The sequence below is a fragment of the Suncus etruscus genome, chromosome 11 (assembly GCF_024139225.1).
Source record: "Suncus etruscus isolate mSunEtr1 chromosome 11, mSunEtr1.pri.cur, whole genome shotgun sequence".
Lineage (NCBI taxonomy): Eukaryota > Metazoa > Chordata > Mammalia > Eulipotyphla > Soricidae > Suncus > Suncus etruscus.
In genome coordinates this window covers 98,769,710-98,841,798 of record NC_064858.1, presented here as the reverse complement: position 1 = coordinate 98,841,798, position 72,089 = coordinate 98,769,710, and the positions used below count along the sequence as shown (strand labels likewise).

Sequence of the window (72,089 nt, the reverse complement as noted above, 5' to 3'; positions counted from 1 at the left end):
GTTTCAGATCACCCAGAGAAATGAGGCAAAGATAATTCATCAGTTTCTTCTTCTTTGGATTTCAGTAGGGGAGATCATACTATTGAAAGCAATGAAGAGAATTTACATTTTGAGTTAAGGAAATGTCTTTCTTACCATTTCTTTCCCCTCCTGGTTAGAATTATAACGTCTGACTAGAACACTACATTTCTTATAAAAGGAACACCACTTATCAAGTGACTCCTATTTTTACTTATTTAAAAAATGATTTATGTAGGTCTTTTATTTCTTTCTGATGAGTACTTGCAAAGTTATAACTTTTCCTATTAATACTGCTTTAGATTTGTCCCACAAGTTATGATAATTTGTACCTTCATTCTCATGTGCTTCCAGAAATCTTTTGAGTTCCTCCTTAATTTTATATCTGACCCACTGGGTGGTCAGTAGTGAGCTGTTTAATTTCCCTGGCATAATTTTTTTCTCTGTTTGTTTGTATTTCACTTCTATTATATATTTTTTTTATTTAAACACATTGATTACATACATGATTGTGTTTGGGTTTCAGTCATGTAAAGAACACCACCCATCACCAGTGCAACATTCCCATCACCAATGTCCCAAATCTCCCTCCTCCCCACCCAACCCCTGCCTGTACTCTAGACAGGCTTTCTATTTCCCTCGTACATTCTCTTTATTAGGATAGTTCAAAACGTAGTTATTTCTCTAACTAAACTCATCCCTGTTTGTGGTGAGCTTCATGAGGTGAGATGTAACTTCCAGACCTTCTCTCTTTTGTGCCTGAAAATTATTATTGCAAGAATGTCTTTCATTTTTCTTAAAACCCATAGATGAGTGAGACCATTCTGCATTTTTCTCTCTCTGACTTATTTCACTCAGCATAATAGATTCCATGTACATCCATGTATAGGAAAATTTCATGACTTCATCTCTCCTGACAGCTGCATAATATTCCATTGTATATATGGACCACAGTTTCTTTAGCCATTCATCTGTTGAAGGGCATCTTGGTTGTTTCTAGAGTCTTGCTATGGTAGTGTTGCAATGAATATAGGTGTAAAGAAGGGATTTTTGTATTGTATTTTTGTGTTCCAAGGGTATATTCCTAGGAGTGGTGTAGCTGGATCATATGGGAGCTCGATTTCCAGTTTTTGGAGAAAAATATGGAACACTTCACGAATTTGCGTGTCATCCTTGTGCAGGGATATGCTAATCTTCTCTGTATCATTCCAATTTTAGTATATGTGCTGCCAAAGCGAGCACCTACTTTTACTTTTAGAAAGACAATGTCCCCTCACCCACCCCTCCACTGGAGTCAACTTCTATCCATTAATGTTCCCACCTTCCTCCCCCACACCCTCATTTCTGTGCTAAAGCTCTTCATTTCACTCCAGGAGCAGTTTTCTCCAAGTCAACAGTGTGTGTGTGTGTGTGTGTGTGTGTACATGCGCGCGCGCGCATGTGTGCGAGTAGGCTGGACTCCTCATTGTGTTTGGTTCCTTGTCTAAGTCCTGCTCATCAACACAAGAAGACACAGAAGACAGGCAGGATGTGCAAACCATGTAAGTGGGGTCTGGGAACACACCTGAACTATGTTAGAGTGGGTGGATTCAGGGCTATCCGTCTAGGCACAAGGCAGCCTCCCACCCCGAGTCTAGGACATGCTCAGTGTTGTGGTGTGGCCTGTTGGTTCTTGTTCCCAGGTGAGGCTCAGCAAGTCTTCAGAGCAGCCAGTTCCAATTCTGCCACCACAAACGCAGATCCATCATGCCTCTGACTCTATGTAATTGCTGGGCAAGGGCGACAGACAGAGGAGGAGGTAGGGAGGACAGACCAGGAGGACAAGGTGGGGTGGAGATCTAAAAAAGTGGAGTGGGTACAAACAGGCAAGGCCTGGTGGTAGGGAGTGGGTGAGTTAAGGCAACCAGGGGGCCTCCGGCATCTGAACTCCTGGGGGGGGGACCCGCGTGTCATTGGCAGGTGAGGAACCATTCTTTGGAATATAGGGATCCAATATGGCGGTATCAATCCTTATGTGGATGCGTAATATCATCAGTGACCTCGGGGCTGCAGTTTATGTGCCTCTGCTGAGGTTTTCAAGAAAAAGAACCATTGTCTGTGCAAATGAAACATGTTTTGAACACAATTTGTGATATTCTACGGACACTGCGGGACCTAACTCTTGCAAAGCATCGTTTAAGTCCTCTTAGCTCTTGAATTTTCTAATCATGTTATTTCTATAATATCTGGGAGGTGGTTGTCTGAGTGTGCTACTTTATGTCTACCTAGTTGTCCTGTAGAAATGAGAAAACTGGAGCTGAGGGACATTCCTGGACACAGGGTAGAGCTGGACTCTCCAATTTGCCCTGCAGTGACAGAGCATAATGGCAACAAACCCTGCTCCGAGTTACTGCCCAACCGAATACACATGCTTATTTGGGCCCACATTCAACTCAGGGCTTACTCCTGACTATACACTCCTAGCAGTGCTCAAGGGACTATTTGTTGTGCTGGGTCTCGAACCCAGGCTGACTGTGTTCAAGGCAAGTGCCTTTACCTACTGTACTCTGAGGCTTCTAGATTTTGTTTAAAAAACAAAAACAAAAACAAAAAAACTCCAAGAGCCTATTATTGGCTATGTTGACTCTGGTTTAATTTTAATTTTCACATTTATTTCATAATTGACTTCCCTCTGTTTAAACTCATTTACATTTTTGCTTTTGAGTCATCCCAAGTGGTGCTCAGCTTGGAGCAGAGGTAAAAGCAAGTACAGTTAAGTGTTAAGTGTTAAATTCTGTCCTTTCCCTCCATTTCTTTTGTTTGTTTTTGTTTTGGGGTCACAACCAGCGATACTAAGGAATTACTCCTGGCTCTGTATTCAGAAATCATGCCTGATGGTGCTTGGGTAACCATATGTGATGCCAGAGCTGACCGCATTCACAATAAATGTTCTTCCCACTGTACCATAGCTTGGTTCCTCCAGTCCATGTTCAAAACTTGCATCTCTGGATAAGAGAAAACAGCGATTGTCCTGCATGTAGTTCACCTAGATTCAATTTCTGGAATCCTTTTAGTCCTTACTTACCTCACCAAGCCTCTCCCACCAGGAGGGCTGAGCAGAGACCCAGGAGTAGGCCTTGAGCACTGCTTTGTGGCCCCCGAACTAAAAACAAAACTCACATTATTTTGGATTTTTTTTTTTGGGCAGGGGCTACATGCCCATAGTGCTCAGACCTTACTCTTGGCTGTGTTCAGAGAACTCTCCTGGCTGTGCTCAAGAGATTATGTGTAATGTGGCAAGGCAAGTGCCTTAACCTCTATGCTTTCTTTCTGGTCCTGTTAAGATAGTTTAATGAGCTAGAAATTTAGTTTAGGGGAGAAAAATTTTCTCTGTCAAGTGCCATATCACTAATACAATTGGCTCTATGAGCTAGTTTTGGTTGTTGTAAGAGAACCAAGCAATTCTAGAACTCATGATTGAGCATAATTATGTTCCTTATAATAAAATGTTAGGGGGGGGTCGCGAAGAGATAGCATGGAGGTAGGGTGTTTGCCTTGCATGCAAAAAGACAGTAGTTCAAATCCAAGCATCCCATATGGTCCCCTGAGCCTGCCAGGAATGATTCAGAGTGTAGAGCCAGGAATAACAGAGTGCTGCCGAGTGTGACCCAAAAACAAACAAACAAACAAAAGTTAGGAGGTGGCTGATTTAACCTATGGACCGCATTTTGCTGAGCCCTAGATTATTATAACATTTGATTTCTTTTTTTTTTTTTTTTTTGGGTTTTTGGGCCACACCCGGTAACGCTCAGGGGTTACTCCTGGCTATGTGCTCAGAAGTTGCTCCTGGCATGGGGGACCATATGGGACACCGGGGGATCGAACCGCGGTCCGTCCAAGGCTAGCGCAGGCAAGGCAGGCACCTTACCTTCAGCGCCACCGCCCGGCCCCAACATTTGATTTCTTTAGGGTAGTTTTCATGATCTGTTATTTCTTTTGGCTTATCCTCATATCTTGCTTTCTGGTAAATAAGATTATTTTTGAGCTCAGAACTACCTTTATAAGAATGGCAGATAGTTGAAGCCTCTATTTTTATTTTTATTTTATTTTTTGGGCCACACCCAGCAATGCTCAGGGGGTTACTCTTGGCTCTGTTCTCTGGGTCAGGGGACCATATGGGATGCTAGGGAATTTAACCCGCTGGATCAGCGTGTGCAAGGCAAACGCCCTACCACTGTGCTACCACTCTGATCCCTTGATATTAATTTTCCTCCAGGAAATTTACCTTTATTCCTTCCAGATAAACTGTCATTTTCAGTACTTTTAATCCAAACAGGGACTCAAGTATTTTCATTCTGAGTGTTTTGGGACCCCCCAAATGAAAACTTGAGGTGTATACTTTCCCTGGCAGATTTCATCTGATACTGATTCTGTTCAGTCTTCTGCATGCAAAAACATGCTTAGCTAAGTTTCTAAATTTCTTGGTCTGTTTCACAACAGGCACAGCCTAGTGGTCTCAAATGTCAGCCTCTAGGTTCCTCTAGATGTGGCCCTGCAAGTACTCCTGAATCATTTGCAGATGCTCACGATGGCTGTGTCGTATCTCCAGCTTCTCATGGTTGTCAGGGAGGCAAGCGACCTGATCATATTCTGCCACTGCTGGAAACAGTTCCTTGTACTAAAACATTCTGGATCAAGATTTCATGATATATGGGGCTGGAGAAATAGCATGGAGATGAGGCATTTGCTTTTCATGCAGAAGGACAGTGGTTCGAATTCCGGCGTCCCATATCCCCAAGCCTGCCAGGAGCGATTTCTGAGTGTGGAGCCAAGAGTAACCCGAACACCACTGGATGTGACCCAAAAACAAAAACAAACAAAAAAAAAGTATGATTTCTGAGGCTTAAGAGATTAAGAGATAATGCAGGGAGTAAAGTATTTGCCTTGCATGTGCCCCATTCTGGCACCCGAGGAACATTTGCAGGAGTGATTCTCAAGCATTGCCACGTGTAACCCAAACACCTCTCTACCATCTCCCTACAACAGGAAAGTACATTTCTGAGCATATTTTTCCAATCTACTTATCCACAGAATAGCCTAGGACAGCCCATTTGGGAAATCATCAAACTGATTAAAAATACACTTTCTGGGCCCGGAGAGAAAGCACAGCGGCGTTTGCCATGCAAACAGCCTATCCAGGACCAAAGGTGGTTGGTTCGAATCCCGGTGTTCCATATGGTCCCCCATGCCTGCCAGGAGCTATTTCTGAGCAGACAGCCAGGAGTAACCTCTGAGCATTGCCGGGTGTGGCCCAAAAACAAAAACAAAACAAAACAAAACAAAACAAAAAAAACACACACACTTTCTTCAAGGAAAAATTATAATCTCTCCACTAATTTTGAAGTAAAGATTTTTTGTTTGTTTACTCCTAGAACGGCAACCTGTATCCACAGGGCGAATCAGTTACTCCTGGAAGGAGGACAAGAGAGATTGCTCAAAGGGCTGACTGCATGGCCTCCCAAGCACTGCTGATTGTGACCCCAACCAAAACAAAAGAATAAACAGGGCACATTGGTCATTAAAGCCTTTCAACTACGAACATATTCACTGCACTCCAATAGCTTTCTTAAGTGTAGCCAGCTACCTAGTAGCAACTGTTCTCGGCATCATACAAGGGCCTATTGGAGAACCAGAAGACTGGTTCTTTGATCTCCCTCTCAGGCTATTTTTTCAGGAAGCAGATTTCAATGAAGGTTGTCCTTGCAAGATTTGAGAGCTAGTAGCCGAAACTGGTTTAACGCAAATTTTCTTTTTGAAAATAGTTCTTGAAAAAGTTCACCTCTCGAAGACAAAAAAAAAAAAAAAAAAAAAAAAGGTTTAGCCTGATACCAGATTGAATCTAGGAGGAATAAATCTCAGAGCTATCTGCCCAATGAGAGGAAAGTTGTTCAGTACACAAAGTAGGTAACCTGGATTTCATGGTGGTCCAGAGCAAAGTCTATTCTAACTTAACTCTAGTCTTTCCATCATTTCTCAATTGTTACCTCCAAGTCTGTATCACTGTAACATCGCTTGACATCAGGAATCTCACTTTCTTTTCTTTTGGGGGGATTACACCCAGTAACACTCAGGAGTTACTCCTGGCTCTGTGCTCAGAAATTGCTCCTGACAGGCTCAGGGGACCATGTGGAATGTAGGGTATCGAACCTGGTCTGTCTCAGGTTGGCCACGTACAAGGCAAATGCCCTCCCGCTGTGCTATCGTTCTGGGCCTATCATTTTCATCTTTTTTTTTTTCAGTTGATCTCACCTATAATTGACTCATAAAACTTCAAACTTGTCAAATTCAGTGAGAAACTATCACCTTGGAATTTTACAGACATACTCCTGGCTCTATACTCAGGGATCACTCATGAAGGGCCTACAGGATCATATGGGGTGCCAGAGATTGAACCAGTGTTAGCTAAATGCAAGACAAGCACCTTGCCTGCTGTACTATCTCCTCTTGGAATTTTTAAATGGATTTGTATAAATAATTGGACCTAAGGGACTGGAGCGATAGTACAGTGGTAAGGCATTTGCCTTGCATGTGACCAACGTGGGATGGACCCAGGTTTGACCCCGGCATCCCATATGGTCCCCTGAGCCTGCCAAGAGCAATTTCTGATTACAGAGCTGGGAGTAACCCGAACATCACTGGATGTGGCCCAATATGTGGATATCATATGCCAACTTTTTTAATTTTCATAATTATATCAATAAATTCTAGTGTGCAAAACTTTCTCCAAAGAATTTGTACATCTTTTTATTAAATATTTGCTATATTATACTTGGTTCCTATGTTGATTATATGCTCAGAACTTGTTTAGCAGGGCCGGAGTGACAGCAAGTGGTAGTGTGTTTGCTGTAACACGCTACCAACCCAGGATGGACCCGATTCGATCTCCACATCCCATATGATTCCCTGAGACCACCAGGAGCGATTTCTGAGTGCAGAGTCAGGAATAACCACTGAGCTCCACCAGCTGTGACACAAAATCCAAAAAAAAAAAAAAAAAGAACTTGTTTAGATTTTAAGTCTAACTTATCTTTAGTCTTCATAATGTCTCATATCTGATGTCATTTTGAGTATTCACTGAGTAAAATGTTTTACTGTGGCCTTTATCTCCTTCCTTAATTCCTGAGCAGACACTCAAATACTAATAAAGATTTCACTAGAATACAGTTAGGTTGGGTCCAGACTGTTGGTGCACCCAACTAGGACGAACCATGATTTGATCCTTCAGTGTCCCATATGATCCCCCAAGCCAGAAGCGATTTCTGAGCACATAGCCAGGAGTAACTCCTGAGCGTCACTGGATGTGGCTCAAAACGCAAAAAAGAATAGTTTCTACAGTTTAATAATAAAATAAAGGGGCCGGAGAGAGAGCATGGAAGTAAGGCATTTACCTTACGTGCAGAAGGACGGTGGTTCAAATCACGGCATCCCATATGGTCCCCCGAGCCTGCCAGGGGCAATTTCTGAGTGTAGAGCCAGGAGTAGCCCCTGAGCGCTGCCGGGTGTGACCCAAAAAACAAAAAATAAAAATAAAATACACTCAGAGACTGGCGAAATAGCACAATGGGTAGGTTATTTGCCTTGGACACAGCCAACATGGGTTTGATCCCCAACATCACATATTGTCGTCCAAGCCTGCCACAGGAATTCTTGAGGCAGAGCCAAAAGTACTCGAGGGCCAATGAGTATGACCCAAACCCCACCCTCAAAAGACCAATAAAACTCAGCAGTATTTTTCAACTAAGTATAATTAAGCCCACTGTAACACATACAGCGAGGACTCTCTTCAAAGTAGACATAATAATGGATAAAATAGGGGCTGGAGAGATAGCATGGGAGGTAAGGCATTTACCTTTCATGCAGAAGGTCATCGGTTCGAATCCCGGCGTCCCATATGGTCCCCCGTGCATGCCAGGAGCAATTTCTGAGCGCGGAGCCAGGAAAAACCCCTGAGCACTGCCGGGTGTGACCCAAAAAAAAATAATGGATAAAATAATATAATAATGGACAATAATGCAGTCAGGAAGATTTCAGCATCTGCTTCCATGAGATTCAATAGGAGAGTCACTATCATTACAAGTTTCTAGTTTGTACAGCTGCCTCAAAGGGGACTCTGGATTATAAAAGAATTGTATCCTCCTTTTCTTGTTGGTATTCTTGCATTTACTGGTTGCACAAACCCGGGCCTGAAATGCACACTGAACAGTTTCCATAAGCATGACTTAATCTTATTCTTTTTAGAGGAGGGCTGGAAGTTCCAGCTCACTACACGAAGCTTACCACAAAGAGTTAGAGAAATAACTACACTGAGAACTATCATAATAATGTAATGTGAATGAATGAGAGAAGTGGAAAGCCTGTCTACAGTACAGGTGGGGGTGTGGTGGGGAGGAGGGAGATTTGGGACATTGGTGATGGGATGTTGCACTGGTGAAGGAGAGTGGTTTTGGTTTTTTTTTTTTTTGTTTTGGTTTGGTTTTTGAGTCACACCTGGCAGCACTCATGGGTTACTCCTGGCTCCATGCTCAGAAATCAGTCCTGGCAGGCTCAGGGGACCATATGGGATGCCGGGATTTGAACCAATGACCTTCTGCATAAAAGGCAAACGCCCCACTTCCATGCTATCTCTCCGGCCCTGAGAGTGTTCTTTATTACATGACTGAAACCCAACCACAATCATGTTTGTAATCAAGGTGTTTAAGTAAAGATATTAATTTTAAAAAAGGGGGAAAAAAAACAAGACAACATAATTCAACTTCTAGAAACATTTATAATCCAGGGATATTGGGAATGTGATACTATTTTCCCACCCTGATTATATTCATTTTTTATGTTCTTGCCAACCAGACATTAACTTCAATAGTTTTTAAATAAATGACGAATCTGACTTAAAAAAATAAATCTTTTACAGAAGTTACCACTAGATGGCAGTATGTACATATTTAAAATTATATTTAAATCCCTTTAAACTCGGAGTACTTACCATATAGCATTTTCCACTTACAAAATTGAAAATAAAAGCCTCTTCATTTTGAAAAAATGAATATATGCATTTTCACATAGGAAGTTAAAAAAAAGTCAATCGAGCGAAACACTCAAATTTTCACACTCACTACATGCATCACTCTGGGTGGCTTTTTTGAGGTCACACCCCATTTAGCTCAAGATTTACATCTGATGGGGCTCAGGAGACTAATGGGGTGCCAGGGATGGAACCAGGTCAGCCATGTGCAAGGCACACACCCTACCCACTGTACTCTTTCCAAATGGTTTTTGTTTTTTATAAAGTAAAGCTATGCAGGGGCCAGAGCAGTGGCACATGTGTAAGGCAAGGTCTGCCTTGCCCGCGCTAGCCTAGGACAAACTGCGGTTCGATCCCCTGGCGTCCCATATGGTTCCCCCAAGCCAGGATAGCCAGGAGTAACCCCTGAGCTTCACCGGATATGCCCCCCTCCAAAAGCTATGCACTCAGATTCATTTTTGTCTTTTTCACTGCAGCATCTCCTTTATTTAGTGAAAAACCTAATAACCTAAACACCCAATGACAAAAATAATTAAAGTCATGGTAAAATTTTAATTTTTAATTAAAAGTTTTAATTATCTGGTGAAAAGCAGTTTGGGGTTTGTTTTTGGTTTGACCTTGGAGTGCAGGCAATTCAACCAGTTGGTAGAATGCAAAGCAGACCCCTCAAACTGTACTTCTGAAAGTTTTATCCTTGGATATTCTTTCGTGACCCAAACTGGCCAGTCTTTTTATTCCTGTACTGTACTATAGCTTGGCATTACAGGTTTCAGTTAGGGAATGAGCCGCCTCCACTTTTCTATTTTTCAATACAATTTTGACTATTTGGGGTTTTTATGATTCCACACAAACTTTATAAATGACCTTGAAGAATTGTCTTAATTTGGACAGAGATCAGATTGAATCTTATAGTTTAGGTAGGATGATCACATTTGACAAATGATTCTTATAATCTATGAGCATGGAAACATTTTTCCATTTCCTTCAATCTTCAATTTAAGTGTTTTGAAGTTTTTATAGTACAGGTCTCTAACCACCATGTATATGGTCAACTAATTTTTTTCTTTTTGGGGGGAGGGTACACCCAGTGATGCTCAGAGCTTACTCCTGGCTCTGTGCTCAGAAATCGCTCCTAGCTTTGGGGAAACATGAGAGACGCTGGGGATTGAACCTAGGTTCATCCTGGGTCAGCCGCATGCAAGACAAATGCCCTATCACTGTGCTATTGTTCTGGCCCCTGGTCAGCTAATTTTTGACAGAGGCTGAGAACATAAAATGGAATTAACAGGCTCAATAAGAGTATTGGGACAACTGGATAACCACCTGTAAGAAATTATGGACCCATCTCACACCGTACACAAAATTCAACTCAAAATGTAGCAAAGACCTTTTTTTTTTTTTATCAGATCCACATCTAGAGCACAGTGAGGAATACAGGCAGAAAGCTTCAAAACCTAGACCAAAGGAGCCTTAAACCATACAATGCCAATGGCAACGGCTCAGAATTAAAATGAAAAAGAAACTAAAGTTTGTGTCTGTCAAAAGAAACATGGTCTAAAACTAAAGATAGCTGAGTGGGAGAAAATATTTGTATGTAACACTTCAGATAAAGGATTGATATCCAGAATATAGAGTACTCAGAAAGATGGGCTCCCCCAAAAAATCCAAAAATGGAGGAAATAGTAATTAAAAGGCACATGGAAAAATGCTCATCAACATTTGTCATTATGGAAACCTAAATCAAGATGAGATATCGGGGCCGGAGAGACAGCACAGCGGCAAGGCATTTGCCTTGCAGCCGAAGGATGGTGGTTCGAATCCCGGCATCCCATATGGTCCCCTGAGCCTACTGGGGGCAATTTCTGAGTGCAGAGCCAGGAGTAACCCCTGAGTGCTGCTGGGTGTGACCCAAAAACCAACCCCCCCAAAAAGAGAGAGATATCATCTTACACCCATGAAGATGGCACATATCAAAAATACTGGGAATGATCTGTGTTGATGTGAGTGTGGTGAAAAAGGGACTCTCACCCACCATTGCTGGGAATGTTGTCTGGTTCAACCCCTCTGAAAAACAGTATGGCAGGTTCCTCAATAAGCTCAGAATTGAACTACCATTTGACTCAGCAATTTCATTTTTGGCTAGCTGTCACCTGAATAGAAAAATTCATTTAAAAGGATACATGTACACCACTATTCAATGCACTAATGTGTGTACAATCAATACGATTGCTAAGCTGGAATCAATCTAGACTTGTGCCACCATCTGGCCCCACCCCAACTTTAACAAACTTAAAAAGGTGCCTATCAAGGGCCCGAGAGATAGGATGGAGGTAAGGCGGCGTTTGCCTTGCATACAGGACAGTGGCTCGAATCCCGGCATCCCATATGATCCCCCGAGCCTGCCAGGACCAATTTCTGAGCATGGAGCCAGGAGTAACCCCTCAGCACTGCCGGGTGTGACCCAAAAATACAAAAGAAAAAAAAAAAAGGTGCCTATCAAGATGGCAGGCTGGGTGGGGGACACGGTATGAAAAGTAACCTTTATTACAATATGCAGCCAGTCCTAACTCCAGCACTACTTGTTGGGTTACTGATCCTACCCTAATCAGTAATTGTGCCCTACCCTAGGGTGTGACCTGGCACTGCTCCCACCCTAGGGTGGTACCTGATTCTTGTATAAAAGCAAGGGTCTGTGGAAGGCTAGGGCTTTTTTCTGGGGCTGATGCTGGGGCTTTTGCTTCAGCCTCATCCACTGAATAAAGCTTATCTCCCGAAGCCTGCTTGCTTGCCTGCCTGCCTGCCTGCCTGCCTGTGAGTTTTCTACCCGCTGCTATCACCTCCGCATGGTCCGAGCTGGAGGAGAAAGACCTCATCCTCCATCCCACCATCATCCAGCCCCATCAAGGGCTGACATGCACACTACTAATTCCCGAGCTTTGTTGTGTATGGCTCTGGAGACCCTGACATGGACAGTGACCTAGATAACCAAGAACCTCATGGTAGTGCCATCTCCAAATGAATCACCTGGAGGGGGCCCCACACCTCCTGAACACTCACCAGGAGCGATACCTTAGTACTGCTGAGTATGGCCCCAAACTTCTAAAATATATACTAATATCCATCCAAATCCAAGAACTACTTACTAGTATATTGCATTTTAAGAGCTAGTTGTATTTTACTATGCTAACTACACAATATACAAATTTCCTTAGGTTGTATGAACACTTTTAACAGTTGTAGCTTAAGGGTCTAAGAAATGGCTCATGGAATGGGACACATGTTTTGCTATGGGAGCCCATCTCAAATCCTTTATAGAGTTTTCTCTATAGAGCTGATGAGGCTAAAGTGATAGTACAGTGGATCAAGCACTTGCTTGCATTGAACCTGACCTAGGTTCAATCCCTGGCACCCCATATGGTCCTCCAGGGAGTATCAGTTTCTGAGTACAGAAGAGCTTACTCCTGAGAATTGTTGGGTGTGGGCCCCTAACGTAAACAACAAAAACATTATATTGCAGTTGATATTCAGGAGAATAATCTCAGGGAAATCCTAGTGAAAAATGGTATTGTTGAAGACTCGGTTGCTGCAAAAAGTTAAACACAGGAATACCATCTGTTCCATTAGTTGAAAACAATGGCAAGGAGGTCTTAGTCAAAAATTCAGTGTTTTCTGGTGGCAGGAAGATTTTATTTTTTTAAATTACAGATGTGGTGCTGTGAAGTTAGTAAGTACTTCAAAGTTCTGGGCCTACAAAATTGAAAATGGTTGGGAAAGAGGAATAGCACAGTGGTAGGGCATTTGCCTTGCTCGCAGCCAACACTGGATGGACCCTAGTTTGATTCCTGGAATCCCATATAGTCCCCTGAAGCCTGCCAGGAGCGATTTCTAAGCACAGAGCCAGGAGTAACCCGAGTGCCACCAGTTGTGATGCCCTACCTCCAAAAGAAAATTAAAAATGGTACTTGAGATGAGGTGTGGGCAGGTAATATTAGAAGAGGACTTCGGCATGCTAAAGCGACGATGCCAAGACCCTCAAGAAATGTCTAGTAAGTATGCAGTTAAGTTTCCAGGGGCTGGACAGAGAGCATGGAGGTAGTGAATTTGCCTTGCATGCAGAAGGATGGTGGTTCAAATCCTAGCATCCCATATGGTCCCCCAAGCCTGCCAGGAGCGATTTCTGAGCATAGAGCCAAGAGTAACCTCTGAGCGTAGCCGGGTGTGACCCCCTCCCCAAAGTAGTCTCCAAGGGCCAGAGCAATAGTAACAGTAGGGCATCTGCCTGGCACTCGGCCAATATAGGGACAATCTCCAGCATCCCATATGGTCCCCAAGCCTGCCAGGAGTACCCCCAAAACAAGTAACAAAAAAGTAGTCTCCAGTATGGGAAATTTTTTTTTGGGGGGGGCACACCCGGTGGTGCTCAGGGGTTACTCTTGGCTGTCTGCTCAGAAATAGTTCCTGGCAGGCACGGGGGACCACATGGGACACCGGGATTCGAACCAACCACTTGTGGTCCTGGATCGGCTGCTTGCAAGGCAAAGTCACTGTGCTATCTCTCTGGGCCCCAGTATGGGAAATATTTAAGACTAAGTGGGAAGGTGGCTTATTGAGAAAGTGTAGAGTTCTAGGAATGGGGTCTTAACAGCAACCTCAAATTTTAGTTTTTGGTCCCATGAAATTGCTCAGACATACATGTTTCAATACTGAACAATTCAATTTCCACTTCCCTCCACCACCACACTATTTAATACTCACCAGTCTGCCTCTAACAGGCACTTAAAAACTTTTAAACGAATTACCTGGAGATTTAAGAAGTTGATGGTGACTTGCAGCTTTATAATGTCCCAACACCCATCTCCCCAATTTCCCTCCCTTCTCCAGTCTTTCTGGCACTCTCTCCTCCCCTTTTCATTTAGACACTGGATTTCAAGTTGCTGAAGGTGTATCATGCGCATACTTATCTGTCAGCACTCCGTTCTTGTCCAGAGATTTTCAACAATTGTCATAGTGGGCCCTTCTCTGTCCTAACTCTACAACTTTTGTCTTTGGGTATTCTCATACTTTCGAAAATACCACTGTCTCTCAAACTTCAGCTTGATGCTCTTCACATCCCTCTATTATAGCAACCCAAAGTACCACCACCAGTTTTCCTCCTTTAGTATTTATGTAACTGCTGTTAATTAATAGCAAATTAGACAAAACATATATAATTTAAGATCTGTGGGATCAGATAGTACAATACAGATAAGGCATCTGCCTTGCACAGGACTGACCTGGATTCAATCGCAGACACACCATATAGTCCCCTAAGCACTGCCAGGAGTGATCTGAGTGGAGAGTCGGGAATAAACTGAGCACCACCAAATATGGCACCCAACCAACCCAAAGAAAAAATTTAAAATCTTTACCTACCTGCTTTATCTACCTATCTATGCTAAGTAACTAATGTGATGTTCTGGTCTCAACATTTCTTTACATAAGCAGGGTTAAGAGTTGGTAGACTGGGAGTCAGAAGTCTGTCAGCATGGGGTTCGGCAGGCCTCCGCCATGCCAAAGGCCTTCCTAAACAGGCCTAGGGGGGTGCAGGACTTGGGTGACCCCAGCACCCCTCTATGGCCTTGCTCCAAATCTCCATGGCTTCCCTTGGGCCACATGCCAGGGCAAACCAGCAAGGTTTGGAGGAGCTTGAAGGTTGCCCCAGGCTTAACTTGTGGGTGCTGAGAGTTGCTCGGTTGCACTAAAGCAGTCACTGGTAATTTCTTACCAGTCTATATGTTCAAAACCGCGAGGGGGATAGCGCCCCTGCGTGCACAAGATACATTAATAGTAGTTCCTATCCTTGAATTGTTTTTGTGTATGCAGAATGTCCATTTTGTACTCTGCCCTTCCACACACCCTTACAAAAATCTCATTTTCCTCTTTAATTCTCTCACCCCCTACCATCATTACTCCACATTTACCCTTTTTAACTTCAGTACTGCAGAGTCCTAAGTCACAGACCAAAGTGGTGCACTGGAGTTGTAACACCCCCTGCAACTATTTCAAAAGGCATAAAATGGACACGTATGTCTTTTCAACATTTTGGTTTTTTATTGACAGCTTTTTATTGATAGCTCTTGCTGAATATTTTTTATACAGTGACGTTTCCCCTCCCCTTTTTTTTCTTTTCTTCTCTTTGTGAACTGTTCACTAGGGAATTTGGTGAAAGAGTTCCTCAGTTTAATGCTTAAGTTTGATCCAAGTCACGGGTATTGTTGGACATGTTCTTATGCCCCCATATGCACTTATAACGCCACGTGGCTTTATTTCTTATTTGCATAGGCACATTAAAACGAGATAACACGGCCCAGAGAGATAGCACAGTGGCGTTTGCCTTGCAAGCAGCCGATCCAGGACCAAAGGTGGTTGGTTCGAATCCCGGTGTCCCATATGGTCCCCCGTGCCTGCCAGGAGCTATTTCTGAGCAGACGGCCAGGAGTAACCCCTGAGCAATGCCAGGTGTGCCCCCCCCCCAAAACCGAGATAACACTATACATACAAGTAAATTTTTATCTAATAGAGATGGGAACACACAAATCTTGTAGTGCAATGGGACCTTACACCCTGAACATTGACATAATGACCTGGCACAGGCCTCAGAAGAATGGGCATTCTCCATTCATCCGTGATCTAGGGAAGCCATCTACGAAACATCCAAGGTTGTCTATAACATCACCTGGAAGCAATCCTCTACCAGGGAAGACCCTACCGCTGCTCTGACATTGACCTACTCAAAAGAGACTTCCCTTAACACTGAGAAGACTTAACAACAACGACCTGCTTACTGCACAGGGCTTTCTGCATTGCCCTTTGTGAGGTGAAACTAGAGTATGCTCCACACCAGCCTGACTTTAGATTCCAGGATCTTTAATACAAAAACCTGATGACAACAATAGAGACTGCGTGAAAAATAAAACTGTATTGGCACTACAATGACTTGGATTGAACAAACTAGTTTGCCTGGAGGAGCCTAGAGTTGGTCTTATGCCAGGAAACTTGAGGGGTAGGGTCTCCTTGTATTTAGGTCAAGGCTTTTCCTTTCCATGTCCCCCATATTTTGGTGGGCCTATGAAAACAATATTTGCCACTCTAACACCATTTTTACTGTGCTTCTTTGACTCTAAACCTTAAAAAAAAACACTTAAACTTTTGATGTTAACTTAAACTAATGTGCATGTTTATGAAAACGTAAAAAAACACTATGCCTTCAATGTTTAAGGAGTCACATAAATTTCATGGCTTTAGATTGCTTTGTGTACTGCTAAGAAATGTTATAATGTACTACAATATGGGGACTTGTGGACAAAGTAATTGTACATGGGTTGTTTTATTCTTCTTAATGTTCTTTGTAAGTTCAAAATTTAGGTGTCAGCAAGGGGATTTCTTCTGAGAACTTGGTTTATGGGTGATTGTCCTTCCACTGTAACTTTACCTTGTCCTCTTTCTTTGCATCATTATTCTAATTAAAAATAAAAAATTAAAATAAAAAGAGCTGGTAGAAACGTTTGTCAACAAGGGTGGAGTTGTGCCACTGATCTTCCTTTAGTGCCATTTCCATCCTCTAAGTCAATAGTACTGTAGAATATATTATCTAGTGTGTTTGTGTGTGTGTGTGTGTGTGTGTATATGTGTGTGTGTGTGTATATATATATATATATATATATATATATATATATATATATATATAATGTAGGGCAGTTCCCCAGTGTTCCAGTAACCACAGTATGTTTTTACAAGAAATAGGAAATAATTCATTTAGAATATGGAATAGTCAAAAATCTTTTAGATCAATCATTTTCACAGTTTAATTTACACAGCAAATTCAATGTTCCAATCTTTATATTCTGAAATCATGTTCTAAAAAGTTAAAATAGAGGCCGGAGGGGTAGCACAAGCCGTAAGGCATCTTCTGCATGCTAGCCTAGGACGGACCGAGGTTTGACCCCCCCCCCCCCCGTGTCCCATATGGTCCCTCAAGCCAGGAGCCATTTTTGAGCGCATAGCCAGGAGTAAACCCTGAGCGCCACTGGGTGTGGCCCAAAATAAATAAATAAAATAAAGTTTAATACATTAGCTGTTTGCACTTTTTTTTTTAAGTTAATTCTCTCCTCTGACCCCTTTCAAGTTGGGAAAGCTGAAGAGGCAATATGAATTAATAACCTTGAAGTGGGACTAAAATGGTACTCCACACTACTGCAGTGGAGCCCAACTTTGGAGTCAATGCCAAAGTTAACAATGTTAACATTCAGGCCCAGAGAGATAGCACAGCGGTGTTTGCCTTGCAAGCAGCCAATCCAGGACCTAAGGTGGTTGGTTCGAATCCCGGTATCCCATATGGTCCCCCATGCCTGAGCAGATAGCCAGGAGTAACCCCTGAGCACTGCCGGGTGTGGCCCAAAAACCCAACCCCCCCCCAAAAAAAAACCAATGTTAACATTCCCACAAATACTATGTCCCTTTAACTCATATCCAAATTACATATTATTAGGTAGAACCTATAAAAATAATTTGCAAAAATATATTTAACATTACATTACAGTGCACTGCCTGGGAGGTTCGCCCAGAAAATGTTCTCAACCCTGGGTATACAAATAGTTTACCATAGTAATCAAATTTATTTTAAAGGGCCGGAGAGATAGCATGGAGGTAGGGTGTTTGCATTGCATGCAGAGGAACGGTGGTTTGAATCCCAGCACCCCATATGGTCCCCCGAGCCTGCCAGGAGTGATTTCTGAGCATAGAGCCAGGGGTAAACCCTGAGCGCTGCCAGGTGTGACCCAAAAACCAAACCAAAAACCAACCAAAAATTATCTTAAAACTAAAATAGGCCAGTGAGGTGGCGCTAGAGGTAACGTGTCTGCCTTGCAAGCAGTAGCCAAGGACCGAGGTTCGATCCCCAGGCGTCCCTTAGGTCCCCCCAAGCCAGGGGCAATTTCTGAGTGCTTAGTCAGGAGTAACCCCTGAGCATCAAATGGGTGTGGCCCGAAAATACAAAAAAAATTATTTTGCAACAGCAATGTTGTCAGAAATTTAATATGCCAGGATCCAGAGTACATCCTACTCAAGATCTGGAGATAATAGTTGTTTTGTTTTGTTTTAGTCATACTTAATCACAAATTGCAAGTATCATCTTTTCTTTTTGGCCAGGTCCGGCAGTGCTCAGAGGTCACTCCTGGTGATGGGGTGATATGGAGGTACAGACAAACTGGGTGAGCCAAATGCAAAGAAATCACCCTACGCGCGTGACTTAGTCCCATCAAGTTCTTTTTATTGTTCATCAGTGATGCTCAGTGATTATTCCTGGCTCTGCACTCAGGAATTAACCTCTAGTAGTGCTCCAGGGATCACATAGAATGCTGGGAAGTCAAATCCAGGTCAGCTACATGCAAGGTAAGAATCCGATCTGCTGGGGCCGGAGAGATAGCATGGAGATAGGGCGTTTGCCTTTCATGCAGAAGGTCATCGGTTCGAATCCCGGCGTCCCATATGGTCCCCCGTGCCTGCCAGGAGCAATTTCTGAGCATGAAGCCAGGAGTGGCCCCTGAGCACTGCCGGGTGTGACCCAAAATCCACAAAAAAAAAAAAAAAAAAAAAGAATCCGATCTGCTAAATCAAATGCTGTCTCTGGTACCAAGCACTGGCTCTTCTTAAAGCCAACAATTATGGCAGTGAAAGCTCATAGATAACATCTGGCAAACGACAGGAAAAAACCCACCTCAGCTTCAGTTCACCATTCTGCAAGCCAAAACAGTATTAAGAGTCCACAGACCTCTTGTAAGAGGGTTTATTTCTTAAACACACACGCGCGCGCGCACACACACACACACACACACACACACACACACACACACACACACACACACACACTGAAAGCAGTAGGGTGGGCACACTGTATCCCTAAAATGCTTTAAACATTGAATTCTTATAAACCAATGTTATCTCAATAGGATAAACAATAAACAATATAGTGAAACAATAGGCACAACAGGAAAACACCAAGGACAACCCTTCCTTGCCCTTCAGGGGTCCTCAAACTTTTTAAACAGGGGGCCAGTTCACTGTCCTTCAGACTGTTGGAGGGCCAGATTATAGTAAAAACAAAAATTATGAACCAATTTCTATGCACACTGCATATATCTTATTTAGAAGTGAAGAAGCAAAATGGGAATAAATACAGTATGTGGCCCGCGGGCCATAGTTTGAGGACCATTGCGCCTAAATAATGGTATGAATCTATGCTGAAGCTAGTAGGGCAACCAAACTAAATTTGAGCTAGATGAAATACTGGGGGTGGGGTGGGGGAGGAGAATGGGAGTGAAGGGAGGTTTGGGCCTGACAGCGCTCAGGAGCGACCTACATTGCCTGAAGATTATGTGGTGATGCAGAGTGCAGTTGACTGTAGGTAAGGAAAGTGTTTGACCACCTGTACTCTCAGCTGGCCTCCTAGTTAACTGCAGCAACCCTGTACCCTTCTCCTAAACTTGGGTCAGAAGCCACATCACACTGACATTTCTCTTTAAAGTAACAAAAAAACTTTAAAAATCACCATTTTTCCTATCGCCTGCCTAATGTCCATATAATTACTACAAAGTGGCTTTAATCCAGAAATTCTAAATTCAAACCATACAACCACAAAATTCCGTTTCTTAGATCTGACTTGCACCAATTCAGTTTGCAAAGCGTTTTCCAATGTTTTCCATCTCAGACATGAGATGACACAAATGTAGCTGAAATCATCCTTTTCATACTTAAACTTTGACTATATACTACCAAGTTTTGTCTCCTAGATTTCTACTATTTCCCTTTCCTCCATTATCATCTCCATGGAGGTGAAGGTTCTTTCCCCTTTTGGGGGAATGGCATATCTGGCAATGCGCAGGGCTCTCGTGGCTGTGTTCAAATATTACTCCAGCAGAGGTGGGGGACCATACGGTGGCTCAATCCAGTTCTTACAAGGTAAGAGCTCTACTATCTTATAACTTAACTCAAACCCCTAAAAAGTTTTGACTGTGAAATGCTAATCTTGTGACACACTTCAAATCCCAGTAAAATATATTTGGGGGGGGGCATATCTGGCAGTGTTTGGCACTTACCTATAGATCTTGGCTGCTGCCTATTTCTGTAGCTGCAGAATGTTCCTCACTGCTCCAGCCTCTCTGGCATCCTCCCAACTCAATTCCCTCCTGCCAAAAACCTTTTGTACTAACTTCTTTGTCTAGATGGTGTGACCTTTGCTTTCACCAAATGAACTCTTCCATCCTCAGGTCTCACTGAGAATTTATAAAACAATACTATTGTGAATGACTTATTTCTGACATAAAAAATGGTATGGATCCTTATCTGACACATCAGTAACTGGTTGAAACTGACTAAACATGACAACCTAAGACCTGTTAGTGAGAGGATGAGAAGGACGTGACAACCCCGAAAAGCATTTCTAGTGTTTGCTTCATGTGATGGTTGGGAAAATAGCTATGTACAAATCCTTAATCAGAAAGCCCCCACTGCAGTTCCACTTCACGGGCTCCAAAAGGAAGCCCAATGTGGCATTTAGTTAAAAGAAACCCTCTGGAGTCTTAATTTGTTCCTAGAGAGGATCAATGCATGCAATCTTTAAGCCTGTAACAGTAATAGCGAACTAACAAAACCCGACCGAGAGTCCTGTCACAATCTACTAATAAATTATCAAAGATGACAAACTGCAAAGTAGTATCAAAACTGTTTTATTTTCAATACAAGATAAATAACCATGCTTGTACCTAGGGCAGTTTAAGGCCAACAATGGTCTTTTAGCAAACTGCTCAACAGTCACCTAAATGCTAAAGAAAAAAGGACAGAAAATAAACATTAAACACAAAACTTCCATTACAAACATTTTAGTTAAAATGGAATGAATTTTTAAAATAGAAACTAATGTGGAAATCTGGTGTTCACGAATAGCAAGAAGATGTCTCTCTGACCAAATACTACCTTACCTTGTGCACAGAAATCTTACTGTGAAGTCACCTTAGAGTCAAAGCTAAAATTTTAACTTTCTTTGGCCTTCTGGTATTAGACAATTATTTACAAACCGTGATTAAGTGATTCATGGATACTAGTAATACGATACAATCTTTATTAAGGGCTTTCCATTAAAAATTATAAAACTACGTGTAAGGCTGTACAAGGCTGTAAACTACTTTGCTAACATACCATGGGATGAAGAGGCAGAAGGAATAATAGACCTTTTTTTTAAGGCTGAAGTCATTAATTATAGGTGCATTCCTTAGAACACATAATGATTTTACCCCCAAAGGATCCTTTCCCATTAAAATACCACCTGAGTACTACAATTTTCAAAGTAAAAAAATAAAACGTAAATTCACCATTTAAAAATAATTTTAACTTACAAAATGCTGAGAAGTGTTACGCAGTAAAAGCGTGGCAAAAAAGAATACATCTCCCAAATGAAAATTTTTTACTAAATGCAAGGTCTGTCCAATTATAAAATGAATGTAAAAACATTTACACCTGTGGTGGAATTTTAGGCTGCTCCCACCCAAAAAACTGTAGGTAGTATTTACCATCTGCAGACATCTACCATGTCAAGATTTGTGTGACTTCAATTAAAATCTACCTAGTACTTTAAGAGATTTTATTATATTATGCTATTTAGTATAACAGATGTCTTTAAAATATCAGTTTTTATCCTAACAAGGTGTTAGTCTCATACAAAACTAGAGTAGCTGCATATTCAGAGTGAATGCCAAAAACCTGAAATTTTAAAGAAATTAGTTAAGACAAACCTAAATCAATCTGGACAGGAAAGAATTGCCTATTTTGAATATTCACAAAAATTCATGTTGCTTCTTTCTAATGCCAAGAAAGAAGAATGTAAGAACTCCCTCCCAGAAGCCTAGACGTTTTAACACGTTTCTATTTCAACTTAAACGTTAATCCTGATTTTTTGGTGTCTTGAAGTTAAAAAATCTCACATTACAAATACAAGGAATGCTGTATGTAAGGCCACATCTTAATAAATTTCTAATTTTTGGTTAGTCACTTAAAAATTAGTCTAAGGCTTCTAAGAGTTAAGTTGCTGGAAAATAAATACGCCAGTGTTTAAACTGAAGGTTAATGTTAAAATAACAACACACAAACACACTCACTCTAAGAACAGAAAAATAGAATGCTTTGCTACAAAAATCCCACTCAATATATTTTAGCACAAAAATGTCTAATATATACAACAAGTAAGCGTGCATTTAAGTACATACAACTGTGGTAACATTTACAGATGGTGATGGGATGCAATGAACTAAATGAATAAAATTTTAAGAATTATCCGTAAAACAACAAGAACCTCGATTCTCAGAAAAAAAAATACAAACTTCCCTTTAAAATAATACGCTAAGGCTTAAAACACAAAATTGGAGCTGTCCTGTAAGATACATAAAACGTAATGACCAGGTATGAAAAACAAAATGTTGAGAGCTCTCAAACAGAAGTTCTTGTAGCATTATCTCAGTGTATAAAACAGTATTTATGTTATTGGCACATTTAAATACAGAATGAAAAGTAAGTCTTTACCCTTCCAACAATTTTCCCCTTTTACTATAAAATGTTATAATACAACATTTATAAACTTCCATGTTTAGGAACTGACCTTAAATTATGTTTTTTTTTTTAAAAAGTATTCTCCATAGGAGAATTAAATGAAAATATCGTAAGCTTGATCTCCTAAATTAATTGTAAATTCAAAATTGTAGTTAAAACTGTTAAGAATATTGTAGGTAAAGAGGCCATTCAACGGGCTAAGCTATTAACAAAAGCTCTGGCAACTTATTTCAAATTTGCTTATGAGAACTGTAAAACACCTGCAAATTTATACTAAAATACTTCCCACAATATATGTTAACTAAAAGCTGCAAATTCAGTTCACAGTGCCGCTTTATAAGCAGTACCTTTGAAAGTGCTGAATCCCTTATTTATAACTGGCTCAAATGAATGTGACTGATTGCACTAATAGATGCCATGGTAAACAATTTTATTTTCATATCCACCTCAGTTACTATGAAGGGGCCAGGGATATTGCTCTGTGGTAGAGCACATGTCTTGCATGGGTGAAATCCTATATTAAACCACAAAAAAAAAAAAAAAATCAAAGAAAAAGAAAAATAAAGAACAGGTCTCTGAAATACTGGTGGGGTTTGTTTTCTTGTGGTGGTGGGTTTTTGTTTGCTTTTTGGTGTCTGTCAAGATTTCTCTTTGGATTGTTTTTTGTTTTTCACATAAAAAGTTTTCAAATAACATCAGTCCATAAACAACAGTTGGGGCATAAAGAGTAAACAAGGTTTTCAATTTTCACTTCTACTGCTTATACATTCATCATGTGTTACCAGAAAGAGAAAAGACTTAGTCAAAACAAAGTTACTTCCTCTGAGAACACTTAAAATAATGGACCAGCAGCAAACAATTTTCATAGGTACACACTGTCTCCAACAAGTCACATGAGATCAGCCAAGTAGGGAGGAGATATCAAGTGATCATTATGGGTTGCAGTGATAAAAAGTAAAAACATAAACATAAACAATAAAGTACTTAGTACAAAATTTCCAGTTTTACGTTAAAACAGTCAAAAATTTTTTAATCCTTTTCTAAACTGTTCAGAGAAATTCCTACTCTCCTGGACATTTACTTACCTTTTAAAGTTAACTATTAACTAATTTCCCTTGGCATCTATGTTCATAGTTCTTCACATTGTAATTATTTTTCTTAAAGCCAAATAATAACAAAAACTATCATCTATACACAAAACAAAATACTCAATTACAATTCTCCAATGGTTGAAAAAGGCAATTGCATTTCTCATCAACATGAAACAAACCATCTTTGAGTGCAAAGTTTTGAGACACACCAAGAAAGATCCCATGCACAAATACTCAAATTGCAAACAGAAAACTAGAAATAATAACAAGCTGAAATGACTAATTTTGTAAGTAGGACGATACTGGACAAGTAACAGTAAAAAACTGCAGTGCAAATCTCTGGAGGGCTCCTACAACTACACATGATCTTAAAATTTTGGCTTTTTATTTTTCCTGCTTTTTAAATACTATAGTGCATTATGTGGTTTTCCAAACAGGGGCCAGGAGACAGTAGAGTGTAGTGGTCCAGGAGCATGCCTAGCATATACCTGACCCAGATTTGATTCCTGGTAGCTCAGGTATGTTGGCATAGCAAGGCCAGAGCAGCATCGCAGCCTCAGGCCCTCTGGCCTCCCTGAACCTGCTTGGGAGTTTCCCTCCCTTTTCAATAAAAGCTTGCTTAAGAATTTAAATTCAAATTTCTTAAGTAGTGATTCAAAGGGACCTTCCTATAAAAAAAACTGATCATGCTGACATTGCCTATGCTCATTTTATAATTAAGACATTGATAGCCAATTATAGGCAAGGCGGGTGTGAAATGTTTCTGATTAAGCAACACTAGCATGAATCGAGATGGCATGAATCTAGAGTTCCTTGCACTGCATATAGATAGGACACACCTATACTCTCCCAGTCGTAAAGGAGAATACGAATGATTTTAAACATCATACCCTTCAGAATCTATGGTAACTTGAAAACAAAACTAAGGCTCTCTTGACTCTTATCTGTCTGCTGCACGTGACTGTATCTCCTTATCCTTAGCTCCTGGCTTCACAAATAAACCATGAGCACTATGAATATAAAACAGCAAATAACTGCTCCATCAAATAAGAATCGCCAAAGTAATGCTAGCAGTTTACAACTGAGTGTCTGAGTACATCTATGTAGTAATTGAGTCGCAACACTAGTAAATAAATGCAGGATTTTTTCTAAAATGTTAAAAACCAGAAAACGTTTGACTTCTAACACACTGACTGAATTTTTATGCCTCTGAAATTTCATTTTTACAAATTTGCATACCATTCAGCAGTCACAAGCTAACTAGGTAGAAACAGCTAAAAAGGCAGAATATAGAAATATTTAATATCCAGGTAATCACCTACTCTATTATCAAAATCAAGGGCAAGAGACACTTCATTAGTATGTTTAATTCACTGAACGCAAGATTAGACTGATGCATATTCAAAAAAAAAAAAAAGCATTGCAACGCCTTTCTTTAAAGGACAGTATAAATGTCATGGTAACATTATCTTTAGATATTGCTGAACACAAGACTTTCCCTGAGGTGTAAACATCAAATAACTTGAACAGCTTTACACATCAGCCCCATTAAACAGTTTATTACAACACTACATCTATTGTAATCAAAGTGGTGCTGTTTACAGACATTATCATAGGAACATTTTTAACAAGAACAAACTACTATAAAAACAAGCATTACTCGACATTTTCTCCAACTGCTTGCACATTAGAATGGCCAAAGGTATAGAACCAGTAATAAAGTTGCAAAAGCTATAACTTTTTAAATCACACAGGTTTTCCTCAAATAAAATAGGTAAGCAACATAAAAAATAAAAGTAGAGCTACTGGTTACCAGATATGCAGATTTGCTTTATTCAGATCTATTCCTGTTCATGTTATCCGTGGATCCTTTCAGGTTCAGTTCAAGCGCAAGAAGCAAACTGCTGGACAGGCGTCATTTCTCCCCCATGAAGACGTTTGCCTTGGAAGGTGCTTCCTCTTCCTTCAGCTGTAATGTGTTAAAATTTGTGATGTAGATTTTGCTATTCCCCAGAATACACAGAAAAAAAAAAAACCGCTGGCTTAACTATCCACACACATGTCGTGCATCTACTTCACTGGTACGTGTTCTAACACAAAATAAGACATCAACTGAAACTGTAGCTGCGTTTGTGGAGAAATGCTCCCAATTTTTGTGACAATTAAAGAGACAACGAATTACTCTTAAGATACCACCAACAAATTCGATGATGAAAAAACAAAAATAGAGCAGCTACTGTTTCTATGATGATGGAAACATTTAAATCTTTTCTAAAGTATGCATACTACAAAAGCAAATGGTAAAATGCTTAAATGATTTAAATATTTTTCATCCACCCACACATCAAGTCTACATAACTCATTTACAAATGTGAACTGAAAATGCAGTATAATTTACATTAGTTGCATTTATTTGACAGCATACAGGAACTTCTGCAAATGTTATAAATCAAATGATGTTCCATGTTACAAAATTTAGATAAAATAAAGATATAGCTCAGTATGCACATTCAAATGACATCCACATACAAATCATTAGACGAAATACAAATTAAAAGTCACTTACATTCCTATCGCACCTATATTGAAATATCTCATGTAATATAAAACCAATAAAAACCAAAAATAGCTAAATGTGAAACTACAAATTTCAGATTTAAAAAAAAATTTTTTTTTGGTTTTTGGGTCACACCTGGCAGCATGTTACTCCTGGCTCTGCACTCAGAAATTGCCCCTGCAGGCATGGGGGACTATCTGGGATGCTGGGATTTGAACCACCTTCATCTTTCCTTAATCGGCTGTGTGCAAGGCCAACGCCCTACCGCTGTGCTATCTCTCTGGCCCAGATTTAAAGTAAAATCCATGAACACACAATATGCAAACTTCAGATTATTTGCAAAGACATTAATTCAATTAAATTTGGATGTACGTGATCACTGAGACCATATATTTTAAAAAATTCCAAGAGGAAATTTCAGTCAGATGATATAAAGCGCAAAAAGCCACAGCACTGGTGATATTTTGCCAGAAAAGTAATTTAAAAATATTCTTTTGCCTTACAATTAAAAGTAATATTCTGTCCAACGAAAAATTTATCATTTTCCCTACACAACTAAGTCTGTATTGAGTGACCATATTACATATGTAATATCTAAATTTTGTAAGTGTAAAAGGAAAAAATAAAATCAAATGATTTAAGTTTGTACCTTTTTTATTTGTTTCTATTAGCCCATGTTTTCCAGAGATATTTAGGTCAATTTCAGCATTAGGGTTTTTTTGTTTTTGATTTTGGGGCCACACCTGATGACATTCTGGGTTATTCCTGGCTATGCTCTCAGAAATCACTCCTGGCTCGGGGACCATATGGGACACCAGGAATCGAACCACAGCGATCCTGGGTCAGCCACGTGTAAGGCAAAGGCCCTACCACTGTGCTATAACTCTGGCCCCCAGTATTAGTTATTTACCTTATTTACCTTAAATCATTACAGTTTTTTTTTGTTTGTTTGTTTTTTGGGGCCATACTCATTTGATGCTCAGGGATTACTCCTGGCTATGCACTCAGAAATTGTCCTGGCTTGGGGCACCCATATGAGACACCAGGGGATAGAACCAAGGTCCATCCTAGGCTAACGCTTGCAAGGCGGGCGCCTTCCCTCTAGCGCCACCTCTCCGGCCCCTCATTGCATCTTTTGATAAAATTAGATCACAAAAATATCCTTATAAGGACATTTCTTTTTTTTTTTAATAAAAGGCCTGTAAAGCATTTTTAAAAAGTTGTATTAAAAGAATGGGATATAAGGAATACATCCTTGTTTTAAAATATATATTAAAAAATCAAATTATATTGCTCAAGACTATGTTTTTTTTTTTTTTTGGCTTTATTGTTTTTTTCCTTTTGGGTCATTACCCAGAGGTAGGGTTACTTCCTGGCAGGCTCCACAGGACAATATGGGGTCAAACCTGGGTTGGCCACGTGCAAGGCAAATGCCCTACTGCTGTGCTATTTGCTTTGGTCCCAAGACTAACTGTGTTGGTTAAGGAGAAGTAATGATTTAAGTCCTTAAAAGAAAAAAAACAAGTCACAGTGAAGTGTTCAACACTTCAACATAAGGCACACACTACAACTCTCAGTTATCACTTCAATGGAGTTTCACTGATTTTAAAAGTATAAAATTTTGTTGCTGAAGAGCTGGAAGGATAGATAGTACAAGCAGTAGGGTGCTTCCTTGCATGCAGCCAACCTGGGCTCAAACCAAGGCACCTCATATGGTTCTCTAAGCCCACTAAGAGTAGCCCATAAGCAAAACTTTATTAATAAAAATTACAACACACACCTTTATCCAGGACAAAATGTACTCATCTATTTCTTGATTATACTTGATATATCTATACTAATAAATCTAATTTTTGTCATACAGAAATAAAACTGGATATTCTGACAGTATTTCTACCCCTAAACGCTTTACATTTATCCATTTGGACATACAAATTTTACAATCTCAAAAGAAAATCTGAAGGTAGTACAACCCATTTCAATAATCCAATTCCATACTATAATCTCAGATTTCTAAGTAGACATCTATAGAAACAAAGATATCAAAAAAGATTTTTAAAGTAACAAATACATTCAATGGTAATATTTTCCAAACACCATTTGGTCAAAGCCACACAATTAGTTGCTTTAACTATCAGTAATAAATTTTAAAAAGCTGTTAAAGACAAGTGCAAGCTACAGATTTAAAAACTGAGCACTGAGTAAAATTCCAATACAAAGCACTTGGACTTTACATTAAGTTATGAGTGTTTCCATTAAAACTTAGCTAAGCAAATTTGATAATTATAATATACTCATGATGAATCTGTCAATGTGGTGCTTTGAAGATACCTTTCATATTCATATATGAAATTAAGTGATTCTAATGTAATTTAAAGATGTGTTTTTATTAGCTCAGTGAAATAAAATTCGCCTTTCTCCCGTGAAAATATTTCCTTAATAAGAGAACTGGAGATGCAGGCAAAATTTATAGAAGTCCCTAAATACAAGACAACTTCTAAAAATAAAAAATTCTTTTGTGTTACCAGAATGTATTACATAATATTTTTAATATTTACATAAGATTCCCTTACTACTGTAACATTTTGTATTTTCATTCTTTTACCTATTAAGACAGTACTTACCTCATTTAAACTAATGCATTTATCCTTTATATAAAAAACACACAATCTAGGCAGTTCACCAAATCACAAAAATTAACCACTACAAAGTAAACTCAGCTTTATTCCCAAAATTTCACAAAATGAACATTTTAAAATAAGCTGATTGTATAATTCAAGAGTCACAGTTAAGATTCAAACCATGCTATCACAGAAGGCTGATTATCAGTAAGTATGGATAGCATACATAGTGCCTTTACCCCAAACCCTTTAAAAATCAGGCTACTGTCAATCATACTCACTATTCACCCAAAACATTGTCCAAAACAAATCTAATTTACAAACCAAAACAATGGTAGTAAGTTTCACACTAAGATGAGAGTGAGAGCAAAAAAAATTCCATTTGCACTGAAGTGTTTTCAACAGGGAACATTGATCATTTGTAAACAAAACCATTCTTAAACCACAGTGAGCAAAAACACCATATACCCACATGGTATCATTTCTTACTACCTTGCTACTTAAATTAGGGTAGCAATGTGCAAACAGTACTAAAACCAATGTAATTTTAGAGGAAAAGCAGCAAGAAATAGCATATTCATGTGAAGAACAGTTAGGATACATGGGCAAACACACCACCATTATAATTTATCAAATTACTGGGAAAATTTAATTTTCACATAAGCCACCAACTAAACAAAATTATATTAAAACAATTATAGTATTTCTATTTTTACCAGAATAATGTAAAGCTGTAAAATTATTAAGAATGCAAAGCAAATACATCTTGCACAACCAACAAAGTCTATTATGACACAAATTTTTGGAGAAAAGTGATCATATGGTATAGCTAAACCAAATTCATTCATGTTTAAAATTAATCACAATCTGATAATATGCAGACTGATCTATCAAAGAAAAAACACGAAAAGAGTATCTTAAAAATAATTTGGTTTCATTTTTCTTTAGTACAAAAAGGAAGAAATGTGTACTTTTTAAATTTAAATCTGGCTGTTTCAAACCACTAAAAATAAATATAAAACCAAAAGTTTTTATAGTGTACACAATCTTAGGACACTGAACTATGTTTTGCTCACAGTGGTCTGAGAATAGAGGTAGAAATTACAGAATATGAAGGCACAATGTATTTACATACTGAAATTTACAATAGTAATATTCCCATTAAATCTCTATTTCAACTTAGGTATGGAATACTTTTATAAAAACTTATACATTTTAAAAATGAAAGAATGCAATTAACATCACCAACAGTTCAAACACAAAAAAATTAAGATGGGACAGACAATAACAGCTTGCCAACATAATTAATTTTCCAGTTAAATTAAGAACGTGCTCTTTTAGCAATTCATCATTTTATAATAAAAATTATCCCATTACTGGCTTATTTGTATACACTTATTGCTAAAATTCATTTTAGCTTTCAAACACTCATTCCATTTCATTCATTTATGATACATGAAAGCTCAAAAGGACTCATATTTTAAAACTTCTCAATGGTCAACAGACCTGAGAATGGTAAGGTAATATGCAGATTGTTTTTTGCTTGCTGAAAGAAGTTTTTACTTAAATGATTTCATTCTAGTCCCCATCCAGTAATTCATGCCTATCTCCACAATACTATCTAACTGGTCTAGCAAAAAACATTCCAGGATAACAATTTTTCCTCTGGAAAATGCTTATGTAAAATTTTGCTTCAGCGAAGGCATAATACAGTATTACAAATCAATTCTGATTTATGTACAAACAAAACATGGAAATTTTGGAGTGGTACATCAATGATTCAGTAAAAAAGTCAACAATTGTTTGCAAGTTGGGAATTCATAATTAATGTTTGAATATTAAAACTCGTCATTATATAGTAGGGCATACCCATTACCCACTGTTGAATATAATGTAATTTTTATGAAATCTAGTTGATTGTCTATGCTAGTTTAAGGAAAATCAGTAACATATAAAAATTGGTTAAAAGTCCCCTTTACAGGCACTCTAATACTGAAAATGATAAAAAAAAATCTATGCAAGTTTTATTACTCTGCTTTCTTTGATGACTATAAATTTGTTGATAACTGACAAAGCATAAATAAAAACAACTTAAAGGAGCTGCACCTTATAAAGTGGCTGCTGTAGTTAAACGTTTCAAGTAGAAAGCTGGTCACAATTCACAGTAAGCAACTGATGAATCAGAATTTCCCTGACCATTTGGAGGAAAGAGTTGCAACTTAAAATTTTAGGGTTTAGATTTATAATATAAAGCTTTCTTTTCTTATTCACATTCAAAACTAGGACCAACATAAAATAAGCTTAGTTTTAAAAGTGAAAGATGTTTTGCTCAGATTAAGGAACTATTATGAGATTAATAATATTAGGTTCTATAGTACATGGAAAACATTTGTTTTGACAAATATTCAAGGTGCATATTTAAAATTTCAAGAAAATATTAAAACTGACCTTTCACTTCAAAAAACACTTAGTGTATTTGTGTATGTACCATAATAATACTTGTGTGTATTCTCTAATACTATTATTACAACAACCATATTTGTTAAAATACCTATATAAATTGCTATCCTATGCAGAATCACATATATCTGATAATTTTGTAAACAACAATGTAAGTACTAACAATTTCCAACATGAGGGAAAATCCTTGTGTGAATAGGCTACAAGTCATTTGTTTTAGCCTAATTTAATCTGAATATTCCATCAACACATGAGGAAAAAACTTGCATACAGAATAACCTTTGTTAACATGAACAAGGCTTATAATGCCCACCTCCCCTTTCACATGAATAAATGCTGTTTACAAATATAAAAATAAAATTACACATGAAAATGAAGTATAAACAGACAACCCTCCCACTGCTTTATGAGAATGCACACAAGAAATAGCTTTCAAATACAGAAAAAAAAGACAATGATTATGGTTTATGAATGAAACATCAAAGAAAATCACTTTTAACTTCAGATATACGATTTGGTACATTTTTAAATTAGATACGGAATACCCTGGACCCAGTTTACTAAGCACCTTTTTCATATTTTCTTCGCAAATTAAAGGTTATGTTTTCTTTTAAGATCAAAATTGTTCCTTAAAAAAATGTAAGGAGAAGACGCCTTTCATGGTTGAGAAACCATCCTCCTGTATTGTAAACTTAGTGTATTGTTCTTTAATGTTTTGGCAAATAAATGAAATCATCAGTTCAAGAAAATCTTAGAATGTATTTTAAGTTCAAAGACATTATACATGTGAATGCCCTGCTTTAAACAGTTGAAGCTTCCTGCAAATGTTTGTAATTAAAAGATTCCAATTTTTAAATTTTAGAAGTAGACCATGAGTCCTCTTGATTTATTTTCTTGCTTTCTTAAAACCAACCATTAACAACAATCTGAAACCTAAAAGTAGAATGTAAAACAGTAGGAGGTCAAAATTTTACCTGCCATTACTTACCTGTCATTTGCCTTTCTCTGGAACATTAAATGGTCCAACTTAAATGTATATACTGTATAAACAATAGTGTCCATTGTAATTACTGTTAATAGTAAATGCACTAATACAACAGGAACAAGGGACTACCCACCTTCTAACGATGCCGATACTCCCGCTCTCGGTCACGCTCTCGATCTCGGTCCCTATCTCGATCACGGTGTCTTTCACGTTCTCTGCTTCTCTCCCTATAATAGTCATCATGACGATCTCGACTTCGGGATTTGTGACGCCGACTCTTTTCTCGTGATCTACTATGGTCCCTTTCTCTTGATCGTTCACGTCTTCTAAAAGAAATTACTGGATTAATGCTTAAGGAAACATTAAATTATTTGGCGATTAAAAATACCTGTGAGGGTTGGGGAGGGGAGAAAAATCAATGTCTGTGAAGGCGTGTGGCCAACCAAGTTCAATCCCCTGGCATCCCATAGGGTCCCCTGAGCCTGCTAGGAGTCCTCTGAACTCAGTCAGGGAGCAACCAACGAGTGCCACCTGGTGTGGCTCAAAAACAACAATAAGAAAGCAAGCAGTCCAAAAGTTATCTATGAAGGCAAAAACCTGATTGTAAACCTAGTTTAAACTTTCTATCCTTAGCCCAGAGCAATAGTACATCAGGGAGGGCACTTACCTTGTACATGCTGGCCCAGGTTTAATCCCCAATCCCCCATAAGTTCCTCTAAGTTCTGAGCACCACTCGATGTGGTCCCCAAACAAAATACTTTATAGAGCCAAAGTGATAGCACGGTGGGTAGAGTGCTTTGCCTTGTGCGCAGTCAACCTGGATTTGATCCCTGGCATCCATATGATGGCATCCCATCTCCCAAATCTGCCAGGAATAATCCGAGTGCAGGGCGTGGTCCAAAAACCAAGTAAATAAGCTTTCTAACCTGAATTGATCATGATATACCAATGTAACTCAGAATGAACTATAAATTCCCTTAAAAAATTTATCCTCCAAAAAAAAAAAAAAAAAAAAAATTTATCCTCCAATTGTGAACCAGACACAAAAAGGATACACCTTATCTATTAAGACAATGTAACCTAAGGCAGAGATTGTTAGTTAACTGAATGAAAACTAGAAACCTAAAGGAGAGGAAATTACAAAGAACATATATTTGATAGCTAAGATTCACAAAACTACTCAATATACGATGAGACCAAAATGAGTCCCTAGAACTAAAGACATGTCAATTTTACATTTATAACAAAATATTCTCTACTAAGAAACTCTAGTGGAAGCTGACAATAGATAGCGAAGTAAAAACCTGGTAATTATGAAAATAAGAAAAGACTGGGTTACTATTTTCACTGTAAATAGAAAAATATCCTATGAACTGTCTAATTTTAAAGTGGGTATAACCAAAGTATAATCCAAAACACTTTATAACTCCTGAAATGCACAGAAATAATTTCATATCAGCTTAAAATAGGTTTGTACTTTTATGTACCAGGCAGTTAAGATTTAAGCATATTAAGTACAGAGCTCCTTGATCAGATAAATCTTTGGGAAAATTATAAAACTTCAAGACTACCTAAAAGTATTGCAGGAGAAAAACCCAAAGGCAAGAAGCCGAAGTTCCTAAAAAAAAATTTTTTAAGAGGGGCAGAGAGATAGCATGGAGGTAAGGTGTTTGCCTTGCATGCAGGACAGTGGTTCAAATCCCGGCATCCCATATGGTCTCCGAGCCTGCCAGGAGCGATTTCTGAGCACAGGGCCAGGAGTAACCCCTGAGCGCTGTTGGGTGTGACCCAAAATCAAACAAACAAAAAAAAAAATTGAGAAAGTAGCTAGGATTATAGCTCAGGAATACTACCTTTCATGTGTGGGACCCTGGGTTCAATCCCTAGTACCACCAGAATAAAAATTTACAATTCCTATCCCTCTCTGAGAAATATAGTATTAACTTTCTTATTCAAAATAGTGAATGAGCATCCTTCTGCAACAAATAGTTTATGTGACATTGTCAGGAAAAGGTTCCCTGAAGGAGGAATTATCAAGTACAAAAGCAGTGAAATAGTTAATAGTCCGTGTATCCAAAAAAAAAAAAAAAAAAAAAAAAAAAAAAGGCGGGAGACCAATGAGTTTGACAAAGAGCAAGGGCTTGAAGAAAAGCGGTACTTGGGGCTGAAAGAGGAACTATACACCATGTTAATAAATTCTGAGAATAATTAGAAGTCTTTTTAAGCATTGATTTAAATTTTAAAGTTTAAAAAATGATTCATTATAGCTACTGAGTAAAAAGAAATGTCACATACAATTTTCAAGTATTAAGGCACAATCTATTTCTTGTTTGTAAGTTAACTCTTTTAAGGAAACATGAAAACTGGAAAGTTTTACCTTGATCCAGAACCATATGATTTGGATTCAATTCCATGAAGGCAATCTTGCAAAGAGCTAATAAGAACTTTGCAACGGTCATCAGCAGATACTTTGGATTGTTTAATTAAAGAAATTGCAGTTACCAATGTCTCAATAGCACTCCCATAATCACCTGTGGGGGAAAAATTGAAGTAAAATAAATTTTATTTTCAAATTATAACAAAAACACTTACTTAGAATCGAGTTATTGTAAGTACTTTACAAAAGTAATGCACTTTAGGGCCGGGCGGTGGCACTAGAAGTAAGGTGCTTGCCTTGCCTGCGCTAGCCTAGGACGGACCGCGGTTCGATCCCCCGGCGTCCCATATGGTCCCCCAAGCCAGGAGCGACTTCTGAGTGCATAGCCAGGAGTAACCCCTGAGTGTCACCAGGTGTGGCCCAAAAACCAAAAAAAAAAAAAAAAAAAAACCAAAAAGTAATGCACTTTGGTTTTTTGTTTGTTTGTTTGTTTTATTTGGGGGCCACACCCAGCAGTATTACTCAGGGGGTTACTCATGGCTCTACACTCAGAAACTACTATTGGCAGGCTTTGGGGCCAAATGGGATACTGGGAATCAAACTTGAGTCAGCCCCATGCAAGGTAAATGTCCTAACACCCTCTGTGCTATCACTCTAGCCCCAAAGGTAATGCACTTTAAAATGACTACATGCAGCATTAGCACTATTGTTACAACTTAAAATACAGTAACACATACAACTAAGACAGAAGACATTTTAATTTTTGTTCCACCATTTGGAAAAGGCAAACAAGTTGTTTGTTGTCTATCTCTGTAAAATATCATTTCTCACTATAAAAACAAATGATCTGCACTCACTTAAGACCCTTCTCCTGCAAAGGGAGGGCCTGCAAATGCACTAGCTCTACTCACTCCAGCTTCTATTCTGTTTGAAGCTCTGTAAGGAAACTGAATCTGGTTTGCTTCCTGGCATGATGCCGGCCTAAGAAACACACATACCCTCCACCCTCCCACCACCTACCTGGAACGAGACAGTAATATTACTCCCTAGTGTCTGCTGAGCCATGTAGAGTGCTAGTTCAGAACACAGACTAAATTTTGTCCCAGGTAGGGAGAACAGAAGACAAAAACCTCTCACTCCCTGGGATTCTTCTGGGGAGCTCATAGCCTCCCAATCTAAAACACCTCCTATAGCTTATAGCGTGATAGTATGATTATTGCCTGGCCCCACTGCTATAAGCAAAGTTCATCTTTTTTCCCCCTTTCATTTTTTGGGTCACACCTGGCTGTGGCTCAGGGGTCACTCCTGGCTGGGTTTGGTGAATGAACCAAGTGGAATGCCAGTGATCAAACCCAGGTTAGCTGCATACAAGGCAACTCAACACACTCATTTCCTCTGGCCCTGGGTGTTTTTGCTCAGATGGCAACAGAAGCTGAGATTACATGTGGAGCACACACACACAAACAGGTATGCTTTTCCCAAACACAGGGAAATGTGAGATGGATAGCCATTAGATGTTAGGGCTAAGATAAAAAAAATAATGTAAAACCTGGAGCCAGAGCAGTGGCGCAAGTAGTAAGGCATCTGCCTTGTGTGCGCTAGCCTAGGACAGACGACAGTTCAATCCCCCTGGCGTCCGATATGGTCCCCCAAGCCAGAAATGATTTGAGCGCATAGCCAGGAGTAACCACTGAGCATCACCGGGTGTGGCCCAAAACAAACAAAAAAAGGTGTAAAACTTTCAAATTGGGCTTCTTCCTACTATTATACTATGCTATTCAGTTTCCTTGATTGCAACGTGTAAATAACTAATAAAAATAAGATACCAATACAGAAAGAAATACACAAACCAGCACTAGCATCCGACACGGCTCTTGAAATAGCACTGCTTGAGATTGCTCTATTTCGATTCATGATTTCTTCAAACTCAGCTTCACTCAGTGGCGTTCTTGCAGTATCCATTTCCCTTAAAACATAATTTAAAGCATTAGTTCATACAACAGTATTTCTGAAGTTATTCAGAGCAGTGTAAGGTAATTCACATTGAAGGTGATTTTACAAATGCTTTAAAAGCTAGTAACTATCATGCCAATTTACAGTGTTCTTATTTAAACATAGAAACAGAGAGATAGCATGGAGGTAAGGCATTTTGCCTTGCGTGCAGAAGGACATGGTTCAAATCCCAGCATCCCATATGGTCCCCCGAGCCTGCCAAGAGCGATGTCTGAGTGTACAGCCAGGAGTAACCCCTGAGCACTGCCTGGTGTAACCCATAAGTCAAAATAAATTAATAAATAAATAAATAAAAATAAAAAAAAAAATAGGGCCCGGAGAGATAGCACAGAGGCGTTTGCCTTGCAAGCAGGCAATCCAGGACCAAAGGTGGTTGGTTCGAATCCCGGTGTCCCATATGGTCCCCTGTGCCTGCCAGGAGCTATTTCTGAGCAGACAGCCAGGAGTAACCCCTGAGCACCGCCGGGTGTGGCCCAAAAACCAAAAATAAATAAATAAATAAATAAATAAAATGAAAAAATAAACGTAGAAAACAAATACAAATCAGATTTTCTTATATGGCCATCTCTATGAGTTGAAAGTAGCAAACTAAAACAAACTACTCCATCTTTCTGGCTGCCAGATACAAATTTGCTTATCTACAGTATTTCATTTTTCAGCCACAGAAAACATAAATATTGATGAATTCCACCCCCCTTCTCTCACACACACAAAATAAACACAGCTGGGGCTGGAGTGATAGCACAGTGAAAGGGCATTTGACTTGCACATGGCCAACCCGGGATAGACCCAGATTCAATTCCGGCCTCCCATATGGACCCATAAGCCTGCCAGGAGTGATTTCTGAGCAGAGCCAGAAGGAACTCCTGAGCACCACAGGGTGTGGCCCAAAACTAAAACAAATAAAGAAGCTAGTAAAATCAAGGGCAGACATTTGACAACACTTAAACTTAGATTTATAACACTTTGTACTTATACAATATTCCCAAATCTATCCTGACTGAATTCCAAATTGCTTAAAATAGACATGCTTTTAATTAAATGTTCTGGGCTAGAGATAACACAAGTGGTAGACCCTGAACCCTATTGAGTATGGTCCAAAAACTCAAAAAAAAAAAAAAAAAGGGGGGGGGGAGGGCGAAGCAATAGCATATCGTTAGATCATTTGCCTTGCACATGGCTGACCCAGGACGGAGCTGTGTTCGATCGCCAGCGTCCCATATGGTCACCCAAGTCAGGAGCGATTTCTGAGCACATAGCCAGGAATAACCCCTGAGCGTCATGGTATGGCCCCAAAACCAATAATAATAAAGTAGAAATCCTAGAGAAAGAGAGCTCAAAAAATAGGAGTGAGGGGCCGGCGAGGTGGCGCTAGAGGTAAGGTGTCTGCCTTGCAAGCGCTAGCCAAGGAAAGAAGCAGTTCGATCCCCTGGCATCCCATATGGTCCCCCCAAGCCAGGGGCAATTTCTGAGCGCTTAGCCCTGAGCATCAAACGGGTGTGGCCAAAAAAATAAAAAAACAAAAACAAAAAAACAAACAAAAAAAAGGAGTGCATGCCCAAACAGGAGGCCTAAGTTTGATTTCCTGAACTGTGTACTACTCTGAGCACTCACCAGGAGCAACCCCTGAAATAGAACTGGAAATAGACCCCGAGGTGTGGCCAAATTAAAAAAAAGCAGAAATATTAGAAATTTGGTCACATTAAAAAAAAATTCTGTCACATTACAGGCCAAAATGACAGTAGACAGTGGGCAGGGCACCTTCCTTCCATGGCAACCCATATGGTCCCCTAAGGATTGCCAGGAGTAATTCCTGAGTGCAGAGCCAGGAGAAATCTCTGAACATCACTAGGTGTGGTCCAAAAAGCAAAAACAATCTGTCATGATGTGAGATGTACGGCAGCAATTTTTAAACTGCCAGACCTACTCATCTAACTCACTGTTTTACTCTAAGAATTAACAGCTGATGTGTAGTTGTGCCAGTGAAACAAATACTACACCACTTTAGCAGTTAGTTATGATCTTTCCATAAGGAAATATTTTGGTCATGATAAAAATGCCACTTTAGACAAAGGTCAATAAACTGTTCATATCAAATTTACTGCTGTGGACCTTAGGACTGAAATTAGGCAAATGCTCAAATTCATTCCTGCAAGGCATTATCAGATAAAATGTTAAGTAGCTCAATGGAGATAATAGATTCAAAATCAAATGAATGAAAAGGAAACAAAGATAGCATTAACTACATCTTCAATATTCTAAGTATAATTCCTTAATTTATGGTTTGAATATAGGTGGTTTTAAATAGATTTTAGAAATGGCGTAGAGAGGGAACCAGAGAGATAGCATGGAGGTAAAGCGTTTGCCTTGTAGGCAGAAGGTCAGTAGTTCGAACCCGGCATCCCATATAGTATCCTGACCCTGCCAGGAACCCCTGAGCGATGCTGGGTGTGACCCAAAAACCAAACAAACAAGCAAAAACAAACAAACAAACAAACGAAATGGCTTAGAGACGAACAATGGTTTTCATTTTTTCTTCAACTATTACTATCAATTATTTTATTTTCCAGTAAGCCTTAAGCTAATAGTAATTCCTAATCAACAAGGTACTAAAATGGGACCTAATTCCTAAAATAATATAAGAACTCCTCCTGTTCGTGGAACATCAATTTATATGAGACTCAGATTTTTAACAGCTCAAATGTAACATGAAAGTCAATTTTTTTCAGAGTCAGAGTAGTGGTGCAAGCAATAAGGTGTCTGTCTGCCTTGCGCACGCTAGCCTAGGATGGACCACAGTTCGATCCCATGGCGTCCCATCTAGTCCCCCAAGCAGGAGTAACCCCTAAGCATCACCAGGTGTGGCCCCCCCCCAAAAAAACAACAAAAACAAAAGTCAATTCCCCCCCTAAATTATATCATCCTTTCCTTGAAAAATACAAATATGGGATCAGAGCGACATTAAGTATAGCAGTTAAAGACTTGTCTTAACCCAAACATTGCCTGCCCTCATATAGAGCCAAAAGTATGACCCAAAAATACTTAAAAAAAAAAAAAATGAAGACTCCTTAGTATTTAGTAATTTAATTTGTTCCATCCAAATATATTATGTAAATTGCAATACTGAATTTATTCTTAACTATACAACAGCCTACTCTCTTCTAATAGAATACAATGAATTCAAAATCAAGGGGGAAATACAATTAAGAAAAATGGAAAAAACTCAGTAAAAGAAAAAAAAATGAAGAAAAAAAGAAAAACTCAGTGATGGTGCTTAAAGTACTATTTATCAAAGACACCACATCTATTTCCACAGATAAATATTAACTTACCTTCCAGGAGGCCCGTAGTCACCCCTATCATATGGTGGAGGCCGACCATACGGATCAGTAGGTGGTGGTCCCCGGCTATCTGATGTAGGCATGCCGCTGTTAGTTGGTGGAGGAAAGAAAGCCGGGTTCACATGTGGAGCTGGTGGTGGAGCACCTGGAGGTGGTCCAGGAAGATGCGGAGGAGGAGCAAGTGTAAGGGGGGGCCCAAGAGGCCCAGGTGGGCGAGGTGGAAAGGGGCCTGGCGGTGGAGGTGGTCCCTGTTGTGGAGGCGGTGGACCAGGAGGGGGTCCGTAGCCCGGAACTGGAGGTGGAGGACCAGGAGGAAGCGGACCCAATGGTGGCTGCCCAAAAGGTTGTCCCGGAAAAAGAACTGGTGGTGGAGGGCGATCTCCTCGATTAGGAGGCCCAGCTAATGGAGGCGGCAGAACCTGGCCAGGAGGCGGAGGGCCAGGTGGACCTGGGGGGCCTGGAGGACCCAACGGTGGACGTGGTGGGGTCTGTCCGGCTACGGAATGAACAAGAGAGGAAAAGAAGATTTCAACAAAACAGCTTAACCTCCATACCAAGACTATACTTTCAAGGCATAACTCCGTCAAAGAGTCTTTCTTTAAATGAGACCCACATAATGCTACACTGACAACTGCAAAGGTCAAAGTACATCCTTAAGAATTTAACTAGTTCCGCTCACGCTTAAGAAAAACTACTTAAACAAAACTTTAAAGATTACAACACTTAAGAGATCATTTCCATCTTTCAGCGTATACAACACTTCTTACAGTGAAATCACCCACCTTATATTCTACTCTGATGCCACGCTAGAAAGTGAAACAAGGAAAAATGGTCTTGAAAGGATTTTTAAGAGGTAAGAAAATAAGACGGATGTAAATATTCTATATATAAGTCAAGCAAGTTTGGAGTAAAATAAAGACCTTTTAGGCCAAAAATGGGTATTTCCTCTATGCTGTGCCCCATATGCCATGGAATCCTAGTTTCCAGGAACAAAGGCCGAGTTCCTTTAACAAGATGCTTGATCAAATTTCCTGGATTCCAAAAATAGCATAACAAGGAGAATAAGTCACATTAATAATGCATTACTTGAAAAGAGAGAAAAGGAAAAGAGGTATTAGATAGGCACATTTTACACATGATAATTTAAGGAAAATTTTACCTGGAAAAGGTGGGGGTGGCCCTCCTGGTCCTGCTGGCCCAGGAAATCTGTCCCCACCGGGAACAGCCCCTGGAAAACGGCCCCGTCCTCTACCACCTTGTGGAAATGCTGCACGTGAACTGCCTCCTGGAGGACCAGCTTTACCTTCCCCAGACATTTGTCCTGATTGTGTAGCTGCAAATATCCAAATACTCATAAATAGCATTTATTAAAATAGTTCTCTGAAACGTAACCCCTGTTAATAGCAACAACTCTATTTCAGAGTTCATTCATACTTTATATTAACTTGTTTTAAGTGTCCATACTATATACAAGTATTGAGTAGGAAATACACATCTATTGAGATCTTAAAATATTCACTGTTAAACCTGTTTCAAATGAGTGAATATAAGCTCTTTCTAAAATGTAAACACTCTGTAGCAGCCAAGATCAAATTTCTTCAATATACATCTGCTTTTTGGGATGCACAATCACTGAAATATTAACAATCTTAAGATTATATAACAGTAAAAGATAAACCACTTGAATTTCTATCACACTATCACCATTTTTTCAGACCAACAATATTCTTAAGTCTGCAATGGCAAGTCTTCTATATTTACTTTACCAAGTTGTAAAAAGTCTTGGTGCCAAGCAGAAAGTCAATTATTATTTTCTGGTTACCACTGGTTTCTCCTTCACTAAATAACACAGCCACAAAACTTTCAATCTAACGATTAGAATTTGTTTCTTCCTTTCCTAGGATGGGAATGACAGAAAAAGGAAAAACTAGAGAACTCACATATTACTATAAATTATTGGGTCTAAGAAAATTAGAAAAACCTAGTAATAGGATTCCAATATATGAAATCAAAGTATTAACCAGGAATCAAATCAACTGCAGAGCAAGAACCCTCTAAAATCAATTGTCAAAAGAATCAATGTTAGGATAACTTCTCTTTATGAGTACCCAACAAATGCTTGCTACCATTATCTTTAATAAGAGCCTCTGAGGGATTGCTTACTTTTCCTGGACTGCATTTCAAATTGACTCAGGAATTGTTTATTGCATGGCGTTACAACAGGATTCTGACCATGTAGTTCTCTTTTAGGCAACAGATCCATTAACTTTTTTGAGGATGCTTCAGATCCAACACCAACAAGGGCAAACCTAAAAGATGTTTAAAGGAATAAGGGTAAAAGTGATAAAGATGAACAACATTTCTGCTTTTAAAGAGGAAATGGCCAAAATGCACAAAATATTTAAGTTGACACAAACAGGTCACACTTGCACCTTAACTTTAAAAAAGTAACATAACAAACAACTCATGTATACAGTTAAATGTTTTTTAGTAGATTCAGAGCTTTAAACCATTTTCATGAGTCTTATCTTCTCCCACCCAAATATATCCCCATCTGCCATAACACTGCTCATCTCCCAACCTCAAGGAATCTTCTATTTTGTCTCTATGAATGTCTATTCTAACTCTTCTGTATAAATGGAACCATAAATTATAATGTTATTTGCAATTTTTTCAGCACTGATAATATATAATGTACTTCTTTTCAAAACGAATACTCCATTATAGAAACAAAGCACATTTAAAAAAAGGGGGGGGGGTCCTACTCATCAGGATCCTGAATGGTATATAGCAGTGATGGTGAAACTGTGGCATGCAAAGGCCTTGCAGTTGGCAAGCGGGAAGGTCCGCAATTAATAAATCTATAAAATTTATAATTTATAAAGAGTTTTTAGATACTAAAATATTGTTGTTAAGGTTTAATTGACATGCTTGGCACTTTGAGAAAATTCTTTGGAGTTATGCGGCAGTTTGGGCACTCGGGCTCAAAAAAGTTAGCCATCAATACTATATAGCATAGCATGCAATGTGCTTGCGTTACATGTGGTAGAACCTGTTTGGTCCTTGGCAGCCCATGTGGTCCCCTTAGTACCACCAAAAGTTATCACTGTGCCCAAATCAGGAGTAAATCCTAAACACTACAAGGTGTGGTCGCTCCAAAAACAACAACCAAAGAACCGTCACTCATTAGTTGATAGTCACTTGAGCTGCTGCTTCCACTTTATTATGAATAATACCTTTATGACAAGAAAGTCTATATCATTAACCTGCAGGCTATTATATACCAAAATCATACTATTTCATGCCCATTAACATGGCAATAATCAAAAGGTAACAAGTGTGGCTGAGGATGTAAAGAATTGTAACTTGCAGAGGCAGACTGTGGGTGGAAGGCAAAAGACTAGGAGCAAACTGGTGGAGGAAGTGACTTGGTGCTAAAACACTGTGACCTGAAACCCAATCATGAATACCTTTATAATCTAACAGTGGCTAAGTTTTTTTTTAAAGTCGTTTTTAATTAAAGGAATTAAACTATTACACTGCTGATGAATGTGAAGGTAGAACACTAAAGTCATTGACAAATCTGGCAATTTTTCAAAAGGTTAAACCTACTTACTATATACGTAAGCCGTTAATTCTACTCCCGGGTATGTAACGGTTTTTCCTTACCACACAATGGGATTATATCCCAATAAACTTAAGTGTTAAATCTAATAAAAGTTAACAGCCTGGGGCTGAAGCAACACTGCCATGGTAGGGCATTTGGTGAAATCAATCCCTGAGCACAGAACTAGGAGCAAGCCTTGCCCCTCATTCTCTGAAAAGCACAGCTTAGCCTCCAGGACACTAGAGTAGAGTATGACAGCATAAAATCTATTTAATATGAAGTATTGAATATTTCATGGAATATGCCAACAGTGCTGAAAATGAAAATCAGAATGCCTTAACTCGAGTTGTTGTATGTGTTATTGCCTCAAACCATCAAATTAAAGTTTTTAGCTGAACCATATTAAGAATTGAACAGAAAACAGATGTTCATCAAAAACCAGTGTATAAATATTCACAGGATTTCTAATCATGGAATCAACTCAAAAACTTATCAAATGATTCATATGAATTTTAATAGTGGTGCATTTATAAAATGGGGTATTTAATCATAAATTAAGTTCTATGTCCAAAAAGACAGCATAACAGACTAAGTGTACACTTTGCAAGGAGGCTCAGGTCTCATTCCTGGAACTGGCGGGTTCCCAAGCATGAAATATGGCCCTAAAACCCCTAACACTGCTAAGGCATTTTAACAGAATGGACAAACCTTGAGAAGATTAAGCTAAATGAAAAAAAGGAAATGTAGGGGCTGAAGTGGTGGCACAAGTGGTAGGGCATCTTCCTTGCATGCTCTAACCTAGGACAAACTATGGTTCAATCCCCCAGCATCCCATATGGTCCCCCAACTAGGGGGGATTTCTGAGCGCTAGCCAAGAGTAAACCCTGAGTGTCACCAGGTGTGGGCCCCCCAAAAAGAAAAAGGCCAATGTAATCATTTATATAAAATACACAACTATGTTATAAGAAATTTATTTGGGGTCTAATAACAAAAGTCCCGAATTAGGAGCCAGAGAGAGCACAGCAGTAAGGCGTGTAATAATGTAATGTAAAATAATTATACATTAAAGATTAAGTATCAGATACATTAATTGTAAACCTGTTATTTTTTTTGGGTGGTTTTTGGGTCACACCCCGCAGCTCTCAGGGGTTATTCCTGGCTCCAGGCTCAGAAATTGCTCCTGGCAGGCACCGGGGACCATATGGGACGCCGGGATTCGAACCATGACCTCCTGCATGAAAGGAAACGCCTTACCTCCATGCTATCTCTCCGGCCATAAACCTGTTATTTTTTAAGTGAAAATATAAGCTAAAAGAAACATAAAAGCTTAGGGTAGGGGCCTGAGCGGTCGCGCAAGTTATAGGGTGTTTGCCTTGCTTGCGGCTGCCCAAGTTCGATCCCCTGGCGTCCCATATGATCCCCCAAAGCCAGAAGAGATTTCTGAGCGCATAGCCAGGAGTAACCCCCTGAGCATCACAAAAACCAAAAAAAGAAAATAAAAAAAGCAAAAGCTTGGCGGGTCTAATAACAAAAGTCCTGAATTAGGAGCCAGAGAGATAGCACAGCGGTAGGGCATGTGTCTTGCACACAGTAAGACGGTGGTTCAAATCCTGGCATCCCATATGGTTCTCCCCACCCCCCCATGCTTGCCCAGGAGTGGTTTCTGAGCACAGAGTCAGGAGTAACCTCTGAGCGCTGCCGGGTGTGCCCCCCCCCCAAAAAAAACACCAAAAGCTTAGTGTAGCCAAGGCCATTCAGAACAATAATACAGCCGGTACCGTGTTTGCTTTACTTGCAGCCAACTCAATTTGATCCCCGGCATCCCAACTGATCTCCTGAGCCTGCTAGGAGTGATTCCTGAGTGCAGAGCCAGGAGTAACCCCTGAATACAGCTAGCTGGGTGTGGCATAAAAACCCAATCCTCGGGCCCGGAGAGATAGCACAGCGGCGTTTGCCTTGCAAGCAGCCGATCCAAGACCTAAGGTGGCTGGTTCAAATCCCGGTGTCCCATATGGTCCCCCGTGCCTGCCAGGAGCTATTTCTGAGCAGACAGCCAGGAGTAACCCCTGAGCGCTGCCAGGTGTGACCCAAAACCCAAAACACACACACACACACACACACACACACAAAACCCCAATCCTTGGGACCGGTGAGGTGGCACTAGAGGTAAGGTGTCTGCCTTGCAAGCTCTAGCCAAGGAAGGACTGCGGTTCCATCCCCCCGCATCCCATATGGTCCCCCCAAGCCAGGGGCAATTTCTGAGCGCTTAGCCAGGAGTAACGCCTGAGCATCAAACAGGTGTGGCCCAAAAAACCAAAAAAAAAAACAAAAACAAAAACCAACAAAAACAAAACAAAAACCCAATCCTCCCAATAAGATTTAGCCAGAAAAATATTAATAGTAATTATCCATTAATGATGAGATTGTGGCTTTATATATTATTTTACTTTAGGAAGCTTTATAATGCTCTTACAATGACTGTATTTCCCTATGTGTACTGTTTAAAGAATAAAAGCAGATAGATGCGTTGGTAGCTGGAATACATGCTTTGCATGCAAGAGATAACTGATCTAACTGAATCCTCAGCACCACAAATGTGATCCAAAACCCAAAAAGTAAATCTATATATCCCAACTGTTTATTTTCCACGTGCCCACCTTCCCATGTTTTAACTATACATATAGCAACACTTGGGACTGTCAGTTCAGTAATCAGTGCTCTTATCAGATGTTTCGAAGAAACTCAGGCATGTATAGACCTCACAAAAGTAAAGAAATTCTTACCCCTTTGATTGGCCATTTGCACGATTTTCAAAAAATTTTATCTCCAAAATATCATTTACTCCCAAAGAATGAACAGCTTCAGTTAAGTCTTCATCTGTTGTCCACTGAAATACATTCACCCCAATCATTAATCATCATGTGACAAGACTTTTACTATTTCAATATTTTTTTTTTGGTTTGGGGGCTGGCCACACCTGGTGGTTGCCTACCCAATTCAGCAGAGATCAATCCTGTGGTGTCTGAAGAACCAAATAGGTGCTGGGAGTTGAACCCAGATAGGAAGGGTGCCTTTGCATCCAGTTGATGTGGGATTCAGTCCCTGGCAACTAGGATCTGAGCAGCCCCACATCTCAGCACTTGGGTTACAAGACTGAGCATTATAGGGAGTTCCCCTGGGGTACCCTGAGAACTGCTTGGGAAGAACCCCTCCCACCAAGAACCAAAATTAAAATAAAGAAAAAAAATAAAGGATGTTAAGTTTTAATTTTTAAGACTTTCTAAACTTCCAAATGTGTTTATGTATATATTTCTGTAAGATTATAAAAGCAAGTATTTAAGATTTAATTATGCTAGCTAGATATACCAAGTACCAGTTAATAAAACTAGCAATCTCTAAGTACAAATCAAAACAAGACATCTTAAGTATGTGATTCCACATATCACACTTCAAAATCAAGAACAGAAATGAAACAAGTCTTATGTACAGTAAGGTAAAAAAAGAAAAAGGATAATTGACTTAATGACAAGATTACTTTAACTAGCACTCAAAATTAGACTGATAACTTGTGATACTTTAAAGGTACTTAATTTCCTCCCTCAGAGATAACATAAATAAGCATGTTTTACTGTATCTAGTAACTTCAAATCTAGTAACTCCAACTCTAACGGGCGGTGGCGCTAAAGGTAAGGTGCGCCTGCCTTGCCTGCAGTAGCCTTGGACGGACCGCGGTTCGATCCCCCAGTGTCCCATATGGTCCCCCCAAGCCAGGAGCAACTTCTGAGCGCATAGCCAGGAGTAACCCCTGAGCGTTACCGGGTGTGGCCCAAAAACCAAAAACCAAAAAAAAAAAAAAAAAGAAAAACTGGAGAGGATATAGAGGACAGAGTGCTTGCCATGCAAAAAGCTGGCCCAGTTTTGATCCCTCACAGCCCACATGTTCCCTGAACAGTACCAGGAGTGTCCCTCCAACACCCACCCCACAAAAAACTCAAGAAAAGTATCGACTGACGAATCAATTCGAGATTTATTACAATGATTCCCACTTTACTTACCCATGTTAGATTTCCAATATATAATGCGATTCTCTTTCCAGTATATGTATAGACAACATTGGGTGCCGCTCCTTTACCCACATCGTCACCAACGGCGGGTGGGAGAGTATCCATGTAATCTCGGTCTTCTGGGGCATCTCCGTTATTTGCAGACGGGGAGATGACATCATCATACAAATCTATTTGATCGTGCCCACCATATTCAGCTTCCTGAGTTAGAGAAATAATGTTCTAGATCACACAGTACTCAGAATATCATTAAAAAAGATTGGAAAACAACAGAATTATAGAATACAATCCAAATAGTTCAAGAATTAATTTCACTTAAAAGCACTGGCAGAAGAGTCCATGTAAGTCTCACTTTAAGTAATGGATCTAGTCTTGCATGGGCCCACAAAGCAATTTCTATATAATGGATACTATTTTCCCAATAATAATGCTGATTAGTATTATAAAATAGAAAATGACAGAGGGTTAAAATAAAACTCTTTGGGTGTGAAATACTAAAACACAGCGAACATTAATGCAAACAGATGACCTCTAAGAAACCCACAATATGACAAAATCAAAAATTTCAATATAAACCTTTACTATTTAGCTGCAGAAAACTACAAATGCTGTTTTGCAAGTATTGAGAAACTTGTTTTCCACCATTGTGAAAGTTAAGGTTTTTTGTTTTGTTTTGGGTATTTTTTAGGAAGAAGCAGAATGAGAAGAGAGCTACAGGGAAGACATGAAGAAATGAAAGTATGTAAATTATTCAAGATGCTATGAAACATGAAAGGGAGAAACATAAAATGAGGCAATCTAAAGTATCTAGCAAAACAAAGGTTAATAAAGAATTAGTGCTAACCGGGGCTGGAGAGATAGCATGGAGGTAAGGCGTTTGCCTTTCATGCAAGAGGTCATCGGTTCGAATCCCAGCGTCCCATATGGTCCCCCGTGCCTGCCAGGAGCAATTTCTGAGCATGGAGCCAGGAGTAACCCTGAGCACTGCCGGGTGTGACCCAAAAACCACAAAAAAAAAAAAAAAAAAAAGAATTAGTGCTAACCTAACTGCACACAATAAGCAAGAGAAAAGCAAACAAAGATCTAGTAAGCAAAGTCTTGCCATTTAGAGTCACCAGCAGAAAAAAAAACTATCTAGTGGACGTGACCTGCATGCCTAAATGATAAGCAAAGAAGGAAGAGGAATAGATATGGGAGCAAGATAAAAATTAAAAAAGGGAGGGGGACTAAATTTGTAAATAAGCAAATTAAAAAATGAAAAGTAGATATTGGTGAATGCAACACTGTTGCCTGTGGTAACCATTACTGGGCCACAGACCAGATTAGCAGATATCAGAGGAAATCTATTTGGGGGTGGGGAGTGGGGTGGGGTGTCACACCCGGCAATGCTCTGGGGTTACTCCTGGCTTTGCACTTAGAAGTCGCTCCTGGAAGGCTCGAAGGACCATATGATATGCTGGGATTCGAAGTGGGGTCCGCCCAGTGTTGGCTGCACGCAAGGCAAATGCCTTGCCACTGTGCTATCACTCTGGCCCCCAGAGAAAAAATATTTTTAACTTCTTCCCTCTACCACAAAGTACCTAACTTGAATGTGTTCTACTTTCTTCTTACGAGATAAAATATTTGAAATAGGGGCCGGAGAGATAGCATGGAGTAGGGCATTTGCCTTGCATGGAAAAGGACGGTGGTTTGAATCCCGGCATCCCATACGGTCCCTGGAGCCTGCAAGGAGCAATTTCTGAGCTTAGAGCCTGGAGTGAACCCTTGAGCGCTGCCAGGCGTGACCCAAAACAAAACAAAACAAAACAAAACAAAAATATTTGAAATAAGGTAAAGGCAGCAATTACCATTACCATACAACACACTAGAGTTCAGACATATCCTTTCCCACTAATACAATTAAAGATGAATTGTTACAAACAGAATTAATAATTTATAGACTATTACATAATGACCCAAAGTATATTATTAAAATAGACCAAAATATTATTGGCTTTGAGAACATGGTGCTCTATTATTTTTATTATTATTATTATTATTATTATTATTATAACTTGATTTTGGACCACACCTTGTGGTGCTGAAGGCTTACTCTTAGCTCTGCACCAAGATGATATGTGCCAGGGACCGAATCCCACATCAACTGGATGCAAAGGCACTCTCCCTACCTGCTGTACTATCTCACTGACCCCTACCCATTACTTTATTATTAAAAAGCAAGAATAATGTTTTTAAAAAGAGAAAATTAGGGGGAAAACACCTTGAAGAAAAAATATCATTCATGCATAGTAAAAAGAACCTGAAATCTGTAAGACATTTTCTAATAATCTGCAGTTTGTTAGCCAATAAAATAGCAAGTTTTAATGGAGTAGGATGTCTTTAAGACATTTAGTAAGTGACACAAGATCTCAGTAAGTCAGAGAACAGGGTCATCTTTAGCACTGGCAGAAACTAAAACAAGACAATGAATAATGCCATAATTTTAATTTTATTTTGTTTGCACAGTAAAAGAAAATCATCTTTCAGACCTGCATATTTTTGTTAAAAAGTCACACGCTCAAATTGCAATGACAGTGAATATTAGAAGAGGAGGAGGCTGTTTTGTTAAGAAGTTTCAGTGTAGCTGAAGCTTCTGGTGGCATAGCTGCAGCAGTGGTTCTGTACACATAAGATATTAAAAAGTTTCCCCACAGGGGCACTGGGCACTTTAAACTCTCTTGCAATCCAGTTCAGTACATGAAGTAGAATTTACTATTACTCAAAGGGAGCTGTACTTCCAATTCACCTCAGCAGACTTATTATAAGCACAATATATGGTCTGAGGAAGAGTAAAAAAGAATGGAAGGGTTATTAACAGGACTATAAGTATTTCAACTTATACCTTCACAAAATACATGAACACATTATTGATTTTTATTAGCTGTAAATCTACAAAAATGTTCACATAAGTAGACAGCAATTTACATGCACAGTTACAGCTACACTAACCTGGTGAATCACAGTAACTTACTATTTTTGTCCGTCCAATGAAATCCTATGTTGTCACCAACCAACTTTCCATATTGATATGATTCTACCATATTGTCTTGGTAGTTGGACTGCTTCCAATTGGTTGACGTAGGATGCTAATTGAAACCATGGTCCTGGGGTTTGAGCTCCAAGTGGACTAGTTAGCTTCCTTCTGTTGCAAGCCACAGCCTGTGTACTTCTAGCCCCAACCATATGCATTTGAACTTGGTGAAAAAATATTGATGAATTTGAACACACCTGCTGCCTCTGCTAAGAAGGCAACCCCAACCACGTGCTCTTTTAGTACCAATGCTCTTCCTTTTCAGCTTCAGAATATCACAGCTACTCTCCATGTTAAAAAAAAAAAATACAGAACACATCCTAATTTGATCCCATTTTTAAAAGGTTTGGCAAAACATACATATTCTAAATTTAAGCAAAATAATACTACAGGTCTATTAAAAAGAGCTCTGAAAGGCTCCAAACACGCACTCCCTTTTATTTTGTAAAAAGAAAATAATGGCCAATCAACACAGTAAATTAGACCACATAAAAAAACTTTTCTTTCTTTTTTTTTTTTTTGGGGGGGGGGGTTTTGGGCCACACCCAGCGGTGCTCAGGGGTTACTCCTGGCTATCTGCTCAGAAATAGCTCCTGGCAGGCACGGGGGACCCTATGGGACACCGGGATTCGAACCAACCACCTTTTGGTCCTGGATCGGCTGCTTGCAAGGCAAACGCCGCTGTGCTATCTCTCCGGGCCCATAAAAAAACCTTTTCAATAATGACCCTTAGTACATGATAAGAAAAAAAACAAAAACATCAGTATTAGCCCTCTATTTGTAATGCCATCCAATCTTAACTGTATGCTTTTATTTATTTTGGGGTTTTTGGGGGGTCACAACCGGCAGCACTCAGGGATTACTCCTGACTCTGCACTCAGAAATTGCTCCTGGCAGGCATGGGAGACCATTATGGGATGCCATGATTCAAACCAGGGTCCGTGCTATGTTGGACAAAGGTAGGGTAAGGCAAACACCCTACCACTATGCTTTTTGCTCGAGCCCCAATTGTATGCTTGTAATAGTGTCTAGCTAGCTTTCAAGAGAACTGCACATTAAGATTCCAGAGGGCAAAAGCTCCTTGATTTTGTTTTTGAAAAAAATCCACTGAGTAATTTTTTCATCCTCTATCATTCAAAGTCACTACCGTCATTCTAAAGAAACATTTTCTCAAGACTATCCAAGTTGAAAGTCTAGATCAGTATTTTTCAACCATTTTTAGACCGTGGCCCCCTCCCAACCTATTTTTCTTCAGCCCCATCAATGCTAATGCTACAGGTTGAATCCTACATGCCCTGGGCCAATTACATGATTTCCACCTTTAGGGCGAAGGTTTAGAAGTGCTGTTTCCAGATGAACTACCAACAGCTATTGCCAAGTTAGAGGGAGAATAGCCAAAATTTACTGGTTTTCTCTTCCCCAATTTATCCTCTCCCTCCAGAGTCATCTAAAGACATTTCCCCCCATTCATCTCCTACAAAAAGCTAATATACAGATATAATATATACCATTGTTGGGATGACCAGGTTTAACTGTAGTATACTCTTGAATTTCCAAAATAGCTAATACTGCATTGGTGGTCCTATATGACAGCAGTACCATTCCTCCATTATACTACTACTAATTGCACAGCAGGGACCACTGTTCAGAGCCCTTATTTCCTATAAGCAGGGGGATCTTAACATTTACAAAATAGTGACCATGCAAAACTCAATCAATATGGCTTGAAAAAATACTTAAAATATTTGCAGTTTCTGTTTGTGTTTTGTTTTTTTTGCTTTTGGGCCCACACCTCGCAGCGCTCAGGAGTTACTCCTAGCTCTCAGCTCAGATATAGCTCTTGGCAGGCTCAGGGGACCATATGGGATGGGGACCGAACCTGGATCTGTCCAGGTTGGCAGCATGCAAGGCAAACACCCTACCACTGTGCTATCACTTCGGTCCCTGACTTTTTTAAATAGAGCCCAACAAATGGTGAGAAAGTCAACTTTTAAAAAATACAACATAGGGGCCGGCAACGTGGCCCTAGAGGTAAGGTGTGTGCCTTGCAAGCGCTAGTCAAGGAAGGACCGCAGTTTGATCCCCCCTCCAGATGGTCCCCCCAAGCCAGGGGCAATTGAGCATCGAACGGGTGTGGCCCAAAAAACAAAAAACAAACAAACAAAAAATACAACATAAAGCAAAAAGTGGATAAGCCACAGGCAACTAAGCAAAAGAGAAAAGTCACACTCTCCAAAACATTGCTACATAAGGTGGGGTTTTCTTTCTTTCTTTCTTTCTTTTTTTTTTTTTAGGTCAACCTCGGCAGCCTTCAGGGGTTACTCCTCCTGGCTCTACCCTCCTGGCAGGCTGAGGGAACCATATGGAGTGCTGGGATTGGATTTCAACCGCTATCCTTTTGCATGCAAGGCAAAAGTCTCCTACCTCCATGCTATCTCTCCAGCCTCTGCTATGTAAGTTTTTTAATCAACTCCTACCCACCTACTTTATTCTTTTTGTTTGTTTTTTGTTTTTGTGTCACACGCAGTGGCACTCAGGGGTTACTCCTGGCGGGCTCAGGGGACCATATGGGATGTTGGGATTTGAACCACTGTCTGTTCGAATCAGCTGTGTGCAAGGCAAATGCCTTACCACCATGCTATCTCTCCAGCCCCAACCTACCTTATTCTTAACCGTACATCCTTGTTCTAGGATTTTCAGTTAATAACGTCACCAGAGGGGAGCAGGTGGAGGAAAAAAAATAACTTCACCAGAAATTAATGCTTTACTGACAATTATCCAAGAAACATTATTTTCTAAAATTGGTTAGTAAACTGCCTTGAGTGGATACCTAATGACTATAAACATAATAACCAAGTAAATAAGGGTCATGTTGATTTATGAGTAAGTCTGTAAGTTCTAAAAATTATCCCACCTACCTACCTATATTTACATTTTGTTTGGATTTGTTTTTGTTTTTGGGCCACACCCGGCAGTGCTCAGGGGTTACTTCCTGGCTGTCTGCTCAGAAATAGCTCCTGGCAGGCACGGGGGACCATATGGGACACCGGGATTCAAACCAACCACCTTTGGTCCTGGATTGGCTGCTTGCAAGGCAAACACCGCTGTGCTATCTCTCAGGGCCCCTATATTTACATTTTAAAGCTGAGCCAAATATTATCTGCAATAACTATAAATTCTTCACTAACAGTTTTAAATTCCCAATAAGGAAAGTACAAGCTGCTTTAACGCCTGGTATATAAGCTTTCCTGAAATTAAAATAAAAATATTATTTCCTCTCCCCCACTACAAAAATTCACAAAGAGGGTCCGGAGCGGTAGCGCAGCAGTAGGGCACTTGCCTTGCACAAGGCTGACCCAGGTCGAACTGAGGTTCCATCCCTGGCATCCCATATAGTCCCCCAGCCAGGAGCGATTTCTGAGCGCACGGCCAGGAATAAGCCCTGAGCGTCACTGGGTGTGCTCCCCACAAAATTATTTTTCACAAGGAGTGTTATCGTTATCTACAGTACATGAGATGACAGTATCATAAACACGTAGGTATCTCTCCTCCCACTACAGTTGTCTTCTAAACTTTTTATTTCTCCTCTTATTAACACATACTCGAGAAATGTATATTGAATAATTTAAATTTTTTATTTAGTTTTGGTTAAAATTAAAAGTGCACAAATATTAAAAATTGGGTCATTTACTACATTTGAGTACAAATCCCAGTTCAAACTAAACTGATATACTTTGAAGATGAAAACAAACCCATCCCTTTAACTTCAAAATTCAAGTAATATGGTAGCTAGGAAGTTTATTTAAATTTGCCTTCCACTTAGATAACAGTTCTCAAGTTGGTAACATCCAAAGACCTCTGATTAAAAAACCTGAGCCCCGAGTACTCTATCCCTTCTCCACTTTATTCGCCTTAAATTCATCTGAAAGAAGGAAATCTCCCATAGTTACACTAATTTTTCCACACCCCCACCCAAAATTAAATTTCCTTTTCTTGAAAGACAGCCAAATGTCTTACATTTTCTAAAATGGTTATAGATTGTTTTACTTATACACAAAAAAATTCATATTTGGAATATACATGGGCTACACAAGAATTTCAAAACATACAAATGCAATTAAAACTGCAGTTCACACTGAACAAAGATTCTACCTTTTATCGCAATGTATAAGCTAAAATACGGCAAAACATTTATTTGAAGTCAAAATTTAAAAATAGCAAGCAGAAATAAGATCATCAGCTAATAAAATGAGAATAAATCAAACAGCAATAATTTTTTCTCAGACTCTGATAAAATTTGGGAAAATGGTTCAGCAATGAGAGTAATTAAAAAAAAAAACAGGATAAACTCTAAAAAGAAATGATGATCTTTTATGGCCATATTCTGTTCAGGAATTACTCTGGCAAACAGGTTCCAAAAGACAAAGATGCGCAAAATTGTAACAAAGTCTAGGTCTTCCATTAATCAATTCAAAATAGGTAAAGGTTATCGGTAAATCATCAAGATACAATACTACAGGCACAGGTCCATAAAAAAAGGGTATTTTTAAAAGAACCTCAAGCAATTCCTCACCAGCCACAATACTGTAATCTAGTCTCACCTCCTGCTCAGTTACCCCTAGTCATTGCACAAGGGAGGGTGGGATAAAGCAAGGAGCACTCTATCCAGCTAGCTCTAGAAATGAAAAATGCCAGCCCCAAATTAAGTATGCAAAAGTCTAAAATACTTCTATTAAAGATATTTAATCAAGTATGATTTCTGAGCTGTACCCCCCAAATCTTCCTTTGTTGTGGGGCCTTTGGAAAGGTACGGCAAATCTATTTTCTTCTAAGGAATAAGAATTAAAAAAATTGTCTTAGAACTCTTTACTGTTCCTTCACTGGCAGGTATAGTCCTAAACTTGGGAATGGAGTGTTACCCTTATCTGATAAATCAAAGGACAAGGAATTTCCTAGAGGTCCTGGGATGATGACAGAAGCATTAGAATGTGACAGTGTAGCTAGCACTCGAAGTACCCTGAAATTCACCATCAATTTACCCAACTCAGGTATCCTATTATCCCTCAAATATCACACAAAGAGAAAAGCGAGGAGGGAGAAACCAAAGTGATTAAAACGTCCTGCGTGGTCACCTTTTAAACACATCCAGGGATTTAACTGAGTCCTCAACTAGAAGCTCGAGGATTTTTGTGTCTTTTCTAATTATTTAAACGGGGGTGGGGGCGGGTAACAAAGAAAGTGATGAAGGCTTTAGAGCTTCCCCCTGGATTAAGAAAAATTAAGTTCGTTAAGTCAGAGGGAGAGAGAGAGAGATAGACACAGAATAGTCTCACTGATCTACGGGCTTTAAGAAAAATTAAGGCCATGACTGCAATAATCCCCAGAGACAACAATAGAGACGAGGGCTGGAAGGACCAGCTCGCCACAAAGAGTAGCGGTGCAGTTAGGGAAATAACTACCCGCACTAACAACTATCACGGCAATCTTAATGAGGGAGAGAAGTAGTAGAATCTGCCCATACAGGCAGGAGATTTTGGGGGGAAGAGGAGGAAGATTGGGGCGGGGGGGGGGGGCATTGGGGGCGGGCAGGTTGCCCTGGGAAAGGGGGTGGGGGGGTGTTCTGTGTATGGCTGAAACCCAACTACAACCATGCTCATAATCATGGTGCTCAAATAAAGATGTTATATATTAAAAAAAAAGAAATCAAGTTGGGCAAAATAGATCTTTCGTAGGGGAAGAAAAAAACAAAAAAGCGAGAATGTGTATGTGCGCGTGCGCGCCCACACACCACCACCACACACACACAAAACATAATAATACCAGTAGCAATGAATGAATGCAGCAGCAAGCTCCTAACATCAAGTGGTGGGCGAGAAAAATCGCCAATAAATAAATAAGTCAAAAGAAAAGAGGCCCGGAGAGAGAGCACAGAGGGCGTTTGCCTTGCAAGCAGCAGCCGATCCAGGACTACCCAAGGTGGTTGGGGTTCGAATCCCGGGGTCCCATAGGGTCCCCCCGTGCCTGCCAGGAGCTATTTCTGAGCAGGCAGCCAGGAGGAACCCCTGAGCACCGCCGGGTGGGACCCAAAGACCAAAAAAATAAAGAAAAGAAAAGGAAAGAAACTGAGATGCACCAGATCGGGGCACAACCAGCTGGGAGATTCTTCGGGGGTGAGTGGGTGGGTGGGTGGCTAGATGGCTGGAGGGGATCCGGCTAGGGCCCCGGGGGCATCCACGTCGCCCAGCATCAGCGCCCTGATGGCGGGGAAGGGGAAGGGGAAGGGGAAGGCTGCACCGCCGCTGCCCAGCGCGCTCCCCTCCCCGGCTCCCAACGGCCACGGTCCGCATTGCGGCTGCGCCTCGGGGCTGCGAAGCCTCCGGGGAGGGCGAGAGGGATGGAGGGATGGAGAGATGGAGGGCGGGCGGGAGCCGGCGCCTCGCATCCGTGGCCGGAGCCGGCGCGCGAGACGCAGGGCCCCCGGGCAGCGGCGCGGCGTGGCGTGGCTGGGCCGCGGGGAGCAGCGGCTCGCGCCCGGGCCAGGCCGCGCGCGGGACACAAAGGGCCGCGGGGCGCGGGGTCGGAGCCCGGGGCCCGGAGAGCGAGCGAGCGAGCGAGCGAGCGAGCGAGCGAGCCACCGCGCACGCGCCCGGCCGGCTCCGCGCGTCTCCCGCCCGGCCACACGCGGCCTAGCTGAGCGGGGCGCGCCCGGCCAACAATGGGGCGGCGCGGGGCGAGGCGAGGCGAGGCGAGGCGAGGCCCTTCCTTGGCCTTCCTTCCTTTTCCTTCCGCCTCGCGTACCTGGTTGAACTCCTCGCCCACATCGGCGTAAATGTCGATGTGGTCCACGCCGTCCGCCATCTTCCCTCGGCCCCGCCGGCCGCCGCCGCCGCCGCCGCCGCCGCTGCACGTCCCTCCCGCCGCCGCCGCAGCAGCAGCAGCCGCAGCAGCAGCAGCAGCAGCGGATCGGGCGGGGGCGGGGCTTGCGCGCGACGTCACGTCCGCTGGCGGCGGGGCGGGGCGGGGCTTCGGCGCCGCGTCACTTCCGGGCGCGAGAGCCCGCGGCGGCCCAAGGCGGAAGGAGGGGCGGAAGTCTGTGCTGTACGGAGCGGAGCGTGGTTCCCGGGTGGCGGAGGCGAAGCGGGCTCCGTCGCGAGGCGCCCGCGACGTGCCGTTCTCGAGGCGGGCCGAGTCTTTTCCCACCACCACCCCGGTACGCGCAGCTCCCGCCGGCGCGCGCCCGTTCTGCGGAGATGGAGACGGAGACAGACGGAGACGGGGGTTTTCGTCGACGCGCTCGCTCCGCTCCGGCGCTTCCGGGACGGGTGCGAGCGAGAGAAAAAGCGCGCTTCTCGGCCCACCGCGCGTGCGCGCCCGGCCGCCCGCCCGCGCGGAAACGGTGTTCTCGGATCGGAGCGCGGCTTCTCGCGAGAGTTCGCGGCGGCTCAGCTCCCGCGCCTCGGCCCCGCCCACTCGCCGGCCCGCTGCACCGGGCACCTTAGCTCTCACGCTCCTCGCGGCTGTGCATGGCCGCCTGCTGCGGCTTGCTCTCCATCCCAGCCGTCGTTTGCCTTGATTTGTTTTTTCTTTTCTTTTTTGGATGGAAACCCTACTGCAAACATGTTCATGGTCACGGTGTTTAAACAAAGACACTGCTCTGAGAAAAGAAATTAGGAAAAAGAAAAAATTAGGAATAGATCTTCATTTATTTTTTTTCTTCTTTTTCTTCTCCCTCTCTTTTTTTTTTCCCCCAGATTTTTCATTGTGCGATTTTGTTTTCCAGGAGTGACTGTCGTTCCTGTTTCCTTGCCATTTTTTTTGTTTTGTTTTGTTTTGTTTTTGCAAAGACTACCTCCCTCCCAATGACAGAAAGAAGCGTTTGCTTAGGGGGCTTATCTTTTTAGATTTACACACACACACACCTGTCCAAAATAATGGCAAGGCAACTGGAAAAGACACACACACAACTGGAAAAGACACACACACACAAAAGACACACAACTGGAAAAGATACACACAACTGGAAAAGACACACACACACACACACACACCCCGGTCCAAAATAATGACAAGGCAACTGGAAAAGACATCTTGTCGAGCCAATCGTTATTTTTTTTTTATTTTTACAGTGTCAAGAATTGAGGCCTATTATACTCTTAAAAGGAGTAACCCCGATAGAAAAGAGCTTTTGCCAGCAAGATTTTTTTTTATTATTCAAAAGTGTTTCCAGTTTTTAAGCCTTTTTCCCATTCTTTATCTCTTTTATCCCTTTAAAACCCTACCAAATCTATGTAATGAAATAAAACCATACCAAATTGTGTGTGTGTGTGTGTGTGTGTGTGTGTGGTATAGGAGGGGGTCACACACCCAGCAATGCACTAAGGAATTATTGCTGGCAGTGCACAAGGGTTCATATGGGATGCCGTGGATGAATCTTGGTGGGCTGCCTGCATGGCAAATATGTACCCTTCAACCCAAGAGTATCTTAAGGTAGAAAGTGTCCAGAAGGGCCCGGAGAGATAGCACAGCGGTATTTGCCTTGCAAGCAGCCGATCCGGGACCAAAGGTGGTTGGTTCGAATCCCGGTGTCCCATATGGTCCCCCGTGCCTGCCAGGAGCTGTTTCTGAGCAGACAGCCAGGAGTAACCCCTGAGCACTGCCGGGTGTGGCCCAAAAACCAAAAAAAAAAAAAAGAAAGTGTCCAGAAATCTTACAGTGAATGGTGAGCTCAGACTCCCATCTGTTTTGGATTTGATGTAGACAAGAGTTTCATCAGAGTCACAGAGGCCAATGTAATAAAAGACTTATAGTTAGACACTCTCCTGGTTCATTTTGGAATCTTTGAAATTGGGGCAATAATATTGACCTTACCAGGTTGAAGGTTGATCATTTAAGTGAGAAAATTGGCAAAAAATTAACATGCTTTCTCTACTACTGGAAGCTTGGAAATGTGTCTTCACTTACTTTCTGCCCCAGAACTTTTTAGTGAAAAAGCCACTCAGACTGGCAATGTGCTAGCCACTTATGTCCACACGAAAGGGTTCCCTTAATCTGCTAAAGAGACTGTGCAGGTATGGTTAAATTGGGATTTTTTTAAGATTAGGAAGAGTGCTCATTTCATAGTGGACCCCAAATAGTCACGGGTCCTTCTAGGGTGAAAGGAGACTTGACAATAAATGCAGTTTATGATCTGAAGCACACTTGAATCATTCAAGGGTTATGACTGCTAGTTTGAGATCTCAGCAGGAAGTACTATTTCTTAGAAGGTAGCTTCTGCTCCACTATTCCTTTTAAGAAATTTTTCTCTCAGACTTGGATTTTTCTCCCTTTTCACTGTATTTTTGGTTTTTATTTTAGTTCTGATGCTTGGGACTTTCTGGGCCTCTTGAATATATGGGTTGATTTTGAAAAATTCTCATCCATTAGTTTCTCTTCAGATATGAATTGTACTCCTTGACCCTACTTCTATAATTTTTACTAAATATATTTTATATCTCTACTATTTCTCCTCTTCCTAAATTTTTATCATTTGGGTGGGGCCAGAGAGATAGCAAAGCAGTAGGGTGTTTTTGCCTTGCACACAGCCAACCTGGGACCTGGGTTCAATTACTGCCAATCCATGTGGTCCCCTGAGCCTGCCAGGGGCGATTTCTGAGCACAGAGCCAGGAGTAACCTCTAAGTGCCACCAGATGTGGCCCATCCCACCCCCCATTTATTTTGTATCCTTTCCCCTCCTAAGTCATTTTGGAGAGATCCCCCTACAAATTCTTTCCTTTGTGGTATTAAATTACTGAGTTACTAGTTGCTTTGGGTATTTTTTTGTTTGTTTGTTTTAAATTTTAAGGGCTGGAGAGAATGTAGAGGGGGTTAAGGATTTGCCTTGCATGCAGCCAACCTGGTTAAATGCCCAGCATTACATGTGATACTCCATTTTTTGCCACGAGTGATCCCTGAGCACAAAACCAAGAGCAAACCCCAAGCATAGATGAGTATAAATTAAAAAACAAGGGCCCGGAGAGATAGCACAGCAGCGTTTGCCTTGCAAGCAGCCGATCCAGGACCAAAGGTGGTTGGTTCGAATCCCGGTGTCCCATATGGTCCCTTGTGCCTGCCAGGAGCTATTTCTGAGCAGACAGCCAGGAGTAACCCCTGAGCACCGCCGAGTGTGGCCCAAAAACCAAAAGGAAAAAAAAAATCAACAAAGAAAATTTAAAAATAATTTTAGAGGTCTAGGGAAGTGCCTCAGCTCTAAAGCAAATGGCGTGTCTGCATAAGACCAGGGTTCAATCCCCTGCATAAAAAGTAGTTCTTGAAAATGATTTTAAGTTCTAGAATTTCTCTGTGTCCTCTATGATTCTTTTAAAAACCCGTTGGGTTTCTTTTTTCTTTTTTAAACTTTATTGATTGATTGATTAGTTTTTGGGCCACACCCAGTGGTACTCAGGGATTACTCCTGGCTCTGCACTCAGAAATCGTCCCTGGCAGGCTGGGGGACCATATCGGATGCCAGGAATCAAACTGGGTTCCTCCCTGATGCAAGGCAAATGCCCTACTGCTGTGCTATCTCTCCCGCTCCTTTTGGGTTTCTGTCTGGATTTTGCTTTTGTTTTGACTTGTTTGGGGATTACACCTGGAGGTTTCTCAAGGCTACTCCCAGTTTTGCACTCAGGGGGTCACCCCTGGTGTTGCTTGGGGGACCATGTGGTGCTTCTGATGGATATCTAGCTTTCTCATGCAAAGTGTGTGCTTAGCCCATTAAAATACCTTTTCTGTCCCAGGCTTACTTCTACAGCATCTAATTCTTTGCTAAAATGTTCAGTCTTGGCTTTTATCTCTTTGCATATGCTAGGCATCATCGTTGTACTATCTGGGTCGTGGATGATGCTAATATTTGGAATAGCATTAGGTCTGTTGATGCTTTGTTCTAGTTATTTGTCAAATATTGTCATCAACATCATACTTGAAACACTTGAGAATTTACGTGAGACTCCTGTTGATTCTTTTTTCTAGAGAGGGTTTTCATTTTCTTTTGTCAATACTTCACAGTATCTATCCAAATGCTTGGAAACCTGGATGGATTTGATTTACTTAGTTCATCCTTATTCCTTAGGGTGTTGTTCTTCTCGGGGCCAGCCATGAATTAGGTTTCCCAGAGTTATCACCCTTGAGTGGTCCTAGACTCCATATTTTGTTAAAATACAACTCAACCTTTCAGTCGATTCTTTTTTTTTTTTTTTAGAGAAAATGTTATTTATTCAATATAAAAAAAAATAAAGAAAATGTAAGGCATAGTAGTCATGTCAATGTCTATCTTTTTTTTTTAATTTATTTAAACACCTTGATTACATACATGATTGTGTTTGGGTTTCAGTCGATTCTTTTAGATCAAAAATCTATGGGGCTGGAGTGGTAGCATAGCGGTAGGGCATTTGGCTTGCACGTGGCTGATTCAGGACAGACGCAGGTTCAATTCCCTGCATCCCAGATGGTACCCCAAGCCAGGAGCAATTTCTGAGCACAGAGCCAGGAGTAACTCTTGAGCCTGCTGGGTGTGGCCCCAAAACCAAAATAAATAAATAAATAAATAAATAAATAAATCTTCACCCCCACCTCACTCTCCAGTTAAAAATACTGAACCTACTCTTCTGTTTCTTTTTTTTTTTTGGTTTTTGGGCCACACCCTGTGACGCTCAGGGGTTACTCCTGGCTATGCGCTCAGAAGTTGCTCCTGGCTTCTTGGGGGACCATATGGGACGCCGGGGGATCGAACCGCGGTCCGTCCTAGGCTAGTGCAGGCAAGGCAGGCACCTTACCTCCAGCGCCACCGCCCGGCCCCTCTTCTGTTTCTTAACCAAGTAATTAATTAACCTTTAAATGTTGCCATGTGTCAAAAAATAATATATTTATACATTTTAAAGTAAAATACGTGATAACAATAGCAAACCCTTTCCCTCTCTGAGAAACATACTGTAGTAAACATACATACCCATATGTATTGTAAGATGTCTAGGGTGGGAGCTATTGCAAAGCAGAAGGACTTTTGCCTTGCACATGGCCAACCCGGGACAGACCCGGATTCAACCCCTGGCTTCCCATATGGTCCCCTGAGCCTGCCAGGAGCGTTTTCTGAGCACAGAGCCAATGAGTAACCCCTGAGCCACTGGGTGTGGTCCCAAAACAAAAACAAAAAGAAACAAAAAGATGTCTCCTCGTTAAACATCTTACAGTCATTAGTATATATACATACCAACAAGAGAAATTGGAGATTTTCTTGGTTCCTGGCCTAGCTTTACAATTAACTAGCCATGTAACCTTAGACAAGCTCTTCTACCACAAGTCATTGATGAAGAAGGTTCCACTAAGTTCTAAAATCTATTATTTAAATATGCATAGAGTTAAGCCTAGGTGTCTTGGGAGGATTTTGGCAATCGTGTGTTAAGTGTTGCAGAACTTCTTTCTAACTCACCTGCATTAGTTTCTATGATACCCTAACAAATTAGCAGAATTTAGTGACTTAAAACAATACAAATTTATTATCTTTGCTTTTGTTTTTATTTTTTGTTTTTGTTTTTGTTTTGGGGCCACACCCGGCGGCGCTCAGGGGTTACTCCTGCTATCTGCTCAGAAATAGCTCCTGGCAGGCTCGGGGGACCATATGGGACACCGGGATTCGAGCCAACCACCTTAGGTCCTGGATCGACTGCTTGCAAGGCAAACACCACTGTGCTATCTCTCCAGGCCCTATCTTTGCATTTTGGAGCTCAGAAATTCAAAATGCATCTCACTGAGCTAAAATCTATGGGTTAGGTAGGCTTCATTCCTTCTGGAAGTTTGAGAGGAGTTTTCTTGTGAAATAGAAGTTTGAGAGGAATTTTTAAGGGGCTGCACATATAACCTTGATTGTGAGCACAAATGCATAATTCAGTAATATGAACAATATAAAAATCAAAATATTTAGGAAGAATAACAAAGAGGCTGTAAGGGTCTCTGCACCTAACATTCTAAGGTTCTCTAGATATCAACTTCTTTATATAGGACTTTTTTTCCTTTTCTGTTTTTGGGGGGGTCACATTCGGCAGTGCTCAGGGGTTCAGTGCTCTGGCTCTATGCTCAGAAATTGCTCCTGGCAGCATGGGGAACCATATGGGATACCGGAAATCGAACCACAACCGGTCCATCCTGTGTTGTTCACGTGCAAGGTAAACGTCTTACCACTGTGCTATAGCTCTGGCCCCATTTTCTTTTTTTTTTTCCTGTATGCAACTATGGCAACCTCATTTTCAAAGTTCAAGTAGCCACCATTCAAGAAAATACCTGTCATTGTTCCAAAGATAAATTCAAAAGAGAAAGAAAAAGCAACTAATCTGCTCAATGTATGTAAAAGGGTAAGCCTAGTCCCAACAAGTCTGTCTAAAGCAGGTAAGATTGCAGAATAAAAACATGTCTTAAGTAGAGGACTGGAGAGAGCCAATAGATAGGGTGCTTGCCTTGCATGCAGCTAGCCAGGTTTTGATCCCTGGCACCCCATATGGTCCTCTGAGTACTGCCAGAAGTGATCCTCGAGTACAGAGCTGGAGTAAGTCATGTGTACTGGCAGGTATGGACCAGTCACCTGCACCCCATCAACATTAGAAACTATGCATATCCAATATGAGAAGTGTAGTGATAGCTTCTAGGAGCTCAGCTATTATTTAGAATTCTCTGGGAAGATATCACATCAGAAATGAACAAGAAATTGGACAGTAAGGATGATAAAGTTCGGGCCCGGAGAGATAGCACACTGGTGTTTGCCTTGCAAGCAGCCAATCCAGGACCAAAGGTGGTTGGTTCGGATCCCGGTGTCCCATATGGTCCTCCATGCCCTGCCAGGAGCTATTTCTGAGCAGACAGCCAGGAGTAACCCCTGACCACCGCCGAGTGTGACCCAAAAACCAAAAAAAAAAAAAAAAAAGGATAAAGTTCTGAAGAGCAAGTCTGAAGAGATAAAGGGAACCATGTTTGCTAATAACTCAGAGAGACAGAGAGAGAAAGATGATGGGGAAAATATGTTAATTATATGAAAGTATCAGTTGACAGTTATAACCATTTATTAGAGATAATACTGAACAAAATCTAGAAAATGAATGTTATTACAGATCTCTTGGTGTTACATCTGCTTGTAGGGCTCCCATTGGTTGAACACAACTGGAAATTAAGGGAAAGAGTGTTGATAAAGTTTATAAAGATTATTTACTGGAGCCAAGAATATGACAGAATAGTGTATAAAGTGGATAGGAAAGGGCAGAAAAGATTAAATGCTAGAACTTGGGAGACAGGACAAGGAAGGAAACAAAACAATGGTGGAGGGAAATTTACAATCAAAGGAAGAGGAAGAGCTGAAAGGTAATAAAAGCATTCTGCATTAAACCTTATTAACAATAGTACTGTAAACTTCAATATTAAAATTTACACAAGGGTCTCTCATGGAGGCAAGAGGGTGAGAAGGTAAAATGAAATGAAAGGGAAATGAAAGGGTTTGGTGCTGAAACATTGTATTCCAAAACCCAATCACAAATAACTTTGTAATTCAGGATGGCTTATTTTTTTATGGATAAAAAGAATAAAATAGCAGAAAAATAAAAATGAGAACATGTCATGATTAAAAAACATAATTTTTTTTTTGGTTTTTCTGGTCACACCTATTTGATGCTCAGGGGTTACTCCTGGCTAAGCGCTCATAAATTGCCCCTGGTTTGGGGGGGACCATATGGGACGCGGGGGGGGGGGGGTGTCAAATCTCGGCCCTTCCTTGGCTAGCGCTTGCAAGGCAGACACCTTACCTCTAGCGCCACCTTACTGGCCCCAAAAACATAATTAAAAAAAAAAAGTCTTTCATTCATCTTTTTGGAGAGCAGAGACTAAAGAGTTATTTAGAGGCTAAATTTTGTTGCAAACCATTCCTTGTTTTAAAATTCTAGTTGGGGGCCTGAAACGATAACAGCTGTAGGGCATTTCAGGAAGCACCCAGGTTCAATCCCCACCATCTCATATGGTTCCCCAAGCCTGCCAAGAGCGATTTCTGAGTGCAAAGCCCTGAACACCACTGGGTGTGGCCCATAAAACAAAACAAAACAAAAACCAACAAAAGTTTTTAAATTTTTTTTCTGTAGGTGGTACTATAGGTTTAGTGTTCTAATTCCCTTTTCTTACTATTGCCATGATGAAAAGAGGGAGAGTGATGAGAACATTAAAAAACACTGCTTTGGGGCCGGAGCATGGCATACCTGACCTGGTTTGATCCTCAGTGTCCCATATGGTCTTCCAAATGGTCATCCATGTGTCTGTTATCAGCTACCAGTTTCCCCAGTTAACCCAAAGTGCTCAACACCACCACTTCCAGTCTGAACAGAAAGATACTTTTCTTTTTCTTTTTTAATTTTCTTGGTTTTGGGGCCATGCTGCACTTCCCACTCAACATTTCGATTTTATTTTCCTCCAACTCCTCTTTTTTTGTTTAGTTTTGTTTTTGGGTCACACCCGGCAGTGCTCAGGGGTTACTCCTGGCTCTGTGCTCAGAAATGGCTCCTGACAGACTCGGGAAACCGTAAGGGATACCAGGGATCAAGCCTAGGTCAGCCACATGCAAGGCAACGCCCTACCCATTGTATTATTGATCCGATCCTAAGAGCAATGGGTTGGGTTTTTTGTTTTTTGTTTTTTTATAATGGGCCACACCTGTTGACACTCAGGGGTTACTCCTGGCTATGGCTCAGAAATTGCTCCTGGCTTGGGAGACCATATAGGACACTGGGGATCAAACCAAGTCAGGTATGCTGTGGCTCTGGCCCCAAAACAGTGTTTTTTTAATGTCCTCATCACTCTCCCTCTTTTCATCATGGCAATAGTAAGAAAAGGAAATTAGAACACTAAACCTATAGTACCACCTACAGAAAAAAAATGTTTAAGAAGCAACCCAACGCATAAACAGAAAAATGCAGTAGGCAATAGTTGTAAAATAAAATGGGTGAGGTTGAACAGATAATACAGTGGTAGGACACTTGTCTTCTACAAGATTGATCCTCATCTCTAATGGGCCCCTGAGTACTGCCAGAAATGATTCCTGAATGCCAAGCCAGGACTAGCCCTTGAGTACCATTGGGTGCAGCCCCAAAACAAAAATAAAGAAATAAAATAGAATGAAGCATGTGCACAAAGGTCTGGTCTGATGGTGTTGATCCTCACACAAATGGCAGTAAGTTCTTCACAGTAAATGAGATAATGCAGAGAAAGTGATGCCCTGAATTTAAAAACAGAAAAATTACATCAGTATAACTGAGTGAAGGCCTCTCCCAAATGAGGGAAAGGATTAATTTACCCTTAGGTAGAAAGATCTCACAGACTTTGCTTCCACACCGAAAATCCACTTCTCATCTTGACTGTCTGTGGAGGTAATCCCATCTAAGCACCACTGTCATTTCTCAAGTACTGACTTGTTCAGCTTACTTCCAGTTGAGAAAACCCGAGGGATGCTGGGTAGGGCTCATAGGTAAGCATCTTCCTTCCTTAGCAGTAATTTGCATCTGTGCTGTAGATGGTACAGGTAGATTGAATGTACTGCAAGTGGTGCTGTCTTTTCGATACCATGAACATATCCTAGAATCCTTGAGGGCCTTGGTAGAGACTGACAAGAGGCAAATCCTGTGTGAGAGAGAGAGAGACAGACAGACAGACAGACAGAGACACACAGAGAGAGACAGACAAGACACACACACACACACACACAGAGAGAGAGAGAGAGAGAGAGAGAGAGAGAGAGAGAGAGAGAGAGAGAGAGAGAGAGAGAGAGTTTTGTATTGCTCCTGGTTGCTTAGGGGACCATATTTTGGTAGGGTTAGAAATTGGGGCTCTAGCAATGCAAAGCACTTACATCAGCTCTTTGAGCTAGCTTGATAACCCAATATAATCACCCTTATTGGGGGTGGCACACCTGGTGGCACTCAGGGGTAAATTTCTGGCTCTACTCTCAGAAATCATTCCTGGCATGCTCAGGGGACCATATGGGATACTGAGGATCGAACCAGGATCTGTCCTGGGTCAGCTGCATGCAAGGTAGATACCCTATTGCTGAACTATTGCTCTGGCACCTTAATTGAATTAATTGTCATTTGCAGTACAAAATTTTCTTACTGATAAAGTCATCACAAAAATTAATCAACATTTTTAACCCAGTAAAGCCTAGTGCTGGTCATCTCAGTTTTATCATGGGCAGGTAATATTTGCATAGAAAAAAAAAACTTAGTATACTCCACTTAATGTATATTTCCTTGGTGTTCAGTGGATATTGCTTTTTTTTTTTTTTTTTTTTTGCAGATAGGAATATATCTTATAGCCTTTCTCTAATGGCTTTTAACCTCTAAAGATACCATAGCCTCTGCTCTTCAAAAATTCATGTTAGGCAATTTCACTTTTACAAAAGATCTACATCTACATAAGCAACTGATGATTGAAATCTGAGGACCAGAGAGACCATTCAAAAGGCTGTAACGCATGATTTGCACATAGAGGGCCAGTCTCTCTGATTCCTGACAGTGCATGCTTCCTAATACACTGCCAGAAACAACTCTGGAGCACCAGGCCTCCAGACACAACTGGGTATGGGTATGGGTTAGGGTTCTTTTTTGAGAAAAAAAGAAAACAGGAAGGAAGGAAGGAAGGAAGGAAGGAAGGAAGGAAGGAAGGAAGGAAGGAAGGAAGGAAGGAAGGAAGGAAGGAAGGAAGGAAGGAAGGAAGGAAGGAAGGAAGGAAGGAAGGAAGGAAGGAAGGAAGGAAGGAAGGAAGGAGAAAGAGAAGTAAGGGAGTGGAGGGAGGGAGGAAGGGAGGGACGGAGGGAGGGACGGAGGGAAGGAGCTCCGTAAAGGGGGGAGCATTTGATCTCAGCAAATACTGTCCTAACAAGCTAAGCCCCGTGTTTATGTCTCTGTATGTCTCTGGAGCTGAGAATTGCTGTGTCCTGCTTCAAACCCCGCTTCGAAAAGCTATGCATTGCAAAACGTGTTCATTGTAGCCATTCATCCAGACATCACCTCTGATTACAAAAGCAGCTTAAATTATTTGATATATTTTTGTTTTGCAGGTTAAAGATTTTTTTTAAATAAAGATACTATTTACGGTCGCGCTGGGGGGGGCATGAAAAATGTTTTCTTCTTCCCAAGGGGACATGACAGAAAATAATTGAGAAGCACTACTCAAGTGGTAGTATATTCTTTACGTTTGTTTTTGGGTCACATCCGGCAGTGTTCAGGATTTACTCCTGGCTCTGCATTCAGAAATTGCTCCTGGCTGGCTCAGGAAACCAAATGGGATGCTGGGATTCAAACCACCGTCTTTCCTGGATCTGCTGTGTGCAAGGCAAATGCCCTACCTCTGTGCTATTTCTTCCACCCCGAGGTAGCATATTCTGAGCAGTGAGAGATATCCTAAGCTCCTTCCCTGAGAATAATTGGTTGGGTCTGGGAAGGCTAATAATTTCTGAGCACGGAGCCAGGAATAACCCCTGCATGCCACCAGTTGTGGCCCCAACACAGAAATAAAACAAAAATAAAAGCTCAAGTTTTGGATGGTAGGAAAAGCTATCAGGCCATTGCTGGGTGATGAGAAGGTATAGATGGAATTCCAAAGTACATGTGGAACTTCTATGAAAGAAAGTGTTCCAGATAGTGAACTGCAGTGATTGAGTCTAAAATTTTCTGTGGTGGGGACCAAGGGTTAGCTCAATGACAAAAAAGCATCTGCCTTGCAAGTGTTAGTCCTAGAGTTTGATCCCTGGTTGAAAGTAGTCCTTGTGTCATCTGGGCCCCTCCAGCAACTCAACAGTGTTTGATCTGTGAGCAAAACAGCCAGGTGTTTGTGAGCATTACAACTAATGTAATGTAAATAACTCCATTGTAACTAATGTATATAGAGCACCAAATTCAAATCTAAATTAGGAGACTGATCCCTAGAAAGCAATATGTAGGAGCCAACACTCCTGAACAAGCACTACAACATGGTACCCGAGCACCCACACTGTGGTTCCCAGTCATCACATAAACAATATAGAGAAGATTCATGGGGAGGATCTGTTTCAAGCATGGCATCGATGCAGTTTTTCTTTTTAGAAGCACAGAGTCTAGTATTGTTCGAAGATGTAATGGACTCACCCAAGTGGACCGGAGGAGGCAAATTATCTTTTTAATAAGATCATTTTAAGACTGCCTTAAAACAGCAACAAAAGTATGGATGATTCTTCAAAGTGAGTATTACTTTGAGAAAAGGTTGCAGGAAGGATTGCAGATGGAGCTGAGCAGGAGAGTGAGTGAACCATATTGACGAAGGAGGACTTCAGTCTTCACCGTTGCATGGAATTCATGGGACTCTCCTTGCCCAAGTGCAATCACATGTGTGACACTGCATAACACTTGCATCATCATTAAGCAAAGAGTTCTCAGTGGCAGGTCATGTGAACAACGATTAAGGTTGTTCTAAATGATTTTCCTATAGACAAAGAGGGGTTCTCTTTTCCTTTTCACATTCCATTAAGGGGAAAAAAAAAGACAGCCATGAATTCAGTGTCAAGGAGGATCCTAATACTTTGGACAATGATCTGCCAGAGAAATTAGCTGAGGTCACCTATCTTTTTATTAGGTCAATGGAAGACATTGACAATGTACTGCAGTTTGTGAAAACTCCATAAAAGAACAGGTTTATTTCTCTTAAGTGCCTAGAACTTGGCATTTAGAGAAGCCAAGGAAATTTTGTTCAATTTTTTTTGTCTTTTGTTTTTGTTTGTTTGTTTTTCTTTTTGGGCCACACCCGATGACGCTCAGGGGTTACTCCTGGCTATGCGCTCAGAAATCGTTCCTATCTTGGGGGACCATATGGGACACCAGGGGATTGGACTGCAGTTCATCCTAGGTTAGTGCGTGCAAGGCAAACGCCCTACTGCCTGCGCCACCGCTCGGGTCCAGGAATTTTGTTAATTTTAAGGTATTTATGAACACTTGTGTTTCCAAGTCAAACAATGTACTTGAAATCTAGATTTTGAGATAATAGGATCAGTAACCATATTTACCAAGGTTACCTAGAGCAAGTTATCCCAAGTGAAGTAGGGTTGGGGGAGAGCCTGGAGAATGCAAAGATAGAGCCCTCTGCTGGCAAAGACTAGCAAAGGCACGAGTAGAAATTATCAAAGTCAGAAATGATGAAGAAGAGTGGAGCGATAGTATAGTAGGTGGATTGGGAGTTTGTACATGAAATAGTGTAGGAAAACTCGCAACCTCTGCTCTCCAGCCTCAAGCACCAGTGGCAAATATTCATTGTTCACCCAATAGTTCTGGGAACAGAACCCCCCCCCGCGGCTAAAAAAAAAATGCTACACACAACACCCAAAGCACAGATCCTAAGTATGTAGAGGTAGCATTATGAATTCTATATATGCATAGACTTTGTGTGATCAAGACACAGAACATTTCTAGAATTTGAAAAAAAAATTCCCTTTGGCTACTACCCCAACTGCACAAGGAAGCTGGTAATTCTGTCATCCTTGCTTAGCTGTGTTCACTCTTTGTTGGTTTGGGGCCACACCTGAAACCTGTGTCCAGGGCTACTCCATGACTGTCCTCAGGGATCACATCCTGAAGAAGCTATGGGGGGTCATATGTTGTACTGGGGATCAAGTAAGTTGCATGCAGGACAATTGCTTTAACCCTGTGCTGTCTTTCTTGTATGCATTCTTGAGCCTTGAGCCTTGTATTTGTGGAAACAGACAATATGTATTTTTTTAATTTTAGTTTTGTTTAGTTTTTGATTTTGGGTTGTTCCTGCTTATCCTCAGGGGCTACGTCTGGTTCAGCATGTGAGTTCTTCCCGGCAGTGCCCTGGGGACCATTCAGTGCTGGGAATTGAACCAGGCCTCCTGTATGCAAAGCATGTTCTCCTGCCCACTGAATTCTCTGGCATTCTTTTTAAATTTGGTTTTTAAAATCAAACGAACACAGTAAGAACCATCAGGTTGCTTATACAGTAGTTTATCTTTAAAGTAAAAGTTTGTGTGGGCTGGAGAGATAGATTGCCATGACTCAGCCAATCTGGGTTCAACAATTGCCATCCATAAGGTCCACGGAATTTTTCCAGGAGGAATTCCTGAGTGCAGAGCCAGAATAAGCCCTGAGTTCTGC

General features: G+C 40.8%; 1 protein-coding gene and 1 non-coding gene across 4 annotated transcripts; both read right to left on the bottom strand.

The window, feature by feature from the left end:
* Window positions 1–1,154: 1,154 nt before the first annotated feature.
* Window positions 1,155–1,260, bottom strand: LOC126023504 (U6 spliceosomal RNA). The gene has a single exon (XR_007500622.1). It is a non-coding gene; the product is annotated as a U6 spliceosomal RNA (small nuclear RNA).
* A 23,890-nt stretch (window positions 1,261–25,150) lies between these two features.
* Window positions 25,151–57,808, bottom strand: CPSF6 (cleavage and polyadenylation specific factor 6). Of its 3 annotated transcripts, XM_049782752.1 has the most exons (11): window positions 57,696–57,808; window positions 47,819–48,028; window positions 46,547–46,650; window positions 42,320–42,465; window positions 41,316–41,489; window positions 41,077–41,187; window positions 40,148–40,652; window positions 36,653–36,768; window positions 34,803–34,956; window positions 32,559–32,748; window positions 25,151–25,771 (listed from the first exon to the last, which is right to left on the bottom strand). In XM_049782752.1, the coding sequence occupies exons 1-10, from the start codon at window positions 57,753–57,755 to the stop codon at window positions 32,562–32,564; spliced, it is 1,767 nt and encodes a 588-aa protein (XP_049638709.1). In that variant the 5' UTR covers window positions 57,756–57,808; the 3' UTR covers window positions 25,151–25,771; window positions 32,559–32,561. The 3 variants fall into 3 exon arrangements, with proteins under 3 accessions (XP_049638709.1, XP_049638706.1, XP_049638707.1); XM_049782749.1 differs by lacking the exon at window positions 41,077–41,187 and having other exon boundaries at window positions 32,559–32,751; XM_049782750.1 differs by lacking the exon at window positions 41,077–41,187.
* Window positions 57,809–72,089: the final 14,281 nt, after the last annotated feature.

Excerpts from the sequence above, each read along its gene's own strand:
- CPSF6 (XM_049782752.1), bottom strand. The coding sequence starts at position 57,755 with ATGGCGGACGGCGTGGACCACATCGACATTTACGCCGATGTGGGCGAG. Across the intron at positions 42,466-46,546 it reads GCAAATGGCCAATCAAAGGG|GTTTGCCCTTGTTGGTGTTG; the intron begins GTAAGAATTTCT and ends AACATCTTTTAG. Across the intron at positions 36,769-40,147 it reads GACTACGGGCCTCCTGGAAG|GGAAATGGATACTGCAAGAA; the intron begins GTAAGTTAATAT and ends TTATGTTTTAAG.